The sequence below is a fragment of the Patagioenas fasciata genome, chromosome 11 (genome assembly GCF_037038585.1).
Source record: "Patagioenas fasciata isolate bPatFas1 chromosome 11, bPatFas1.hap1, whole genome shotgun sequence".
In the NCBI taxonomy this organism is placed as follows: Eukaryota; Metazoa; Chordata; class Aves; order Columbiformes; family Columbidae; genus Patagioenas; species Patagioenas fasciata.
In genome coordinates, this window is record NC_092530.1 from 27,022,421 (window position 1) to 27,092,440 (window position 70,020).

At 53.8% G+C, this 70,020-nt stretch overlaps 2 long non-coding RNA genes across 16 annotated transcripts; one reads left to right on the top strand and one right to left on the bottom strand.

The window, feature by feature from the left end:
* Positions 1-2,375: 2,375 nt before the first annotated feature.
* Positions 2,376-29,739, top strand: LOC139828868 (uncharacterized). Of its 13 annotated transcripts, none has more exons than XR_011740935.1 (10): positions 2,376-2,846; positions 5,323-5,480; positions 6,226-6,367; positions 11,549-14,595; positions 15,426-15,615; positions 15,994-16,502; positions 19,065-19,224; positions 21,070-25,350; positions 25,428-25,550; positions 26,155-27,052. It is a non-coding gene; the product is annotated as an uncharacterized lncRNA (long non-coding RNA). The 13 variants fall into 13 exon arrangements; XR_011740936.1 differs by having other exon boundaries at positions 21,070-25,341; XR_011740931.1 differs by having other exon boundaries at positions 21,070-24,981; positions 25,109-25,550.
* Positions 29,740-45,376: 15,637 nt separating this feature from the next.
* On the bottom strand, positions 45,377-52,796 carry LOC139828869 (uncharacterized). Of its 3 annotated transcripts, XR_011740939.1 has the most exons (5): positions 51,573-52,566; positions 49,373-49,764; positions 48,581-48,702; positions 46,890-47,106; positions 45,377-46,034 (listed from the first exon to the last, which is right to left on the bottom strand). It is a non-coding gene; the product is annotated as an uncharacterized lncRNA (long non-coding RNA). The 3 variants fall into 3 exon arrangements; XR_011740938.1 differs by lacking the exons at positions 49,373-49,764; positions 51,573-52,566 and adding an exon at positions 52,590-52,796; XR_011740937.1 differs by having other exon boundaries at positions 49,373-52,560.
* Between the last annotated feature and the right edge of the window lie 17,224 nt (positions 52,797-70,020).

Consider the following 70,020-nt stretch of genomic DNA (forward strand, 5'->3'; position numbering starts at 1 on the left):
CTGGTTATAGGTGGGGAGGGCTCAGTCTCACCTCATTCCTAACTTGTGCTGGTATCGATTGAGTTTTTGATACGTGACAGTCAGATGCAAGTGCTGGAGATCTATTTATCCAGCTATTTATAAAGACATTAGCAAACTTGAAGGAAAAAAAGGAAAGTGAATGTTTCAAGTGGCTGCTGACAAGTTAGAACGGTTTAATAAATCACTTATAATAAACCTCTTTACGTGTGCTGAGAAATGCCACTGACTTCTCTAATAAGCCATCCATGATGGAACAGGCAACGCTTACATTGGGGGGGCTTGTGGATGCGTCCTGACTGTTCCCTGCTGTAAATCCCTCGCCAGGTATGTGTGCATTGGCGAGGGCTCTCCAGGCTGGGTATAAATCCGTGTATAGTTTGTAACTCATGGGAGGGCGCCTTTGCCAGGAGCTGCTGCTCATCCGTTCAGAGCCGAGCGGGAAGGGGCGGCCCATTCCTCATCTCCCACAGCATCCCGGCCAGCAAAGACAAAGCCCTTTTCTAGGCAGCGAGTCAGGCAGCTGTGTATTTTTGCCATTGCTCTAAAAACTACATCTCGTTTGGGATTAGGATTAGCAAAGCCACAGGAGAGGTGAGCAGCCCTGTGCCTGCCATGGCAGAAAGCTCGGGAGAAGAAAACCAGGCCTTGGTGTGCCTCTTATAGCCAGGGAAAAAGGAAAACTTACTTCTTTTCCTTCTTCTGACTTGATTTAGATTTAGAGATCCGCAGACCAGGCTTTGAAAGAGACCTGATGCTGGCTTTGGAAATATCGGGCATTGTTCTGTCTATCCCAGAACATCCATATGAAAAGGTGAGGAAAAACAACCCCGCTGTTCAAATAGAGGCAAGAGCATCTGACCTGGCTTGGAGCGCTGCTTTTGTTGTCGTGCTCCTCAGGCCATGTGGTGCTGCAGGAAGGCTTTGCGAGGAATGGCAATAAATACAATCTGGTTCTAATGGCTGATTCTTCATAAACGCAAACAGAAAAGGGAGGAGAAGGTCAGTGGTCGTTCCTTTTATTTTGATGCAAACTAAGGATTCCAGTGACACAGTACAACAGGATCTGTGAAGATGGGATTTTCTGAGTGAAAAAACAGGCAAAAAAAAAAAAAAAATCCATATTAGAGGTATTTTGGTGTTGGTTTGGTTTTTAATCTCTACCCTCACATATGTGGTGCATGAGAGAACGATCCCTTTCCTCCAAGCGTTGGCTCAGCGCTGCCTGAGCCGCTTTCCTCTGCCAGGTGCAGTTGCTAAAACCCCTTGGCAAGAGCCAGTGGGGCTGCTCTGCTATTTGTTTTTTATACTGTTTCTTTATTAAAAAGCTCCAGATCCAGCAAGGCTTGCTTTGTTCAGAGCTTTCCCGGTGCCTCTGCTCACCCCGCCTGATAAATGGATTGTTTAATGTTTAAATCAGCTGCTCCTGACTTTCCCACTCCCGTGCGTTTCCAAGCGATCCCTCCTGGCTGTGCACCCAGGTTGCTGCACGCCTGCCCACATCCTCCTCCTCCTGCAAACAACCGACAGCTCCAGGGTTTTCAGCCTCTAATCTCCTTGCAGTCAGCCAGGTAACTTGCCACCACATGCTGCTCGCCTGCTGCCAACCTGTGCCTAACGACTCCTGCCATGCAATTAAGCAAACCCAGAGCCGCACGCCTGGGGAGGCAGCTGGAGACGATTTGCCTGCAAGAAGGGAGTTTGCTGGGTAGTGGGAAAACCCCCAAAACTGTCAGTCAAGTTTTCTCCTGCAAGTGCTTCCAAAGTCGCTTCTTGCAGCGTTGCTTATGTCAGCAGACAGCCAGTGCTTTCCAGGATGGCAGCTCGGTCTGCACATCTTCATGTCCAAGACCACCCCTTCTGCTGACTTCTTTTTCTTTTTTTGTGGTATAGGTGAGTCAAAAGCTGCCGTTGCTTTGTGGTTTCTGCAGACATGGATGGGGAAAAGCATGTGTGATTACCTCCCTTTCTCTTTCGGAGGAGGCTGGAGAGAAAGCAGTCAGAAAACAGTGTTGGTGCTTGGCAAGGCGGCTGGAGACCCCATCTGTTGCTTCTTGCGTTGTTAAGCTGCTCTCCGCTCCCCGTGCCAGCCTGGTTTCTGTGAAATGGAACCTCACCGGGTCAGGAGAGCCAAGTGGCTCCTAAATTAGCTAAGACATTAATCAGGTCCCATTTGGATTAGCGCAGGGTGTCCAGGCCCTCACCCTCGTCTCCATAAATTAGGCGGGGTTTGTATCTTCAAGGCTTCTCTGGAATCGTGTCCTGTCTCCCCTCCACCCCCTCCCCAATTGCTGGTGACAAGCACACACAGCTTAATTGGCTGGCATGGGCAAGGGCTGACATTAATTGGCGGCGTTTGGCTCCAGACAACCCCTGCGGAGCCTCCCGGGGATCTTATCAGCCCATCTCGGAGAGCAGCAGCTCCTGGGCTGCCGGGTCCGTGGGGCTGATCCGCTGCTGCAGATTTCTGGTTTGGTTTTTGTGGCCCGTGGGCTGGGGAAGGGCAGCTTTCACACGGCAGCCGGTGATCCCGGCTGTGACTCCACGGGGGAAGGGACCTGCGGGTGTCACCTCCCCGCGCGGGGAGAGGACACGGTGCTCGTGGGACACCGTGGATCCCCCAGGCACACGGTGCTGCTCCTGGCGGGAGGTGGTGGGTGCCCCTGCAGATGGTTGGGGTCCCTTCCCACCTGCCCTGCTCCTGCGGCAGCTGGGGTGACAGAGCTGCACCGCCACCCCGAGGGGACGGTCCCTGTCCCTCCCTCCCCAGCATCTCTCACCGCTCTCGGGGGGGAAGCGAACAAGCTTTGCCTGGGAGCCCTTCCTGGGTGAGTAGCCTCACGTCGGTTTAATCCGTCCTATATGGTGCATGGCTGAGGTTAGAAAGTGAGCTGTAAATGAACATTTTGGGAAGCGTGGATTCGTGTGGCGATGCGTGTGTTTGGGCTCTGACGAGTTTCAGTGGCCAGTTAACTTACTTTAAGGGACAAATTTAGTAGTTCCTTCTGATCGCTTTCACATCCCTCCCTTTACCTGATTAATTCTTAACCCATCTTTATAATGAACTGTGAGAGACAGCAGCTGTCCCTCCTCTCCAAACAATCTTTCCACCATCAGGGAACAGCACTTGTGCTGGGATGAACAGGAAGTTTCTGGTAGCTCTAACTATTAAAAAAATCATGTGATGCTTTATTTTCTTCTTTTTATGACCCGGTTATGACCGCCTGCTTTCGCTGTATTTACTTAATAGGGTCCAAAACAGCCGCGCGTCCCTCCGTGGTGCAATCAGGGATGCTGGATCAGTATCAGTGTCTGCACTTAATGGTGTTTAAAGAGTTTGAGGAGGATTGCGAAGCAAAATGATAACGGGGCGAGCGGCTCGGGACTGCGGGTTAATGTGGATTTGTTGTTGTGCGTGTTTTTGCATTGCTAATTTCCATTGATAGCCTCTGGGAAGTGGTGGGGATTCTCCAATCCAAATGTGCAAAATTCTCCCTTCGATTTTGTTTGGAATTAAACTCGTAATTTATTACAATAATTTTGGGCTGCAAATGGAAAAGTCGGCAGAGAAGGGAAAGAACGTGGTCACCTCAGCCTCTCAGGTTTGAAGTAGGTGGAATTCCACCTGTGCTGCTGCGGGGATGCTGCTCAGACAGGCACCTCCTGCCCTCGGGCGCTCCCCGGCCCCGGCTCTTTCCTTTGTCTGCATCTTTGGCCATTAAGTTCGAGTGAATTGTGGCCGATTTGGAACAAAACCCTCAGCAGCCTAGAGGAGTGGAGGATAATTAGGCTTTTACACCTTTTTATGAAAGGGGCAGTCTGGGTGAGGAGAGGAAGAAAGGAGCTCTTGACTGCTCAGAAAAGCTGTGCCCTGGCTTTGCCCGCCCTGGAGCTGGGAAGGAGGTGGATGTTGGAAACGCCCAGCCAGGAGCGAAGGTTCGCCTCGAGGGTTAACTTCGGTTTTTACTTTCCGCAGTCAAAAGAATGTAAAATGTGCCCTGGCAGTGGAAGTTGCCATGGGATTGCAGCGAATTTTCAGAGGGAATGGCGCATTCCTCCATGCGTTGCAACGATAGCCTCATCTGATGCCACCTCCTTGTTACTTCAGCCATGAAAAGCCACCTCCCCTGCCAGTGCAGGGCACCCCTGAGCCCCCCCTGCTCCCTGCTGAGGCTTGGGGGTCTCTTGCTGCGGCCAACACTTGCACCAAAGATGCTGTGTATACTGTTCAGCAAACCTCAAGAAATACCCTGTCCTGTGAGACTTTCCCCGAGGAGATGGTATCTCAGCATAGCTTCCCCGTCAGGAAGTTTAACAATATTCAGCTTAAGTTTTCTATTATGAACATGATCCCCCTGCTCTTAGCAGCCGGTGCCATAAGCCTCCTCCTCGGCAGTGTTTATGTACTCAGGCTATTTGCAGGATGCTGTCATCCCCCCCTTAGCTGCCGCTTGCTTGAAGTAGGCAGATGCTGCTCTTAAAACATTTCTGCCTGGATTCCTCCAGCCACTAGATCATTAGAGCCTCCCTTAAACTCTTCTGCTGTATCAATATCTTTCCTAGCAATTACACGCTTAAAGAGCAACGCAATATTCCCGTTTTAATAAACCCTCTCCAGCCCAGTGTAAACACACAGCAACATGTATACAGAAAACAACCCCAAAGCCTCACTGGGAAAGCTTTCCACTCCATCCACAATTATCTCTCTTGGGGAGTGAATGAGAAGGAGCACATGCTGGAAGTGACAGGCGCTCGGCGTCTCTCACGGCGCTCTTGGACCGCGTTCAGCCGCTAATGGCAATGACGGTGGAAGGGCGGACGCGTGCGGCAGCGGGACGGGCTCTCCTTGTCTCAGCGCTGGTTTGAAGCTGGGGGTTAGGTGTGAGCAGCCGGTCTGGAGATGCAGTGTGGAATGGGAAATTACTTCTTGCTTTAAAACTCCAACTGCACTGTAGGAGCACCCCCCAAGTAACAAAGTTCTCCCCGCCATCTCCCCGCAGTGCTGGGCCTGTGATTGCGGGTTGATAGTGCACCACTGCTTCCCTGCGCTGTGCTGGGAGGAAACGCTGATGCTGGTCTGGAGAAAGGCAGCGTTATAAACCAGACTCTTGGAGTTCAAGGTGTTTCCTGACGAGGGCTCTTCCTGCTGTGCGCTGTCACCAGCTGTGCGTCACAGGACACTTCTGAAACAAGATGGATGGCTGCCCTCTGGTTTGTGCAGCATCGAAGACAGCCTGTTTTCAGCATTTTAGCAGAAAATATAAGCATCCGTGACACTTGATCCCTTGCCATGGCTCTTTGCAGGTCTGCGAGGGTTGGACCTATTTGCTTGTTGCCAAGACTGGTGCGTGCCAGCGATGTCCTCTGAGCACGGGAAGGAGCCCAACAGCCTGCTGATGAGTCTTGTCCATCTGCAGGGCTTTGGTGCTGGGCTGTGCAGCCTGCCAGCCACCCCCCAGCAGGTACGAATCCCCCCTTACGTGGAAATGGGGCTCAAAAGTGTCACTGTTTGGTGCTGGGTGGGCCAGTAGTGGCCTCAAGACCAAGGAGCAAACGTTCCTTTGGAAGTGACCTCAAGATGGGTTTGTGGTGTCCCCACTGGGTCTGTGCAACGCATCAGGTGGCTGGGTGGCCCCAGTGGGGTGGCTGTCACCCCCACACCCGCTCAGGGATGCTCCATGGGGAGGATGCACCATCCATGGTTGGACTCGAGGATCTTGAGGGTCTCTTCCAACCACAGTGATTCTACGATCCCTCTCAGCAGATGAACACTGTACACTTGCGGGGGCTCCTGTCACCAGGGCTGCCGCTCTGTCACATTTCACCAGCACTAATTTCTTGCTCTAAGGATAGAAAGGACCGGGATGGGGGCGGAAATCCCCCCTGGTGCTTGCAACTCCTGGGGCTCGCTGGTCTGTGCCCTGCTGGAGGGCTGCTCTGCAGCCAGATAACATTGTGTGTTACTGCGGTTTCGGGCTCCTCCAAGCAGAACTTGTTTTGCCATTAAGACCTGAATCTTTGCTGCTAAGGGGAGACTGAGCTCACAGGAATATGACATTTCCAGAGGGTAAGTGGAGCACTGATCCTTCCCTCGCCCGCATCGCCACCAGGTCTGGTCCTGCTCCTGTGGGGGCCCAGCGAGGGCTCTGGGGGTGCTCCCAGCCCTATTCTGGGGGGCAGAGGTGGTGAATTCAATGTTCTTTCCAGGATGGCAATGATGGACTGACAGAGAGCAACATCTCCCGACCCCTGGCGATGCTCTGTGACTTTCCATCAGCCGGGTTTCCATAGCAAGAATGGGAATGCGGGGTCGCCCCTTCCTCCTTTGGCACACACAAACGGTGCTCAGGTGAGTTTTACTACAAAAATCCTTCTTTTTATATGTTATCCCTCCTTAATATAGTTTTTTAACCTATGCCCTAAATTACAACGTGATACAAAAGATAGATACTATCTGTTTCCATTATACTGTTCGTTTTTTTCCTATCAGATATTCGTTATTAAACCACACCGCTTTTGCAATGCGGAGACGTTATTGCAGATGAGTGACCAGGCCTTAGTGTTCCGAAAGCCTGGCTAATTAGAAATGAGCATGGTTCCCAGCAGGAGAACTGAAGGCGCAGGGCAGTTAGAGCAGAGAGCTCAGAGTGTGTGACTTTGTCCAGCTGACATGGGCTGAGCTTTTTCCCTCTTGCGCACCTCTTCCTTTTGGAATAAGCAATATTTCCACTTTCACACACCGGCACCAGGTGGGACGTGGGGAACCAGGCTGCCGAGAGGTAGACGGAGGGTCTGCTCATTTCGGAGTCGAGCTGTTCGCTTGAATGTGTAAGCAAAGTGGCCTTTTGTTTGTTTTAAGATTCAGGCTGATGGAGGGGGAGAAAAAACCAGCCAAACAAAACCAAAAGTAAAATCCAAAATAACCCAAACCAACAACCCACAAACAAACAAGAAAAACCAGAGGGCAAATCTCTCCCTCTGCTTCAACTTGTGCAATTAGGGAGGGTTTTACTCAGAGCCCTGGTAACGCGGGGCCGTGTCTATGGGCTCCAGCAGGTCCCTTCCCAGCTCCCGTGCTTAATTGCACTTCCATTGGCAGCTCCAGCAGCCGCTGCATGTGTTTCAAATGAACTCTCCACTTCAGGCTGGTTTTACTGATCACCTTAGCGTGACTGGCAATTAAAGCCCTTTTCAGCTGAGGGAGAATTATTGCCTGTTTTTTAGCTTGTATCTCCCTCCTTTGCCTTGCTCTGTCTTTTACATTTTCTAATATTCCCTCAGTTCCTTATCTGTTGCAAAAGCTCCGCCGCGGAGCCGTTTGTCTCTTCCCTTGATGAGAACCATGTCCTTTGGGAGACCAGCTGGGTTTTCCCCCGCCGAACAGGACGGTCTTCAGTTGTTGCAGCGGATCTGCCCAGTTTTTAGGTGCTGTGGGGAATAAAGGAGGAGGCAAACAGGAAAAAAAAAGCTTAAGAGAGCAAAGGAGGGTGAACTTAACCCAGTGGTAAATCCATCCCCGAAGCTGCGGTGCGAGCAGGAAATGATCTCCTAACTCCCTGCACCTGCATCCCGGGGAAGAGCATCCAAAAGGGGCCCAAGCCCGGCAGGCTCTGCAGGAACGGCGCTCGCCAGCCCAAGTGCTGGGGTTTTTAAGACTCCTTGGCCAGCTCCAGCCCTCACTCGGCTTCTGGTTCCTGCCTCCTTGTGCCTCTGCCAGATGTGCTCTGCTTCTCCCTTATCCTGCGGTAAATGAATCCCGGTGCTGCTGAAAAGTATCAAGGAGGCAGCCCTGGGAGGTGGGGGCAGCTGAAGGCCAGGATGCTGATGGCCCCTCGCACTCCCTGCACTAAGGCACCGCTGCTTTTAATGCCTGGTGCAAGGCTGGCACTTGGAGGGGTCGATGCTGCTGATGGGCTTTCAGCAACCAAATCTGCTCAGGAACCACCAAACCCGGGCTCTCGCAGCTCTCCAGCCACCCCGTGCCAAAGCTGCTCATCAGGAATAAATGCGTGTGCAGATGAAAAAGGGCTCGTCTGGAGGCTGGGGTGGTTGGGCCCAGCCCTGATGTGGAGGATCCTCCCCGGATTAACCCCACACAGTGACTGGGCGTGAGTGCCTGAGACAGAGGAACATGAACGGGACCGAAACCAGAGCAGCATGGAAAGGTGCTGCCCAGCCAGGAACCCGCCCGGAGGGAGGGAGGGAGGGGGGCAGGGTGGCTGCAGCGTCCGCTCATTAAAGCCGGGCTGAGGCTGACGGCGGTGCCTCCCGAAGCACAGGTCTTGCCAGGTCTGCTGGCTTCTCCCTTCAGGAGTGACACAAATTAAAGCGGCTTTTAAAGATGCAGCATTGAGGGTTATCCCCTGACCTTGGAGGATCTGCTGGGACTTGAAAGGCTGGGACTCTTCAAGGAAAATCACAACAGAAAGAAGGTGATTCCCAGGCTCCCGTTCAGAGACAAATACACTCGTTCTATTCACAGCTCTGCAGGGAAATTCACCTTCCCTTTGCAATACAGGCGGGTTCTGTAGGAAGCGGTGCCTGACCTTCGCTGGGCAGCACACGGTGCTCCCGGCTCATCAGGTACTCGCAGGGTGCAACCTCTTGCAAACAAGCGTCCTTGCTCCCAGCTCATCAGGTACTCGCAGGATGCAACCCCTTGCAAACATGCGTCCTGACCCGCTCAGCACCGTCTGAGGCCGGGTCAGCGTTCCCAAATTCATCGCCTTCCCCACCCAGCAGATGCGGAGGAAGAAAGGGGTCACAGAGCCTCTGGCAGCCCAGACCTAAAGCTCGGAAAAGCCTGAAAGAAATTGCCTGCAGCTGCTGCCGTCGCAGGCTAAAACCCGGCCATGACAGTGTTTTCGGATTCCAGCGGGATGGGAGAGGTGTTTTCTGGAGGCTTCGCTTCCCCCGGCCCCGCGGGGGGTTATAACAAGGAGATTGTGGGATTTAAGTCCGTGATGGTGGGATTAGGCGTTCCTCAGCCCAGACGCTTCCACATTCTTTCCCCCTGATTTGCCACTCGCTGCTCTCATTCCCCCGACCAGAAACCGGCTCGCTCAGCTCCCTCCCAGCTACGGAGCCGGAGGAGTTTCCAGCCCCGCGTCCCTTCCTAGCGTATGTGCCTTGATTTAATGCTTTGATTTGAAAGTTATTTTTTACAATAAGAGAAAGATGGCCCATGCCAAAAAAAGCAGTTTCATGAAATGCTGAACATGACTTGCATTCTGTAATTGCAAACCTGAGAGACTTGGAGTAATTGACATTTTGGATGTATTGCAGAGTATCGTATTTAATCTTGAAAAGCAGGTTCCAGGCAAAGGAGGCAACTGCCAAGCCAAACTCAGACTCCTCACCGGGTTCCTACCATAACTCATTTTCAAATTCATTCAGCTTAGTCCTGAACCTAAATGTTTACGTTTTTGATTTACTAAGATAACATTCCTGGGTCAGTGGAACTGTTTGTCAGGGATGTCTCGAGGAGACAGCAGGAATCAGCGATGTGCCGGGGATGCACGAGGCGTGCTGGGACTTCTAGAGCTTGATGGAGAATGGTGTCCGTCTCCCGCGATATGGGGGTCGGCAGGGAGATCCTGGCGTCCCCCCGTAGGTCCCGACGCCTGTTGGGTGACGCAGGAGCAGGTGTGTGCCCCGTTTTGCAGAGGTGATGCTCGGAGCTGTGCGGGAGTGCCCGCGGTGCTCAAGGCGAGGTCTGCTCCGTGCTGCCAGCGCTGCCACCCAGCCTGTGAAATCACACGGGTGTGGGACCGGACACAAGTTGAATGTCACAGAAGTGTGACTCAGTGCGCGTGTATTTTTGTCGGTGCGTGACTTCAGTGCATGTGTAATTTTATAAACGTGTGGGATGTGACTGATGCTTGGTGAATGCATCTAAAGCAGAGGCGAGCCAAACTTCCAAGCTAACCCATGGGTTCGACTTTTTCTTTGTCTACGAGTGCGGCTACTGTAGGGTATCTGTCCCGCATTATCGTGGTTTACAGCCCGGCTATAAACATTTGCTTCTGTTTGAAATACAACAAATATAAGCGGAAATCTGCTTTCTGCTTTATGTGTCCTGGTAAAAGACAGCAGTTGAGGTTTTCTAAACAGGCCAGCCCTCCTCCTGCAAACCGTGTTTACATTGCTATGCATTTCAGTGGAGTGAATACTCATTTACAATGGTGCAAATGAAAAGAAAGCAGAAAACCCAGGAATGTAAGAGGGAATTATATACCCCTGGCCGTGGAAATGAAGATGCAGCCCTGGGACTGCAGCTCTTAAAAGCATCCGTGGAGCTACGTTTATATGGGGCCAAGTTGTGAATGGGTGACTCGCACTGGATGGGGCCAGAGGTTGAATTGGTCACCTTAAAGGTGACCAGAATGTAATGCTCATAGTGAGGCCAGCAGCATCGTGCCAGGCTTGTTTGTTAAATTTGTTACAGCCACTCCCAGGATTGAGCTGGGATTAGGACGGTGTTGAATTTGACGCTACACACACGTCAGTAATATTGCCCTTTACCTTGGAGGGCTCCCAGCCCCATCGGGGCAGCGGGGTGGGGGAAGGAGTTTGCCTTCTCCTTCTATGGAGTGGGCTTGCCAACCGAGTTTGGGGATGATTTGAGGGTCAAAGCTGGCATCGATTGGGAAGGGGTTATTATTTGCCCAGCTGCACATCTTTATTCATAAACGTGCCCATTGTTCTTCCCATTTTTGCATATTTCATTGTGTGAGAAATGGGGTGGGGAGGGGAAGCAATCGCCACGTCCCTGGGAGCTCGGCTGCTCTTTTATTTGGGCGGCGGGGGCTGCAGCAGGAGCCCGTGGCTGTCGGGATGTTCACATCTGCTCCCGATTTGTGGACAATGCAGCACCATCCACATGCACATGGACGAGCTGGGACAGCTTGACAGCCTGCCCAGGAATTCAGACCCAGCAGTCACTATCCAAAGCGATCGGCGCTGGCTGATCCAACGTTAGGAGCGGGGGAGGGAAATAAAAGGAAAGTTGCCTCTGTTTTGTGCTGAGTGGCATCGGAGCCTCCCCAGCTGGGGAGAGCAGTGCTGGGGACTGGGAGCAGCAGGGGCTGGTGTGCTCTGGAGCGGGGCAGGGTGCTGGGTTCGGATGTTCCCCTGCCCTCTGCTCCTGTCTGGTCTTTGAACCTCGCCACAGCTGCTCCCAGCCCTGCTTGCTGCCTGGGGCCGGTGGGGCAGCGAGGGGCTCTCCTTCCTCGTCCTCCTCCTCGGGTACTTGCTGGGGTCCTGCCATGGGAGGCGACGTGGGCAGGAGCAGCTTCATCCTCTCCAGCTCATTCTGGAAGACAAGATCTGCTCCTGCTCAGCTCTGCTGTGGCACAGAGGTTCTCCACCGGTCCCTGATCGCGATCATCCATCAGAGCAATGCCGTGTGGCACACTCTGTCCGTGCAGCAGGTGATACTCTCTGGTGATGGGTCTGTGACCCCTCAACCCTTCCCTTGGCTTGGCACACCTGATCTGCATCATGCGTTGCTCCCTCCTTCCCCTTACAGATCGTGCTGGCCCCTTGCAAGGGCAGCAGCAGCCTGGAGAAGGGGAACGTCCGGATTGGAGCAGGGCAGGGAACATGATGATGATGATGATGATGTCTCCTCTCCACGAAGATGCTCCAGGGCTGCCCTCCTGCTCCCCGGCATGTGCTGCATCGCTTCACCTCCTTCGGCGCAGCAAACAGGTGTAAGTAGGTCTGAGCCAGCCTGCTGAAAAGCAAGGGACCTAAATTACATTACCTTGCACACCAGCTCGGAATCTGACCTTGGGGATTAATTAGATAAACAACTATCTTGTACAGTACCTTATATAAATGTACAAGCAAGGCACCATTAAGGATTACGCTGTCACTAACCTAAGCCCTTAGTGATTTAATTAGACAATTAGAGGGTGCTTGGGAATGCTCTCGTAGTAACCAGAGATATTAATACCATTTGTATTTATATTTAATGGTGCTGCAGAAGAGATTTTAATTATTCTGAGTCTTACTTGGTTTTAAACTTCCAAAGCGGAAATTATCTTCTGATTTTAGCAGAGTCCCACAGGGTGCTGTCGCAAGCTCTGTGTTGGGCAGGTCCCAGGGCCAAAACCCCTTTCCACTGCAAACCCGCGTGTCTCCTGGGCCGGTGGTTTATTCACCGGGACGGAACGGAGCTGCCGATGCCCTGGGGAACGCAGGAGGAGCAGGAGCTGGCCCTGGGCTCCTGGTGTCCGAGCAGCCGTGAGCAACCCAGCTGTCCCCAGGTAATGACTGCACAGGCAGACAGGTTTGTGCGTGGTGCTGAGGACGGTAAAATCGATGGCAGGTTCAATAACTGCTCGTGGAAGAGCAATGGGCGCATTCCCTGGTCCTTGGCCTGCTGTGACGGAGCAGGGTGTTTACTGGCACGGAAAGGGGGGTGTTCGATAGAGCCTCCCACACGTAAAACAAACCCCGTCCTTGCTCCAGTCCTCTGCAGCACCCAAATCACCGGTGGCTGTGCAGCAGCTTAGGAATATCAAATAAACCCTGGTGAGGAGGGAGAGCCTTCGGCTCACATCAGCTGCAGCCTGATTTAGGACACCCCGGCAGGAGGAGAGTCTGGCTCAGCACAGGGCAGCTCGCAGCCCCTTCTTCATCAATACCAGCTTTCCTAAAGATGCCATTCTTGCAGTCTCCCTGCCAATAATTGTATTTTCACTGTATTACAGCGTCAGTAATACAATTAAGCCTAAATAATATAGATGAAGCGGAGAGTAATTTGATTTGCTAACTAATGTCTGAGGCAAGTAGATTTGTTTTCCTGTTTTCATGAATCTATAGTTGACTAAGCCCACAACCATTCCTCCACTCCCCGTCCTTTGGTGAAACGTGGATACAGAGGAATGATTCATCGTAGGGACGGATCCAGACTTTTGAAGAAGGAGAGGATGTTTGCTTTGGTTTTATGCGTGGAAGGAGTTGGGATCCTCTTGGGAATTCTGCAGGAGGCAGCGAGCGGGATGTCCTCGGATAATCAAAGACAATGAGGAAAAGCGGGGTCAATGATCCGTTCAACGAAAGCATAAGGCAAATGATACGTCGAGCGGTTCCAGAAAGTGGTAATTTGACAACAGTCTGTGCCGTGAAGCCATCTGGGCCGGGGGGATGTGACAGTGCCAGGCTGCGCGATGGTGCCTCTGGGTGGGAGCCGAACCGCTGGAGGCTCCAGGCACGGCTTGTCCTCTGCTCCGCGGACACGCACGCAGCCCGGGCGCCTGAGCTGAATGGGACAGAGGCATTGCTGGCCTCTCCGTGCACGAAAAAAGTCATCTTTGGAGCCTAAAGAGTAGACGTTCGTGTGTGACTTGGTTTTCCGGGAGCTGATTAACTGGATGTGGGCTTGGTGAGCTGCTATGGAGGGATATTGCACATAGTTATTCAAGGTCAGGACTTTGCTATTTTGTGTTGCTCTTTTCCATTTGCACAGGGCAAAAATATGAGAGCAGAGCTCGAAAAACCTGTGTAAATAAGAAAGGGAAAAGAAAACTGCAGGGAACAGCTTCCTCTGTGCTGAGCTGGGCCCTTTTCAGGCAAATCTGCTGTTCGCCCTCACAGGCTCCAAGCTCTGCCCAAGCCCAAGTGTCCCAGCAAGGCAGGAACCGCTCCATGCTCAGGCTGCCCCCGGGGATGGTCCGGTTTCCATGGCATGGGAATTCCTCTATAAAACCACCCTGCAATAGTGGCCGGGCTATGCCAACACGTAGCAGTGCTCCGGAGAGGGCTGCAGGGAAATATTTTGCAAGTCCTTTTTATTCCTGGTTATTAAAAGCTGCTGAGGTTTGGTTTGCAAGAAAAAGCCCCAACAGTATATGGCCTTGGGGTGATGCCCCACGCTCAGAGCCCCGTCTGCTCTGAGCAATGGCTGGTAGCCCATTTATTGGGAAGGACTAATGGTGGGCCAGGCCAGGTGCTCCTGCAGGGATGAGCTTCCAGCAGCAGCGAGCAGGGCAGGGAGGGAGCTGGAGCAGCAAGCAGTGGTTGGGTGATGGCAGGGAAAAGGCCAGGATGGGTTACTTGGAGTAGATGTGCTCTCTGGGCTGACAGAGGAGGAAGGAAACTGGAAAAATAGTCTCTTTAATGTGGGTTTTGGTCCTTGTTGCAAGGCTAGGATTAAGTGTCCTGTTGGAAAAGGTCCATGGGTGCCTGAGCTCTCCTACCGGGGGGCTGCGCTGGAGCCAGCCGTGTGTGGGCAGGGAGGCAGGAGTGGGGACACGTGTTTTCCAGTGTTCCCAGTGCCCCTGGATGGACTGGTGTGCGGGCGGGCTCTTCCACATCCTGCTGCCCCTGAGCAGACCCTGAGCTTTGCGGGTCTCAGCCCCTCTGCTGAGAGAGGGCACGGGCACATTGCAAGGCTCTGGGAGACCGGGCTACATCCACAGCCCCGGGTTACGGACCCCTTTGCTCTGGTGGTGTTGTCCCCGTGCGCAGGTCACCCCACCAGTGAGGAAACCCCAGGCTCTGAACAGGAATGGTGCAAGGACACGTGCGTCCCCAAAGGAGATGGATGCAGCCCCCTTGCTCGAGAGGGTGAGAGCTCAGGTGTTTGGGGATGGGCTGAGCTGGGGAAGGGGCCCCAGAGCCAGAGAAAAGTGTCTAACTCACTTTGTTCCCTGGGGTAGGTGGTGATGTCCAGATGAACATCTGCTTGGGATTCAAAGCGCAGCTGAGGGCTCTTATTCCAGGCTAAGAAATGATGTGTCTTCCCCCTCATCCTATTGTAACTCTGAAATGCCCCATAGCAGCACAGGGAGGGAATGAATTTCAGGCCGAAGGTGGGCGGGGAGGTTTCACAGCAGCACGGTTGTTCTTCTCGGAGGTGGAGAGCTCTTGAGAGGGCCCTGGCCACTGCAGCGACACAGGGTGTCTAACCCTGGGCTTGGATGATGGATGGTGAATGGAATGAGGAGGAAGGAGGTAAGGCTTGATTGGTGAAATGAGTGGCTCATCTACTTGGCAGATGGTGCCAAGGCACAAACCCCTTGGTTTGCACTTGGCATCCATGGCCGATGCTGGGAACCTGAGCTAGTGCTGAGCAAAGCCTCCCGGTGCTGGCGATGGATGCCCAGGGCGCATTAGGGGAGGTGCCGGCTGACAAAGCGCCCATCAGAGCAGACACCGGCTCTGCTGAACAGGCTTCAGCCGTCCTGCATTTGAGGCTGTTACATGGGAGCTTGGAGAATGCGATCTCATTCCAAACACCAACCTCGATGGCTGCACTGGGATTACAGCTCTGCAGCATGGAGGCAGAAACTGGCTGCTTTTATTTGCACATGCACTGATATTAATTCTCTCTCTCTCTCCTCCCTCCAGGTTGGAGCTGCTCTTGTCTTCCCAGCCGTTCTCTTGGTGTTTTGCAGTTGGCCGGTGGTCTGAGGCCCTGGTTGTCCCCAGCTGTCCCCGGCTGCTTCCACCTGCAGAGCTGGGTGCCAGGCGTGGGACATCTCTGAAGCAGTGAAGCCCTGAGGTCCTGCCGCTGGGGATAGTGCACCAACAGCCCTGGGAAACTCACCAGCTAAACATCACCATTGTCCTCCGTTTGTCCCTATGGTAAGCCAACAATGGCCAAGTGGCTGTGCAGTCCCCAGCCCTGGCAGTTGGGGACCTTCCCCGCTCCCAGGCCACGCTCCGCACAAAGGGGCTGGAGGAACCAGCAAGATTTCTCTTCCCCTGATGCATTGTCCTCCAGCCAGGAACAAACCTCTCCCTCCATGGCAGCCTCTGTCCCTTCCATCTTTCTCTTGGCAGCTAAGTTGTTAATAAGCTGCTTTTTGCTATGATTCCATCTAAATTACTACTTTAAAACAACTACAGATGTGCTAAATTGGCTCAGCATAATAGGATGAGATGGAGAATAAAGGTTCCCCCAGTGGGCTGTCGCCAGCACAGGTAATTTATTACCTGGGTGGCTAATTATACACTTCTCAGCTTTCTAGGGTGAAAACATCTTGATATTTCCTAGTTAAGGAGCCCTGACACAAGTGAAATGACCAGACATATGAATAGGAAACACGGTGATTAAGTACCTGAGAGATGAAGAATGCAAAGGAAAAGGCATTCTGCAGCCAGAAAAAATGAACTGTGTGATTTCCCCCAGCACCCTGGGGGAGCGGGGAAGGGCTGGAGCTCTCCCAACTCCGGCCAACTCAGGCACTTTGTGCATGAAAACTGCAGCTAACTGAATTCCAAGCTGGGGGAAAAATACCTTTGGTATAGGAGAGAGAAGAAATTGCTTCATGAGTTCTGCATATGCGCTCCTGAGCTTCGGGGGCTGGGGAAGGAGAAAGCCCCACAGTTCTCCCTTCTTGGAGACGGCTGCACCCCTGTGCCATGGATGGATGATACCCAGGATGAGCAGCTCCCCTGTGCTCACCGTCCCCGTCACGCTCCTGGGTGATGCCCGTCACCGACAGCTCCTCACCACCCAACAAGTGTAGGTAAGCAACATATATCTGTTGCCCTCTCATTCATTATTTGCTTGATAAAATGTAATGTTTGCTCAGTTAATGTGCTCGAGACAAGGTATCTTATAAAAATACACTGTCTGTCGAACGTGGCACAACGGGCCGGTTTTCACAGTGGTTGAAATGGATGGCGTGGGGCAAATCCCACATTGAGGAATGTGCCTCGCTGAACCGTTTGTGCCAACCGCGGCCTCCAGCCACAGCTGACGAGCCAGGCGTTCCCGGGCTGTTTGTGGAGGATTTGCCACAGAATAGCGAAATAAAACCTTGGCGAAGAGTTTCTTTTTGTTCACCCAAGGAAAGCCCCCCGGGGTCAGCGCAGCCCCCAGGCTACAAGTACAGCACGGGGGACCCACGTGCGAACCCCAGCAGATGCTTCGTTAAAGCCTAGCACGGCTCCTGGAGCTCTTCCATCTCTGTGACAGCGGCAGGGACTGGGATGACACCATCTGGGAAGGGTGCCCGGCTCGTCCCTGGCTCTCTGCAAGGATGGAGCAGCAGCAGCAGCTTTCTTTTCCCGTGGGAGCCTGCATTTCCCGTGTTGCAGCAGGGAAGGATGGGCTGGGTGCAGCCTGGCTCTGGCGGTGCCCAGCGGATGGATGCAGCTGGAGCGGTGCCCGAGACGTGGATCATAGAACCGCAGGGTGGTTTGGGTTGGAAGGGACCTTTAAAGGCCAGGGTGAAGAGGAGGTCTCTGGGAGGCAGAGTGTTCCTGACAAAAGGGAGAAAACAAGGTGTCTGCGGTAGGAAAGGGGCCTCATTCTCATGGATGAAAGGGAAGGATTTGCGTGCATGTCTTCAGACTCCACAGCATTTCCCAGCGTGCTGGTTTTATGCTTCTTTATCCTTCGACTTCTTCCTCAATGAGGAATTAATCAGCCTCGTAGTTCCTGCCTGGGAACCTGTAACCATGCAGCAGGGGTGCCCGTCACTCCCCCCGCCGCCCTGTCCCACCCCCTTCCCCACGCTGTGGTCCCAGATATCTGACAAAGCCACTCGAGAACAAAGCTGCCCGGCTAATTCAGGGAATTATCAGGAAGCCTGGAGCAGAGCTGAGATAATGGGCCTTAAATAGCAGCCTGACTGCGCTTCCTCCAGAGGCTTCCACAGCTCCCCGCCACCCTGGGACCAAGGGTGAGAGGACTGGGATGTCCCGATGGAGATGCTGGCATGGGGGGTGAGGGATGCTGGCTCTCTCGCTTTGCATTTGGGAAGCAAAAAAAGGAAAAGCGATGCTTGCTGGGGTGGCTTGGTGGTCTTTGCCGCCACGGTGTCCTTGCTGCAACAGTGGCCTTGCTGCAACATCCTTCTAAGCAGCTTCTGATGGTCGGCAAGCGTCGGGAGGGAAAGGTCAGCTCTGCAGCCCCTCACTGAGCCTCAGGGGCATTTCTGGGGGCTGCTCTGGGGCTCTGCAGCTTCATCCCTCACAGAGCAGAGGCTCCTCCAGCCTCCCCGGGGACCCCTGTGTCCCCAGCCGCAGGTTGGTCCCTGTCCCACTGTGGCACAGACCTGTTGGTGGATCCGTGTCTGCGTGCAGAGCTGAGCACCTCCAGCAGCCTTGAAAACAGCGCTGCTGAAGGCCAGGACCCGGGGAAAGGATCTGCTCCAGGGAGGGAACCACACAGCAGCCTCGTGCCCCAGGCGGCAGGCGGTTCCTGCAGCCGGCAGGCAGCGTGGCAAGGGAAACCTCTCTCCTGCGACGCTCAGATGGTGGGACCAAAAGGACTGGTTTGTCTCATTTCCTCGTGGAGGAAATGTGCTATTCCAAATAGGACTTGTAGCTACTTCAGAAATGAGTCATTACTTTGTATATAAGCTAAACACTGGAGCATAATCATAAATAAATAAAACTGGTTTCGTAAACTGGAAACTGAATGTATCCCTCCCTTGTTTGAAATGCACTGTGATTCATGCTGTTGCTTCCTAGTTTAGGTTTTATTTTTCTAAACCAGGTTTTGAAGCCTTCTAGCGCTCTTTGCGCTGTTTATCCGCGCTGCGGTTTTGATTGGTCCTGTGATATTGCTCGAGGAACATTGTTTGCCCATATGTTTGATATTAATAACAAATTCCAGCCCTCGTGTGCTCTCTCTTGTGCTGTGTCCTCGCGGGGCCGGCGGTGGTGACAGGCGTGAAGGCGCTGGGCTGGAGGCTGCTGAACATCTGCAGGTCACCGGGTCACCTCCAGCTCCACCGAAGGCTGCAAAGCGCTGCCCAGAGCAGGAGCTGGAGCTGAAATCCGGGGGCACGGACCTGTGCTCATGCGTGTCTGACATATCGGGTGCTTCTTGCTCAACATGCTGGTCCCACCTATTTGTTTTCCCCAGCCCCTCACTCCCCTGCAGCACTGGAGTGCTGGAGCAGACAAGCCAAGAGCAGGTTCAGGCCCTTGAGCTCTTAGAATTTATTTATTTTATTTTATTTTATTTTATTTTATTTTATTTTATTTTATTTTATTTTATTTTATTTTATTTTATTTTATTTTATTTTATTTTATTTTATTTTTTAATTTATTTTATTATTAATTTTTTCCACCAGGATGTCTTCCAGCCGGATCAGCTCCCCAGCCTGACTCACGAGGAACGCCGGGACAACCAGTGCCACCATGGGGGATCTGTCATCTGCGGGAGACCATAAGGACCTGCCCAAAGCTTCGGGCATCACCTCTAGGAGCATAAATCCTGTGTACAGAGGACAGGTGAGAAAGCGCCCTGTGCCTCAGGCTCCCCTGCTGTCCTCCTCAGCACTAAAGTGAGCTGGATACCGGATTAGACCAAAAATCACATCCCCATCCTGCCTGATCAGGATGGATTCTGCATTTTGGGGGCTGGGTGGATTTCGCCTTTCAAGCTGGGGCTGGCTGAGCCTTGGAGCTGGTTCACCAACCGCAAAGCCTCGTGTTTAGCACAGAGCCTGCCGTCTGCACAGCTGTCCCCACGCGAGCAGTGACACTGCAGGGTGAGGACGGGGTTCTGCTCCAGAGGAGCCCGGTGGCCCCGGCCGCATCCCTGCTGCATTGTTACCGCCGGAGGAATCGGAATATTTTGGCTCCTAATCCTCCCGCAGCCAGCCCCGGCTCCTGGGTGTCTGGGCCTGGCTGCAGAGCTCCCGGTTAACAGCAGCTCTGGAAGCTCGCTGGGTGAGGAGGTCAGCCCAGGCATCTGGGGTCGCTTCAGGGTGACCCTGCTCTTCATTTAGGCAAGAAAAAAATAAGCCTGCCTCTCTCTTCCCCTGAGGTCTGAGGGGGCTGAGCAGATCTGCAGTGCCTGGTGTGGTTTTGCAGGATGGGATGTCTCGATCTGCTGTGGGATGCGGGGCTGTGGGATGCGGGGCTGTGGGATGCGGGGTTGGGGGCTGCAGGGTTGGGGGCTGCGGGGCTGTGGGATGCAGGGCTGTGGGATGCAGGGCTGTGGGATGCAGGATGCAGGGTTGGGGGCTGTGGGGCTGTGGGATGCGGGGTTGGGGGCTGCAGGGCTGTAGGATGCAACGCTGTGGGATGCGGGATGTGGGGTTGGGGGCTGCAGGGCTGTGGGGCTGCAGGGCTGTGGGGCTGTAGGATGCGGGGCTGTGGGATGCAGGGCTGTGGGATGCAGGGTTAGGGGCTGTGGGATGCGGGGCTGTGGGATGCAGGGTTGGGGACTGTGGGATGCAGGGTTGGGGGCTGTGGGATGCAGGGCTGTGGGATGCAGGGTTGGGGGCTGTGGGATGCAGGGCTGTGGGATGCAGGGTTGGGGGCTGTGGGATGCAGGGCTGTGGGATGCAGGGCTGGGGGATGCAGGGTTGGGGGCTGTGGGATGCAGGGCTGGGGGCTGTGGGATGCAGGGCTGTGGGATGCAGGGCTGGGGGCTGTGGGATGCAGGGCTGTGGGCTGAGCTGTGTGCCCTGGGAAGGGCGAGGCGGATTTTCCGTGGCCCCGGTGCATCCCAGGACATCAGCTGGGGGTGCCTGCTCCACACCGGCAGGGCAGAAATGGCCCAAACATCCCTTCCACGCTGCACATCTACCCTTCCTCTTTATTTTTTCTCAGATGCCTCATTTTCACAGCAGCAAGGGGTAGTTCAGCCCGGGAGGCAGAAGGTACCATAGCGCAGGAGCCCCTTAAATCCATGTATTTGCTCCTACTTGAGCAGTTTCCCATGCCATGCTCTAAACCACAAAGCACCAGGTTAATCTATTCCTTAAAGCTGAGCCTACTGAGACTAGATCCTCCCTATGATTTCCACTGTGTCAAGAAACCTCAGAGACCTTGGTGCATCATGGCCCAAATCTCATTCTTAAGTTAAATAGCTGCAGTTGCCTGTTCTGGCAGAGCTGAGCTGCTAGACCTGCTCCCTGCAAAACCAGGCTGGAGCATGTAAAACAGGAACGTTAACTGTTTTTCCAGCTGTCTGTAGCTCACGAACTGTAAAACACACGCTAACGTTACACCTCCACGCCTTGCCGAGGAGGTGCCAAGTGACACTGGCATCGGTTAATTCTTTCTTTTTTAAAGATTTTTTCTGAAAACTGGAGGGAATCGCTGACAGCGATGATTCTCCTGCAGGGTCCGTGGCTGTTGGCAGGACCAGGCTCCACCGCTGTTCCCCAGGCTGGGTGGCTGTCACTCCGTCCCAAAGGTAGGACAAGGCAAGTGAGACCTTTCCACCTGGGACCATGGAGGTGAAACATCCCCAGACCTTGGACCCAGAGCCTGGGCTCCCACCTCTCAGAGCCTGCTGGCTCCTGAGCAGCACTGCAGGTGATCGAGCACCCCAAAGCAGTTGTCACCAGCCAGGGGTTGAACCCCGCTTTCGGGTGGGAAGGCGCGTGAGCTGCCTGGCCAGGCTGAAATCAATTTGTGTCTTTGAACTTGACTCCTCTCTAAGCCTGTTTTGGCTCTGTTTGTTTGGAATAGACCCGATCCTAAAGGGGAAAAGCAGACAAACCAGACTAAACATCAAATATTAAATAGCAACTGCTAATATGACAGCCCTTAAACACGAGCGCTCTCCTGCCTCGGGAGCAGCTGGAAGCCGGGCTGCACACCCACCTCCGCAGCCCGCGCTGCCCGGATCGGAGTCAGGCTCCACGTGTATATATCAAATTGCTGGAACGGAGAAGAAATTCAGTTTCCTGCTGCCAATCTTTCTGGCATTCCATCTCTCGGCTGCTTTCAGCTGAGGTAGGAGGAGACGATGCGCTTTCCCTTCTGCCCAGTTCGCTGGCTCAGCAGAGACCGGCAGGGAGGCTTCTCCCCCAGCCCGCTGGAAAATTAAAGAAATCTTATTTTGCTTTGGGATGAATCCAAGAGGCTTTGAAGTCCTGGGAGGGATCTGCTGGCCAGGCAAAGGCTTCTCTTCTTCCTTCTCTCTCTCCCAGAATTTCAAAGCCACGGCATTGGGATAAATCCAAGAAGAGGGCTCCTGTGTAAGCAACGGGGAGAGCACGGAGCAACATGGCACAGGCCACTGGTTTGTCCAGCTCCGCTGGGGATCGCAGGGACCAGGGAGGTCGTGGTCACAGAAATACCCCCAAGCAGTGGGAAAGAGAGAACCTCAGCCGCACGTTCCCCTGTTCGCGTGCACGCTTGTGCCATTGCATCTCCGCTGTCCCTTACACTCCTCTATGGGTGAAATTTCAGGAGCATCAGGGCAAACATCAATGCCCAAGGACCCTTCACATGGTAGGGACAGCGAAGGAATGAGGCGCATCACTGAGCAGTGTCCCCGTCACGCTGTCAGCGGGCACTTGCAGCCGTGGCACGGTGTGGCCCCGGGTCCTTCTCCTTATCGACCGCGCTCCTCCTCGTTCCTTGAGCCACTTCGTTATCGCATTTTGAGCATACCTTCCACTTGACTTAACACTAACATATGTACAGTCAACATTGCAGCAATGCCTTACAAATTAGCTAGGGCTGATTGAGAGATTATCCACCGGTCCCGGCCTCCCCTCCGTCCGCAGCTCCCACCTCTCTGGGCTGGAGCGGGGGCTCGTCCCGGGAAGGGAGCTGGGGCCCCCTCCTGGTGTGCCCTCGCTGAGTTTCTGGGAAGCATCCTTTTCTCTTTCCTCTTCTTTTTCCCCCCCTTTCTCCAGGTGAGGACATTTTTGGGTGTTGCGGTGGGGCATGTCCCTGCTCTGCACAGCACCGCATCCCGCCCGTGCTTTATGTGGAACCAGTACCCGGGGCCCCTGCGGAGGGGAGGGGGCTCCCCATGTCCCCATCCCTACAGACGGAGAAGCTCAGCATCACAAATGGTACAAGGAGCCGGCAGCGCTCCAGGGAGAGGGGACCTGTGCTGTGACCAGAGGAGCCGAGATCCCCGCGAGCCCCAGGGACACCCTCGAGCCCCAGGGACACCCCCAAGCCCCCAGGGACACCCTCGAGCCCCAGGGACACCCTCGAGCCCCAGGGACACCCCCAAGCCCCCAGGGACACCCTCGAGCCCCAGGGACACCCCTGAGCACCAGGGACACCCCCAAGCCCCGGCAGATCTCTGCCTGCGCTGGGTATCTGCAGCTTATAAACAACGAGAGGGGAGGGCAGATGGACCGTGTGTTTGTCAAAGTGCTTTCACGAGAAAAACCTGCAGCAATTCAAACACCAGGTTGCTGGTTCTGCTTCCGCCGTCCCAGCGGTGCAGCCCTGGCCAGAGAGGTTTAAAGTCCTCCTGGAGGCATTCCCGTCATCCAACAATTCCCCCAGACACATGTTACTACACATTTCTTTGTTCTGAGCTTTTACATTTCCTGTAGCCCTCTTGAGTTCCCAAGCACCGGCCACTTAGTGCTGGCAGTGCCGGAGCCTTGTTTCTGTGTCACTTAGCGCTGGATGTGCTCTGCGGGCACGTTTCTATGTAAGGGGCTGTGGAAAATGAGGATATGTTTTATAATGTTCCGGTGCAGAGGGGCCCTGCGCTGATCACACAGAGTTATTACGGCTGGAAGGAATCTCTGCCTGCTCACCTGCTCCATTTTATCCCCTGCATCAGGCTGGTAAACCATCCTTGTCAGATGTGTACTTAGCCTTATCCTCGAATATCTCTGGGGAAAGCAATTCAACAATCTCCCTGAGCAGCCTGTTCCACCGTCTGAACTCTGGTTAGAGTTATAAAGGTTTCCCTAATGTTTAACTTTAATTTTCTCTACTGCAACATAACACCATTATGACTAGTCTGAGCTCCTTGATGACTCTTTTTCCCCCTAAGCCCCCATTTAGAAGGGACGGGGAAGTAGTGAGATGGACTGACTCACAGCTCGGCTACAATGCGGTTTCAGCCAATTCCATTTAATACGAGTTAGGGTAGGCAGAGTTTATGGGATCATCCCAGGTTTTAAATGGTCCTAGGCAGTGCTCAAACGTCCTCTTGTGCAATCAGCTGGGTGGTGGAGCTGCCACTTCCCCCCAGCTTGGGGGGGGACGAGGGCTGAAGTGACCCCTGTGCTTGGCTGGTGGGTACATGGAGGGGCACAGGACTCACTGGTGGGGACATGGTCTCAGAGGGGTGTGAGGGTCCTGCCTGGGTGTCCCTGTCACCCTCAAACACCATTTCACAGCACCCCAACCCGTGGGCATCCACCCTTACCTGGTACCCAGGGAGCGATGTGGAGGGGATGTGCAAAGCACAGGCACCTGCACCCTGCCTGGGGACCAGCTCTGGCCCCTTAAAACCTCCTTGTCCCCCCCTCCGCAGGGCTGCAGAGGGCTGGGCAGGCAGGGACAGGCAGGAGCGCAGGCAGCGGGGCTGCGTCTCCCGCGGGAAGGGATCGCATGTGTCGGACGAGCTGCGAGAGCATCTGGGCAATGAGCACCAGCACACAGACCGGAGAGGGGAGACTGGAATGTAGAAAGGAAACGAGTACATGGAAATTCAAAACTCTCCCCAGATGAAAAACAGAGGGGAGAGGGGGGTTTTTTTGGCAAATGAAGTTGTAAAAAAAAAAAAAAAAAGTCGGTGATTTTCTTCCTCGTTTCTAACTTTGCAAATAGCACCAAGCTCCAGTTGCACGACTGCATCCTTCGTCCTCTGCTGAGTGCAGCACGTGTCAGCCTGGAAGGAGCCTCCATCTCCCCATCACCGCCGGCACGATCCGCTCCTTCCCCTGCTCCCTCGGCCCTGGTGGTCCCTGTGTCCCCGTCACTGCTGTCCCCTTGTCTTCCCAACTGCCTTTTATTTCTTCTGCACCCCAGTCTCCTGCTCCCCCACCACTGTGTTAGTAATTCTCATATCCCCAACTTTTGCTTCCAGTTTTGTGGCTCTCTTTCCAGCTCTGTCAGCAGTAGCAGGTGGGTGACTCCCCCTTTCCCAGCCCTGGATGTCACAGCTGCCCCCCAGCTGATGAGCCATGGGGGGGCCCTGTCACAGGCTCACCAGGAGATGGGGAGAGCTTCAAGCCACACAAGATTGAGCTGCAACCCTATCTGTTGGGTCTCCGTGGCTGGTGAACGTGAATCCAAGCGGACAGGTCAGGGTAGCAGGTATCTTATAGAATGGTTTGGGTTGGGAGGGACCTTAAAGATCATCTAGTTCCAACCCCCTGCCCCAGACCTTCCACTAGACCAGGTTTTCCAAAGCCCTGGCCAAGCTGGCCTTGAATATTTCTAGGGATGGAGCATTTACAGCTTCTTTGGGCAGCCTGGCCCAGTGCCTCTGGTGGAGATGCAGAGCAGGAGAACGGTATGGGCAGCATCACCAGGAGGAGTCGGACGGGATCTCCTGCCAGGGCCACGCGTGGGACGTTGGGATGTGCTCCCCGAGCACGAGAGAAACCGGGTCCACTCAGCAAGTCTGGGCTTTGGGGCTTTTCCTCACCCATGAATTGTCTGCAGAGTGTGACTGTAATTAAAGTAATTATTCCTTTTTTTTTTTCTTTTTTTTTTTTGTCTTTTTGAGTGATTGGAGCAAGTAACTTTTATCCATTCAGGGCCCATTTGCAAGCAATTTACCTCAAGAATTTGGCAGTGGAAATTAAGCCGCCTCACTGGGCGAGCAAGTTGCGCCGCGTGTTTCCGTGTCGCCTGTGGATCAACGCGACTTGTTGAGTGAGGTTAGTAGCACATCTATTTGTGCTTATCGGCTTGAAATGTGTTTCCTATGGATATTCTGCAATATTTACTTAAATCTAGCTGTTTCTGCTAAGGCTCCTGGCAGCAAGCACAATTACCCGAATTTTCATGGCTAACACAGACAAAACAGGACACTGGGCAGGGTCTGAACTGATTGTTTGAGGATTCAAGTACACGCAATATTTGTTTTGTGGTATTTATCCAATTCAGTTTACAATGTGGGAATTTTCATGTATTTATTTTTAAAGCATCCTCCCCAGCCCCCCCATCTTGCAAAGCTTGTGGCTCTATCCAGGATTCAAGTTTCCAACTTTTGCTGTTTTGCTTTAGCCATCATTTTTTTTATAAAAGTGTGGTTAGACTGTTTTTACTTTAGAAAGAGAGTTGATTTTCTCCCTGTTCTTTTTTTTTTTGCTGATAAATTGCAAATGGATGAAGGAAATCTGCTCAGACTTTCCCCACAGACATTCTCCTTTGGGCGGGGATTAAACATGGGCAATTTCAGTCTAAAATGCAAATGCTTTGGACATTTATGAGAGTTGGAAAAGAGGGGCCAATTATGAGAGCTGCTCTGTGAGTTTACAGGGGTGCTACTGGCAGCCGGTACTGCCGGGGGCACAGGGGCAGCGTGACGGCCGGGCTGCTGGGAGAGGTGCTGAGCACCGTGTCCTGGGACAGACAGCACCGTGTCCTGGAGATGGAAAGTACTATGTCCTGGAGATGCTGAGCACCATGTCCTGGAGATGGAAAGTACTATGTCCTGGAGATGCTGAGCACCATGTCCTGGAGATGGAAAGCACTATGTCCTGGAGATGCCACTGAGCATCGTGTCCTGGAGATGCTGAGCACCATGTCCTGGAGACAGAAAGTACTATGTCCTGGAGATACCGCTGAGCACCGTGTGCTGGAGATGCTGAGCACCATGTCCCGGAGATGGAAAGTACTATGTCCTGGAGATGCTGAGCATCATGTCCTGGAGATGGAAAGTACTATGTCCTGGAGATGCCACTGAGCATCGTGTCCTGGAGATGTTGAGCACCATGTCCTGGAGATGCCACTGAGCATCGTGTCCTGGAGATGCTGAGCACCATGTCCCGGAGATGGAAAGTACTGTGTCCTGGAGATGCCGCTGAGCACCGTGTCCTGGAGATGCTGAGCACCATGTCCCAGAGATGGAAAGTACTGTGTCCTGGAGATGTTGAGCACTGTGCCCTGGAGATGGGGACCTGGGCACCTGGGAGGACACGGGGTGGCTGGAAGTGCCTTTGGGAGCCCCAGGGTGCTGGTGCTGGGTTTGGGAAGGAGGAGGAGGGGACATGCGGGAAACCCCTGCGGAATCTGACAGCAGATTTGCACTGTGAAAAATTTACATCTCCTGCCGAGAACTCAATTTTCACAGGAGATAATCAAATACGACCCGTGTAACAGGCTGATATTTTTACAGGATGTTTTGCTTTTGTTTTTAATTTTTATTTGCTCCTCTCTCTAGGTTTCCATTTGGCATTTTCAGCAGTTCCTGACGGTTGTATTTTGACAAGGATTCTCAAAACGCTTGTAAACGCTTCCAAGTGAGGGTGAGATGGAAACCACGGCGTCTACCTCCAGTTAGTAACGTGACTTGAGGATGAAGTAGGTCAGGCCGGGGGGGTGGATCCTTTACTGCCATCCTGGGGTTATTGGAGGGAGGGGAAGGGAGGGAGGATGTAGCAGGGCAGGAATGGCGCAGGTATCAACAAGGCACCCGTGGAGAAGCGTGGGAGTGGGGAGGATCAGAGGTAACAACAGCGAAGCTGCGAGGGCAAATCTCTTCCTCCACCCACGGGCTCCCTGAAGCCCTTGCCTGTCAATCAGCCCCTTATTTACATGAATGCTAAATCCGCTTGCAGCTTCTTTAAATAAAACAAGAACACGCACCTTCCTGTAGTGAAACGTATTATAGCAGTTTGTCACAGCATCATCCAGTAGGTATTAATTCCCGAATCATTTTATGACATGTTTTATCATAAGTTATTAAAGAAGGTAGCTGCATTGGGCAATCATTTGATAAACTGAGCCATAATTTAACATGCTCCTCCGTCATATTAGTGAGGAAGAAGATTTATTTTCTCGGTGCAACTTTAATTATGGATAACACAAGTAGGGGACTGAGTCGGCTGAATCCTTCAGGTTAACGATGTCTCCAGCTTGGGGAAAGCGCAGGATCTGCCCGAGCTGTGATTCACCCACGGGTGGCACCGTTTGGCCCAGGTACACAACGTGGCCTCGAGTTTTGGGCCTCAGAAAGGTGGTTTTGCTCTCCTGGGAGATTTGGGGCACTCACACACGGTGCCGGGGGCTGCCCAGCTGCGTCCCCTTGGGCGACTTTCCCAGCTGGGCAAGAGCGTGTCCCTCAACCCATGTTTAGCTGAATAACAAGACACGTGTTTCCCTTGAAATGTGGTCACTTTTTGGCCCATTGGTCTAATCAAAGTGGGGAAATCTGTGCTCTGACAAGGACCGTAGGAGAAGTTTGTTTTCACGCAGGGCTTGCTCGGTGCGTGTTGGTGTTTGCTCCAGACCTGCTTCTTGTGGGCTGGAACCCTTCCCCGAGCCCCGGCTCTGCCCTGCTCTGTTCTGCTCTGCTCTGCTCTGCTCTGCCCTGCTCTGCTCTGCTCTGTTCTGCTCACAGCAGCTGCTTTTAGCACTTCCAGCGCAGCTGTGAATCCTCCAGGATGGCTGGGAACCGGGGGATCCACCGCTGCTCCAGACAGACCTGGGGTGGCTGTTGGAGGACTTGGAAATCATGGGGAAACCACCACCGAAGTGCGAATATCGGCTTCTGCAGCCTGCGCTCCCCTGGGGGAAATGACCTGGGAACGCGGGGTGCAGGAACGAGCAAAAAACCCCAGGAAATGACCCGGGGGCTGCTGAAAGAGCTGAATATCTCCTTCCCTTGGGGGAGTTAATGACCCTCCTGGTGAGTGTCACTGTTAGGCTGGGAACTTGTCAGAAATCCTCACGTTCCCCCGGTTTGCTGCCGTGTTCTTGCTCTTTTTCGTGTATTTATTTTTGGCTCTGGAAATTGTCTTTTAATTTCTGCCCCTTTGTTCTGGTGTCTCTGCTCCAGCCCCGTGCTCGCTCTCCCGCTCCAGGAGTGCACTGGGGGGCTGGGGAGATGGGGAGGGGTCCGTGCCAGTGTTAGGATGGAGAATGTAGAATCCAGCCCCTCAAATTGCCTGAGGAGCCTTCCCTCCTTCATCATCACAAAATGGGGGGAAAAATTAAAATTCCTTATTAAACTCTGCATTACTGAGCAGTTCGGGCTCGGGACTGAAGAAGGGAGGAGATGCTTAAATACATTGGGCTGATGTAATTTCTTTTAGTCAGGAGCAGAAGAAACACAATCCAGTTCTCTTCCCCCCACAGAACAAAGGGGAAAGTCCCCAAGGGGAGATTTAAAAAAGTGGAAAATAAAAAAGGCAAGACAAAAAAAGCCTGAAGTGTCCCCTCTGTTGTGCAGAACAGCTTCTTTCTTCCCCCACTTCCCAGCACCAGTCGAGCTCACAGAGCCATAAAATAAGAGTTTGTGGCGTGTTCAATCGATTACTCCTCCTAATGCACTGTTTTTGGAGACAGGTTATTTATTTCAGATTCTACATGTCTACATGCAAAAAAAAAGTAAAAATTCCCCTTCTTTTTCTTTCTTCCCTTTTTGCTTTATGGACTTTTTTTGCCCCTTTGCCCCCACCCCCCTCCCGCGTGCCCCCAGACACAAGCGTTTCCCAGGGAAAGGTGCGGCCATTCCCACAGTGAAACCCAAGGCAGGTAATGACTTTCTCACCCCATCCATACAGCTCCAGAAAGTGCTGCCTCACCAGCTGCATCCCTTTCTTCTGGAGAGAGCAGGGAGGGGGAGTGCCAGCCCCCTCCAGCCCCTCTGCTCCGAGGCCTCTCCATAAAAAAAAAGGAGAAAGATATAAAGGGAGCAAGTGTTTGCAGAGATAGAGTTTCCACAGGGCTGGGGGGGCTGCTGGGTGTCCAGGTTCCCCAGTTCCTCTGGGCTCTCTGGGGGTCCAAAGGAGGAGCCGGGTTGGGTCCCCACTTCTGTTGGGTCCCCACTTCTGTTGGATCCCCACTTCTGTTGGGTCCCCACTCGAGGGCCAACTGCGTGGGAAGTCCTGGCTGCAAACCCCTGGCGCTGGAGCCAATGTCCCCAGTCACTGAGCTGGGTGCAGCGTCACCCCTGTCCAGCCGCGGTGTCGGGCTCTTGTCCCGGTCCCTGTCTGGGGCACAGCAACATCTCCCAGCCGATGTCTGGAAGGGGAGAGCTGGGGTTATGGCTTGGCAGCTGAAAAGCAGCCAACAGCAGGGTTTGCAGGGGATCTGCCCAAGGTTTGCAGGGGACACTTGTCCTTGTTCCCAGACCTCCACCACCCTCCCGTCCAATGATCCTTGCAGATCACTGGAGGTACGATGGAGATGAGCAGATTCAAAGGGCTGTGGTACGTGATCTACTGGCTCAGACCTGGGCACACGTTACTGCAGAAGGGTTTTCATCCTAACGTGCTCTGGCCTCCAGGAAAAGAGGAGATCACCCGTCACCAACAGTTTTTCAGGTCTCCTGGACTGGAAGCTTCTTTCATTCCCTTGCTTATGCTTCAACTCTCCAAACCAGGGATGGATTTGGGAGCACTGGGGATGCTCTATGGTTCTTCCAGCCCAGCTCCTGCACAGACACTGTGGGGCAGCTGGGAAGGCTCTGGCACCCACCTGAGACCCCTCCACATCCCCAGGGACATGACAACCAGGGAGGAGAAAGTGTCAGCTGGAATGGGAGCTTATCAAAGCCCAGTCCTCGGCTTAGCAAGGCTGTCGGTAGAGGCCGGCAGGCTGGGCAGCTTTTGTTTCCAATTAGGGGCAGCGGGAGGGGTTTTTATCTCATAATGAAAAAGGCACTATGAGGGGAAATAATAAATATCAGGGAACAGGGAAGGAAGAGGGAGGGGGATGTTCTTGAAGAATGTAAACTCTGCCACCCAGCCAGCCCAGCGCTGCTGGGGCTCGCCATCCTGGGCTTCTCTGAGGATCGGCCGTCCGGGTTGGAGGTGAAGCCCATTGGTTTTGGGGTCTATGTGCCCCAAGGAGACTTGGACTGAGAAGTGGGGACAGGCAGGGACCAGCCCCCTCCCCAGCTGCAGGGTTTGCTGTGCTCCCTGTGGCTGGGAGGACAAATCTCGCCCTGAAAATCCCTTTGCATGGCCAGAGTCCTCCCTTCCTCCCTTCCAGCAGCACTGCGCTGCCTCCGAGACCCCTCCTCACCCTTGCAGAGCCCCCATGTACCCCCAACTCATCTCTTATCATGGTGCAGGCTGTTTCAGATCGTTTCTGTCTCCCTGAGGATCCCAGCACCAGTAGGGAAGGCAGCTTTACCATGGTGGGAATGGGCATCAGAGGAACCCTCTGCCCAGGGGAGGCTGGTCTGATGTCTTCTCCTGTCCCCCCAACCAACAAACCCTCCTCTGGAACATCTCCAGGGCTCGGACATCTCTCCTCGCTCTCCGTTCTGCACACAAAGGCTCTGAGATGCCAGCGGGCTGGGTGGTGCACACTTGTCCCCCGGCTCTGCAGGCTCTGTGCCTGGGACTCAGTGTTAAGAGCAGGGACGGCTTCCTCCCCGCAGTTCGAAGGCTGAAAAAGCGGTGAAGACTCTTTCATTAACATAGCAGGCAGCTGTCAGCCCGCAGCTCCCGGCCTGTAAACTCAAGCATTTGCGCATTTGCTAACCAGGGTATTCAAGGGCAGTGGGAATATTTTGATCAGGAAGCCTTAACTACGTTTTCGGAGAGAGGCCGGAGCCCATCCCTGCGCTGGCTGCTCCCAGCGCCCGCCCGTCTCCTCCCAGCGGCTCACCAGGATCAAAGCCTGAACCTTTTCCATATGCCCGGCTTCTCTCCAAAGGGCCTCCCAGCCAGGTGGCTTTTCCAGCCTTCACACGCTATCGCAGACCTCCCACCTCCAAAAGAAATGCAATAAAGCTGGGCCAGAAGGGCAATTAGAAAGCAGCCCACTCGTCACACCTTCTGGTGGGCTGTCCTAGAGGAGAGCGATGAAACCCAGGGTGGCATGGGGCTCAGTGTTTGGGTGACCGTCCCTCCGCCAACGTGCCACACCACGGGTGACAGGCGTGTTTGCACAGCTGGAGCTTTTTTGGCCATGAAAGGATATTTGGCAGAGCTTGGGACACATGCGCTTTCGGACACACGCACCAGAGCCACCCAGCCTCACCCAGCTCCGTCCCATCACCAAGATGTCCCCAGATTGTCCCCTGCCACCAGCATGTGGAGCATTTCATAGAATCACAGAACAGTTTGGGTTGAAGGGACCTTCACAGCTCATCCAGTCCAACCGCTGCCATGAGCAGGGACATCTCCACCAGCTCAGGTTGCTTAACCTCCTCCTCATTAGGAGCTTAATGACTCTTTGGGTTGCAGGAGAGTAAACAACCTGCACTGTTATTTCCGTGTTAAGCTGCTGAAATTTTGGTAAATATACGACCATGCGTCAGACACTTACAAGACAAACCATCTCGTTGGGAATTTGGAAGAGAACAACAAAAATGATTAAGCAGCTGAAGGGACTGACTTATGAAGAGAGATTAAAAGAGCTAAATCTGCCAAGCTGGACTAGCTGACATCCATGGCGACACACGATAACTATCTGCAAGTATATGAAGGGCATAAATAACAGCTCGGGGGATTTGTGGGGGGCAACCCTGGGAGATTAACGGGGAGGAAGAGACATAAGTAGAGAACAGGAAAAAAAACCATCTAGACAAATGTGGTGAGGACGCCTGGGCTGGGAGAGGCAGGAGCACCAGGGGCGGTGGGGACAGGACACTCGGGTCCCCACCATCTGCTGACAAAGGCTGAGCTGGGGATGCGGCAGTGCTGGGGTTCATGCCTGTGATGGGGTGGCTTTGCAAGGCTCGGTGGCAACTTGGTTTTGAAGGGTCTCACGTCTCTGCTGCTCAGGATGGGTTTCCTGACGGACTCTGCAGGACAGCTTGTGTGCTCCTGAAAGAACCGTGTCTTCCCAGCTCTGCCCAAGGGGAATTCCCGCATGGTTAACGGAGGATGCTGAGGAAGGAGCTGGAACCCTCTGATGCAGCCTCTAAGGTAAACGGGAATATTTCTGACAGCTTCTAGGATGCCTGGCTCCCACGCACCACTATTTTTGATTAGCTTTTAGAAATATTTAACCCGCGCAATTTTACAATGGGGATTCAACTTTATTCCTGCAGCGATCTCTTTGCCTGGTGCATGGGTGAGCTGCAGCATCCCCGTCACCGCAGATACCCGTCCCTGTCCTCCCCACGGACGCCCGGCAGGTCCCCGTGTGCTGACCGCGGGAGGAGGGGACGCGGGTCTGGCTGTGCCTGGAGCCAGCTCAGTGTCTGCCATCGGCGAGCCCGGGCGCCGGGCCTGCGGGAGCTGAACCGCGTGGAAACTCCCTCCCAACGGCAGCGAGATCTGGGTCGGTGTCGAGCTCAGAGAATAATTCGCACTGCATAATTCACTCAAGACTTTCCTGCTCCCAGCAGTTCATAATTCCTCGTGCGAAGCAGGGTTTGCATTTACTGAAATAAGGAAAGCGCTGCGGGTTCCTCGCGACGGCATCGCCGGGTGGTTTTGGTTTTCCATTTGGCGACTGGGTGAGTTAATAAAGGCCAGTGTGCACCTCCGAAACCCGGTCCTGCGGGACTGGGGGGACGGACTGCTCTGTGCCTCACCAGTCTATTTTCTCTAATAACTGTATATAACAAAAGCAAGAAAGGAGGCAAAGAAAAGCTGCCCAGCTGTGCTCAGAAAAATGAATCGCTATTCCCCTGATGGAGCACGGAGCTGGTCTTCGGCCCAGGCTGCAGCGTCTCCTCCGCAGTGACCTGTGTGGCGGCTCTGTCTGCTGCTTGTCCCCTCCTGCCACCCTGCGCGGTCCCACGTCCCCAGCTCTCGGCCACCAGCCCGGCTCGGCAGCTGCCAGGACAGCTCAGCTCTTTCAAGGGTAATTTCCCGTGAGGAGCTCCCAGGTCTCTCATTTCTCTTCTCACCAGCCCAGTCTCCGGCTTACACTTGCAAATGACAAATTATGCTTTTGCCTCTAATTCCAGCTTCCCTGGCACCCTCGACTGCAGCAGCCCTCTGCAGAAAGCAGCGGGTTCTCTGCAACCAGCGGGAGGTCGGCTTTTCCTCTTCGCTCTGCTCCCTCCCCCCTGCCTTAATTGCAGCCCAACACGGGCTTCCGAGGTGTATTAAACATACAAATTATTCTGCAAAGCCTCGCAAAGTGCTAGTTACCGAGGCCTCTAATGGGAAATGACAGTGCAACCAGAGAAGCTGTTAACGTCAAAGCATTGTCTGAAATCGCTCTGGCAACGTGATGGTTTTGCTGGTGTGGTGCATGGGGCCAGGAGCCTCTGCAGCCGCGGTGTCACCCCCGCATGGTCCCCGTGTGCCGCTCGGGATGCTCGGGCACCACTGGACCAGGGCATCACGCTGGGAGCTGCCGAGGACGAGAGGCTCTTGGCGAAAAACTCCCCCAGCTGCACCTGCAATATTGCACCGATTCCTGGAACGATGCTGATGGATTGGAGAGAGTTCAGAGGAGAAGCAGGAACATAATCAAGGAGCTGGAGGGCATGATTTATACGGCAAGTTTAAAAGGGCTGCATAATAGCAACAATAATAAGCGCTCGCAGCACATAGTGTTTTTCATCTTTGTGCTCAAACGAAGGTAAAACACATACGACGCCCAAGCGCATTAACGACCAAGCTCCATCTCGCCCGGCCAGCGACAGCCAGAGCAATGTGAGAACCATCTGCGGTCCCCTTAGAGCCAAAATGCCAAGGAGGGGGGAGCTGGTCGGGTGAGCCCGAGGGGCTGTAGTGAGTGATATAAAGGCGTGGAAATGAGAGGAGGACTTGAAGTCTGAAGGCAGAGCTTGGTCATGGCACGAGGCAAGAAGAATCTCTGGGAGTGGATACCGTGTTAAACAATGTGTTGTAATAAGTGTTTTATGCTTTAGAGGAGGAGAGAGAACAGCGAAATCCCCCGTAAGAGCTAATTACTGCAAATTCCTTTTCAATAAAACAAGACACAAAAAGATCCTCTCTTAATGGAAAAACCCATGGCAGGCTGGGATGAGGTAACAGTGGTTTCACGTCGCTGCGGGACCTGAACCGGACTTTCCCCAGCCCAGCCCCCCGTGAGCCGCAGGTGTTGGGGTGCGGGTCTGCATGGGAAGGGGAGCCCTGGGCACCCAAATCCCGGGAAGAAGCCTTGCGGGGAGCCCTTGGGGACACTCAGGGTGAGCGCTCCCTTTTCTGACCGTGGCAGGATGCGGGTGACCTCCACCGCCTCTTGCAGTCCAACCCAATTAAAATAAAACAAAGAAGTGAATGAGGGGTGGGTTTGCCTCTGCCCCAAATACTCTGTATTTCCCTGTGATTTGAAATGGGGTCAGTTTGGTGGATTTCTTGCACTTGGGAGCAATATATTGAATTACATATATGTCCAGTGCTTAGGAGAGATACATTTCTTTTCCACATGTTCATGCAGCTGCGTGACCCCAGGAAACCCAACAGTGGGGTCTGTCTTCGGAGACAAATAGGGATTGTTTTGTGTGTGTGTGTAAACGCTCCCTCCCCCTCCGCCTGTGTGTGTTTGGGGGTGGGAGGAATCTCTCCCCACCAAACGTGTTCATATCCCACCAGAGCCAAACGGCACAGACACAGGATATTTATTCACCGCAAGCCCACATGGAAATGTAGCTTTGGGGGGGCTCGGCAGCGGATGCCTGACCTGGGCTGCCTGGGGACGGGGGGATGCAGGGATGCGGGATGCTCTGGGCACTGGTACCTCGGCCTGGTGCATCCTCGATGCTGCCCGGTGGAAAAGGAAGAAGAAACCCACGTTGTCTAAATCATCTTGGGAGTGACTGTGTCTCAGCTGCTGGCACTCAAAGGGACCTGTCCTTTTCATCCCTCGTGCTGTCACTCAGCATCCCCAGGGCCCTCCAGAAAGGAAGGAGGCTTTGTTGATAAGATCTGGGGCTTGTAAGAAAATAAAAGCAGAGGGTGGAATGGATTTCTTTCTTGTTCCTTCTTTTTGTTTTAAGAAACATGTGGGGTAAAGGAAACTGTTTGTAGGGTAGAAACCTGTTTGATGTGGAGCGTTTCTACCCAAACACATCGCTCCCAAACAGCACACCCGGCTGCTCGCTGAAATCTGCATCCGTGATGGGTCTCGAGCATCTTTGCAAGTGCATTTCCTGAGCACCGACTCGGGTAAACCCTGGGGAAGCCCGAGGCTGCTGCTTGAGCCTCTGGGGAGTCACACACTGTTGAACTCCAGTGTCAGCTCTGGGGTGACGCGAGGTCAAGGATCACATGTGTCCTCGGGTCCTGTTCCCAGCTCCCGCAGGCACCCAGCTTTGCTAAAGCTCCTCAGCCCCATGGTGATCCAACAGCCATCCCGCATCCCCGGCATCGCCTGCCGAGCCCCAGGTGGGGCCGAGGGGCGAGGAGAGGAGGTGACACGGTGGCAGGAGTGAGAGAGCTGGGGCTGCTTCAGCCCCGGGGTGGCCTGAGCCTTATGGGATTGGAGCTGCCGGAGGAGGAGCAGGGCCGACCGCCTTATCACTGGCACAGTGCTTGGAGTGCTTGCCTATAAACAGGAGTTCTAAAGCAAGGCAATTAATCACAGTGCACGCTACTGTCTGGATGGGCCTATGTCGGTTTAACAGCGTGGATGAGAGTCCAACATCCACTGCAAGATTTACAAGTCCAGCTTACACAGACAGACATGGGTTTAAGGCTTGTTTCAAACGTTGCTTTGAGGATGCAGCGTGAGTTTGGGTTATTCTGGTTTAACGAGTTATCCCAATCAGCTGAGCCTCATTAAGTGACTGACTGCACCTGTCAAGCCCCTTGCACCTGGGCAAGTCAACGCACTAATACCAATTAAAGCTGAAGGCATTAATACAGCTACCAGTGTGGTTTACTGGTTAGGTCTGGCCTTTGCAGCAGGCTCAGGGGCTGTGCAGGGGGACTTGTCATGGTCGAGCTGGTGAGCAGTAACGTTCTAGGCAGCGGCAGCCTGCAGAGATCCTCCCTGCCCGCTCGGAACCCGGACACTTGTATGGCAGGACCTGACCCCTCAGATCTCCGTAAGTCTCAACCCTTTTTCCAAGCCCTGTATCCCAACAATATTCACTTTCTTTCTCCCGCCCAAGCAGGGAAAGGGTCAGACCCCGACCCAGCCAAACGGGGGGCAGCGTTTTCCCCTCTGCTCAGCTGTTTTGCTGCTGCCTGCAGGGCCAGTCCTGCAAAATGTGCTTATTGCAACCAAGCAAAATATTTTGCGTGTACTCCAGCCGCGTCTGCATGCTGAGGAAGGTGCCACCATGCTGCACGGGACCCTCCAGCAGGTATTGTCACCCTCTGCGTGTCACCACGCGTGAGCTGGCTGCCGTGAGACGTGTGTATTTTGGGGAGATAAGGGACCCCCTCCCGGTGGGCAGGCGCTTTGGGCCGGTGGTGCAGCGAGGGCCAGATTGGTTCCAGTCTGTTCTGCAAAACACTCACCAGCGTGTGCAATCTGTGAACCCCCTGCTTGACAAGAAATGCTAATTGCGTGAGAAGGACCTGCCAACAGCCCGCAGTACTCGGCGTGAAGAGGGTGTATTAGTATTATTACTATTGTTCTGGCAGCTGCAGAGCAGGCAGCCGCCTTCGCCACGGCCGAGGCCGGTGAGCAGGGCGAGGAGAGCGGGTGTCCCCCCAGCAGCTCCCACGGGATGAGGACGGGGACGATGCTCCCGGTGCCTCCATCCCTTTGCTCCCCCTGGGAGGGCTCCCGCCCGCTCTCCCCTTGGTTGCGGTGTAGGGGAGGGCTGCACATGCCTTTTCTCCTTGGCCTCAAAGTGTCAGTTTTGCTTAAAATATGAAGCAGAAATCCCTCCCCCATCACTTACTGCCTATTCTGCCAGCACCCGCATCCTGCCGGTCCCTGGGGCGCACTGGGCAGGGATGCTCAGGCAGGGACACGGACCCCGCTATCCCCTGGGACCTGTCCTGGAGCATGCGGTGCATATTGGACATGGGGTTCGCATCTCCCCTGCAGCGAGGGGCTGGGTCCTGCCTGCCCAGGCTCCTGGGGGGGAGGCAAACAGCAAAACCGGGCGGAGGATTTATTTGCTGAGCCCTGAAGCGATCACAGCCAGGCCTGAACATCACCGGGAAAAGAGACTCATTCAATTCCCAGTGACCCAACCAAGCTGAAAGAAGCTGTAAAGGGAGAAACGATGGCTCTGGTTTGATCTAAAAGCAGCAGAAGCTCCGTGTGGTGCAGAAGCGTGGTGCCCTTCCTGGCTTTGGAGAAGAAAATTGAGGCTGCATTTTGCACAATCTTCCTGACTTCTCACCCGTGGCCTGGCAAAAAGCAGGGACGCTGATGGATTCAATGTTTTTCTTCCTCTTCTGGCCTTGTCAATTTGCAGAAAAGGAACCAGATAAAGTTTGATAACTTTGAAATAGAAAGAAAGAGAGAGAGATGTCCCGGGCAGTGGCTCCTCATACTCCCCCTCCTGTTCCAGCGAATGAATGAAGTGCTCTTCATTCCCCGCTCGTCTGCCACCCTCCACTGAGTCTGTCATGGACTCATCTGTGTATAAATTAGCTTTTCACAGTAATGCCGTGTAAAATTATTTCTGTCATCCTTTTATCTGACCAGTTTATCTCGTCAGCTTGTGAGTCTTAGTTCTGCACCCTTGCTCCCCGCAGGAGGAGGCACCGGGGGTGGCTCCGTGTCCCCCTGCATCCCGGGCTGGTGAGCGAGCGCCTCCCCGCACAGCGACGCTCAGACCACCGCTGGCCAAACGCTTTACAACGAGCCCGGCTGCTGGCAAGACACAAAGACTGCCATTTGCAGGCCGTTATTTATTGTTCAGGATCAGGCAATGACATTTATCGGGATTGGCACGTGGTAGGTGACCCACCGCGTGCAGTCGGAGCGGGGCTGGTCGCATCAGTTCCGTGGTATTTTCCCCTGACAGTCGTGTTTTCTGCATTCCGGCTTCTGCTGCGAAGGCTGATGGAAAAAGCATTTCGCATCTATTGTCTGGGACTCTTTGTGCTTGCTTGCACGAGCCCTGCTGGAAAGGGAGCCCCAAAGAGATGCAGCTGGAATATATTAATTAGAAATTCCAGATGAATAGTCACCCAAGTCCTTTTACCACCTTGTCTCAGCTCTGCATGTCCCACAACTTTCGGGAAGTCCCATGGGAGGACGGTTCGTGCTCCCTGTGGCCGCTGCAGAGCCCGGGATGCGGCTGTGGATCCCAGTGATGCTCCAGGTACCCCAAGGGATGCACACGCTGCATCTGAGCTGCCTCCCAATCCTCCAATGTTGCACCCTCACCAACGCTTGTGTCCCACCTTCCAATCCTGCCTGCCCATGGCACCCTTTCCCCCATCCTTTCCACTCCCTCTTTCCCACCTTCTCTGGGTTTCTCTGCTATCTGGGGAATAAATCTGCCTTTATTCTGGAAAGAACAGAGGGACAGACCTCTCTCCTCCTTGGAGGTGCCACTCGAGCTCCGCCATCGCACCGCTCACCCAACGTGTCACCCCAATGTGTCACCAGTGGCCGAGGGCCCGTCCCCAGCCTGCTGTCCCTCCTCCTCCATCTCCCTCTCTCCCGACACTCGTGTTTGATGTTGTGACTACTGGTTCCCCACATTGTTATCTGCTCTTCTGCGCTCAAAGAAATATTGTGGGTTGTAATTCTGTCTGCTACATCTTGCGAATATTTCTGGACTCTGAAGTTTCCCGGCTCCAGATGTTCTGGCCAGACCAGAGGAAAAAAAAAAACAACACACCAACAAAAAACCCCAACAAAAAACCCTCAGCGTTAATAAAAACCTTTTGAAACGCAGAAGTGTATTGCGCAGCAGTGACATCACATCCGTGAAATACGAGCTGATGATGTCACAGCTGGGAAATGAAGGCTGATTGTCTCTTTTTGGCGAATGCTGCCTGTTTGGGCCAGACCTGTTAAATAGATGCACATGTACTATAAATCCGTATATTAAACCCAGAAGTCGCGAACGCTGCCTTGTGGTCACCTGGGTCAAGGAACGCGCCCGGGAGAGCTGGCGATGGGGCGGGGGCTGCGGAGCATGGGAGGGGGTTCCTCCCCAAAAATCCCCCCTTTGCCCCCCGGCAAATCTGCCTGCGGGTTCGGTTACCCTGCTCATTACCTTCCCCAGACTGGCTGCAAACATTACTGCCTTGGCTATCTGCTCTGACACTCTATATTTAAGCCATTTGAAGCAACAGTCTATAAAATATCTGCGGCGAATTGCCCGGCTTTCGCAATCTCGACGGGACCTGGCACGGCGGTGATGCGGTGTCTGTTACACGCGCGCTTTCCTCATCCGCACATCCATTTCACATGTGTGTGCAATCCCCTTTATGAAGAAACATGTTGCCATGCCATGGCGAAAGGTCTATTTTTTCCATATGGGCTGTGCTGACAGTGTCAAGCCTTTAGTTTAAGCTCCCAGCATGCTTTTTTAATTTGTCCTTTCCTCTTTCCCTTTTAGTCCTATTGTTCCCAGAGCAGTTTGTGCCATTAGGAATGCGCAGAGCAGGAGGGTGCTGTGTGCCGAGGTGTCCATCGTTGGTACCCTGAGCGACGCTATCTGGGAATTCATTGGTGATTTCTGTTCTCGAGATCCACGCAGGAACGTGTGTTCGCTTGTTTGTGTGTTGATTCATTCCCTGGCATGGGGTGGGTTTGGATGGGACGTTTCAATTCCAGATGTTGCGGGGAATATTTGCCTTTTAATTTGTTTTGATACTCTGAAAATGAAAACTTCCTTGTCTTCCCATTTAACACGGGTTTGTGTTTCTGAAAACAGGCCAAGCATAACAAGAAGTGGCAGGAGGAAAGGCAGGGGCTGCGGCAGAGACGAGCGGTGGGACCAGCCTGTGCCGATGCTGTTCTCCTTCACCCAGGTCAATGAAAACAAGATTTTTACTTTTTAGCCCAATGAAGTTTGTTTTATTTTTAATCTGAATTTTCACCAGGCAGGAAAATCTTTCTTTTTCAGCTTTAATCAGAAATAAAAGACCTGATCCTGCAGGGAGATGGAATATTAACGTCAAAGACACGGCACAAGAGGTGGGCGCAGGTACCAGGAGCCTTGGCAATGGCGAGAGTGATGGGAGGGAATGAAAAGGGAATCTTCAGGCAACGAGGAGGAGTCTCCAACATGCAGGTGTTTAATTCCAGAGCGCACAAAACAAGTAAGAAACCAGCAATGATACCCCAAAAAGGCTCCTCCAGCAGCAAGGCAGGGGCAGCTCCGGCATTTTCTGGAGTGATGTCCTGGGACTTGATTTTCCAGGCTTGACTCATTCATTGGAAGGGAAGCGGGATGTCTGAATCCAGGGGATGTTCTGCAGGTCTCAGAAAGGAAAACAACCCACCTGATCCACCCACCAAGCCATCGGTCACCTCGGTTGCAAGGTGTGCTGGAGCAGAAAGAATGGGACAGGATGAAGCGGAGCACCCGCGGTGCCAGGACAGACGGACACTGCAGCGGGGGCAGGAGATGGGCTCTTACTGCTGGTAATTAGCACCTATTTGTTTATAATTGCACCAGCGAAGCCAGAGCAGGAGTGAGCTCACCACTGACTAATTCTGGACAGAGCAGGAGGATCTGGGGGCACCTGGAGCACAGCTCAGCACCACGGCCCCTTCTCCACCGTGATTAATCCCCAGGAAATGCTCTGTGGTCAGGCCATTACCACTCAAATCTGGGGGCGAAAATGAATCAGAGCAGCGTATGACTGTGGGAAAACTGTCGCCAAACTTGGATGGTTTTGCTTTGTTTCACCGCAAAATCGTTAATGAAGCTCTGAAATGGAGACGGATCTCTGACATTAACCCTGAGAGGACCCACTCTGGCTGCTCGTAGCTCATGGGAGAGCTGTTCCGCACTCCAGCTCTTGGCTCTGTGGAAATTCTTTACATCAGGACAGAGGGACCGAGCCGTGGTTTTGCTGCCGCCGGCTGTGCCACGCGGGTGGCTCCGCTCCACCAGCCCCCTCCGCAGATTCGCCATCCTCCTCCCGCATCCTCCCAGGTCTCTTCTCTGCCCTCCCTGGGCACCGGGTTCTCTCTGCCCAGAGGTTTGAGAGTCTGGCCAAGGCGTGGGAGCATCCTCATGGGTCCTCGAGGTCCCTGCCACCGCCCCCAGAACCGTCCCCTTAGCCCAGCGTGCGCTGGCCGTTTGGCGAGCATCCTCCTCCGGGCTGGACCACATTGTCTAATGAGATTCTTTGCGACGTGTCTTTCTCTTACAAACGCCTTCTGGAGCAGCTTGCCAGACAGCTCCACAAGTGCGGGCTCCCTCCGCCGCTCCACAATGAAAGGCGGCTTTGTGAAGCCACCACAAGCGAAGCTTTCTTGCGGGTGGCTGGGCAGCAGCAGGCAGCCGGCCGGCATGGCCGCTGCCACCAAGCCCCAGCGGGACAGAGGTAGGGGCTGCGGGGACATAGGGAGGAGGAGGATGGAGAGGCGGGAGGAAGGAGAAGCCATGGGTGCGATGACACATGGGGCAGGGACCGATCGCACGGCTCAAGGATGGTGCTGGGGAAAGAGCCGCCGAGCTCCATCCTTCTGGAGCAGCCCACGCAGGGAACTCAGCGCACAGAGGGAATTTAATTCAGTAACTGATTTTTCATGCATATACGCACATTAAAAAAAGTTTGAGGTAGAAAGAGGCAGAAGTGTGTGCGCGTAGCCTCAATTCCGCAATTTCATCTCAATGCAAAACCATACACGTACATATTTTGAAGTGTATTCATTTAAAATAATAAAAAAGGAGCCCTGAAAAAGGAGCAAATTCTTTGGCTAATAGGATCCACAGGGAAACTAACAGGACTTAATAGCTCTGCAGGAAAGTCTGCGCAGCACCTTTGTGCAGAGGAGTGCTGGAGCGGGCTTTGGTGGGGAGGGGAAGGGAAAGGGACAGGAACGGTGTCTCAGTCTTTCAACACCTGAAGAACCACGTCAGGTGTGAGAGGGACAGGGCCGCAGGTCACTGCACGGTGACGTTGTCCTGGGGACAGCAGCGCTCCCCAAACCCCAACAGGTTCTCGCTGCTCCTGCACTCGCAGCAACCGTCGCCATCAATCCCGATTCATTAGGAGGGCAGACGTGTAATTTGCCTATTGTGTCATTAGCGAGCGTGGCTAATCGGCAGCAATACTGCAAACCCGGCCCCGCCAGGCACAGGGGGAGCACGAGAGGAGGAATGAAATAAAGTGGGTTTAATTTTCCAGGGCAGCAGAGCATTGTCGCGGGTGGGAACGGGGCTGGGACGCTTTGGTAAGGCGAGGCGGTGCCGGGCGGTTCTGCGGCGCTGAGCCCGCGCTGCCAGGGAGCACGGCGAAAACCCCGAGGATTTCGGAGCCGAACACACGGCTGCGAAGCTGCGTGGCACACGCGCTTCGAGAAACCAGGCGAGGTTGCCTAAAGCTCCCTTCAAAACAGGCTGTGCTAGCTAACTGCTGTGTTTATAACACCTCCTGTGGCACTTGGTGGTTTAAATCGATTTCAATATACTGGATTGGAGCGGTTATCCCACTGCTGTTTGTACTCCTCCTCACCGAGTCTATTCTATCTGTACAAACGTACGTACACACATTTATACCTATATACCTATGTGACTCCCACAGTCACAGTACCACGCACTCCACTGACTTCAATGTTATTTAAAAGGTGCAGCACAACCCTGGATGTGTGGACAGTCCCCGGGTCCCAGGGTGTGCGCTGGGCTCCCGCTGCACCCACACGCACCGGGGGGCAGAGGATGCTCTGCACCCTCGCGATGCCGCGGGTACCGATATGTGCAGAATACCAGCGTTCCCCTCATCACCTGGCCGCAGGAGAGCAAACCCTGCGCTGCTCATGAGAAATTCCTAGATGCATTGAAGAAAATCATGCGAATATTCAGACAGGCGCTTACTTATCTCAAAGCAGAAGAGCAAAGAGCGTATCTCACATCGAACAGGGTGACCGCTCTGCTCATCAATGGAAAAGCCGCTCTCCGGAAAAGCCAGAGGGGCAGCAGCAGAACCCAAAACGCCGTTTCCATCCCGCCTGCACAGCCACATCAGCGGCTGCCACCTGCCTGAAACCTGCCCCAGCACCAAAATGACATCCAGAGCACTGAGGTGGGCTGTAATCATCCTGCTCTGGGCAAGATAGAGGCCACAAAGCAGATTAGATGAAATGGAGCTCTTTCAGAACAAGCTCAATTTTTGGCGGGTTTGAAGCCAATGTGACGCGCTTACGCTTTCTCGTTATCGCTGGAGCGGCAATTACGGCTTTGCCTGCAAAAGCCTCAGCCCAGCTCCGAACAAGACCCAGTCACCTCCCACACAAATTTAACGTTTCCTTTCTCCATCATTTCCTATCTCAAGAACAAAATTGGCCAGAACTGCAATAAAAGGAGGAAATCCTGAGACCTTCGGCTATGTTTGTACGTGGAAATCGATCTCCTGGGCTGGAGCGGTGATTCATCCACACTACGGAGGAGTAAAACCAGTATTTTGTACCCAATTAAGGCAGGAAAATCCCAGTCAAGATTGGTGGTTTGCATCTTTTTGTCAGCCAGGTCTCTGTAAAACCAGAGGTTTGCCCTGGTTTCTTTGCAAACAAACGCAGGTGGAGCCCGGCACAGCCTGCAGGGCTCATCCCTGGAGGGGCCAGCGTCCATCCTGCCCCAGGACAGCCCTCGGAGCAGGACGTGCCATCCTGGGCCATTCAACCCCTCACTCAGATAAGGTCTCCTGGAAGGACACAGATTTCTCTCGGGAGATGGGACACGCAGACCAGCCCCTGCTTATCCATTCAGAAACCAAACCGAACCCTACCAGAGCGCCACGAGCGTCCCCTCCCGAGCACGGACAGACGTCCCTCAGGACAGCGCAGCCACCCATGGGTGCCGGACCCCCAGCCGAGCCCACCGGCAGAACAGATCTGCTTTCTGGAGTTTATTGTCTCAGCACAACAGGCTAAAAATGGATTCTGCAGACTCAGCAACAAAGCAAGAGCAATTTCTCCCGCTGATTAGTTTAGGTTGTAATTACAGTTATGTTGTTGGTCTAGGATCACTATAAACCAGGCCTCGCCGGGGTACACATGGAGACAGCAGTAATTTGAACAAGCCCAACCCGGCGCAATTCCATTCCCACCTCGGGCTCATCGCAGGCACCGCCGCCATGGAAAGCTCTGCCCCCAGCTCTGCTCCCAGCTCTGCCCCCAGCTCTGCCCCCCAGCTCTGCCCCCCAGCTCTGCCCCCAGCTCTGCCCCCAGCTCTGCCCCCCAGCTCTGCCCCCCAGCTCTGCTCCCAGCTCTGCCCCCCAGCTCTGCCCCCAGCTCTGCCCCCCAGCTCTGCCCCCCAGCTCTGCTCCCAGCTCTGCCCCCAGCTCTGCCCCCCAGCTCTGCCCCCCAGCTCTGCCCCCCAGCTCTGCCCCCAGCTCTGCCCCCCAGCTCTGCTCCCAGCTCTGCCCCCCAGCTCTGCCCCCCAGCTCTGCCCCCCAGCTCTGCTCCCAGCTCTGCCCCCAGCTCTGCTCCCAGCTCTGCCCCCAGCTCTGCCCCCCAGCTCTGCCCCCAGCTCTGCCCCCCAGCTCTGCCCCCCTAGCTCTGCCCCCCTAGCTCTGCCCCCAGCTCTGCCCCCAGCTCTGCTCCCAGCTCTGCTCTCACCTCTCCCGGTTTTCACCTGCACGGTACAGCCCACAATCACCCCCCATCTCCTTCTCTCTTCCTCTCCTCGAGCAAAATCATCCGTGTGACCCAGGCTGCGTGGTGTGGCACCCAGAGCCTGCACCGAGCAGGTACAAACCAGCAATCCCAATTCTGCCTGACCGCTCCTCTGACCACCCGAAAGCCTGACCTCCCCATTCCCTAGCTTAATTGGGCAGAATTGCTTTAATTACTCCTCTGCAATCTACTTAATTAGAAGCACACCCATCACAGGAAGAGCCTGGGAGCCAGGCTGAGCCCCAGCTGTCACTCACAGGTAAGAGAAAACTGTCATCCTTGCCCAATGGATCCAGCGTGGCCGATGGAAACCACACCGCCGACCGGGGAGAAAACCTTCGGGGAAATCCCACGGGATGTGGACAGACCTGCCCGAGCTTGTTCTCCTGCCAAACGAACAGCAGCGCTGGGGCCTCATGCACAGCGGGGATGAACACAGACACGGGCTGGGAGATCTCTGGGAGACGCCGGAGTCCCTGGGCTCCATTTGTGCTGTGTCACTCATCCCGGTGGTGACTTGGGCAGTGACTTCCCAGCTGCGATCTTTGCTGTCAGATCCAACCTGGCCAGCATCTCTGCGAGAACATCACCTGGTGACAGTCACCAGGAGGCCATGAAGGAGCAGGCAAGAGAACACAGAAAACACAGCAGGTCCCAAATAACCCCCCTGGTTCACTTGCTCCCTTGTCCCTGGGAGTTCCCCGAGGAGCTGAGACCTGTCACCTGCAGGTGTGCCACCGCCACCCTGCCACCCCTGCTCCATCACCCGCTGTCCTGTCTGGCACTGTCACAGTCGCTGCTCTGTTTATTTGGTCATTTTTGGGGTGCAGTCGAGGGCATAATTCTCAGCAGTCTATGACAGCATAATTAGGTAAATATAAATGAAAGAAAAACACGCTCTTGAAGTCCAGGGACTTTCACTTATTTTTCTTTTTATTCCATCTCACTTGAAAAATAAAAGCTACTCAGCATGAACATTTATTAGCAATTAGTATCTGGGGCGCCTGGGACCTCCTGGGATGAGGTAATTAAAGCTTCCCACGGCCTCCTCCCTGATTTGGTGTCCCTGTGCCACCCTGCCCGCTGGTGACAGGACACGGGGCGTTTGTGAGCCCGCGACCTGGGGCACCGACCGCGTCCGATGGCTCGGAGCCACGTCCCGGCTGCAGCGCGCCCTGACCTCGAGTCTCAGCAGTACAGTCGTAAAAGTGATCACAAATTCCCATACAAATTCCCATTTCAGAGACTTTGTTTTACATCTGCTACCTACCAGTGGCCAGGAATGGACCTGGCTGCTGCGGGGGATCAGAGGCACTTCCAGGGTTTTACAGAATGTCCTTGGAGGATCGTGGTGAAGGTAAAATTGGGCATTAGGAGAGAAGTACCTACTTTCACAGACAACGGAATGAGAACAGCACAAAATAAAGCTCAGATGAAGGCGTTACCGTGTGTAGTTGCGAGTGACCCTCCCGGCGCGCTCGGGAGCCGATGTCTGCAGGACGCGTTCTCACCGCCGCAGCCTGCGCCACCCTGGAAACGCCAAACACGATGAGCCTGAAGACGCTTCAGTCCGATCTTCTTTTTTTACCACTATTATTGCTGGGAGCCTCCCAGCGTGTCAGCTGCGCAGCCAGCTGGAACCGCGCTGCTCCGAGGAGACTCCTGATGAAGAGAGACAGGAGAGGACCAGAGCCGAGCTGGAGGAGACAGACCAGAACTGCGGGGGGAAGGTTGTGGGGACGGTCAGGCTGGGGACAGACTTTTGAGCAGGGCCAGCTGCAGTGGGACAAGGGCTGATGGTTTAAACTAAAGGAGGGAGATTCAGGCTGGACATGAGGATGGAATTGTCGGCCCTGAGGGTGGTGAGAGCCTGGCCCAGGTACCCAGAGAGGTGGTGGATGAACCATCCCTGGGGACATCCCAGGCCAGGCTGGACAAGGCTCTGAGCAACCTGGCCACATAAATAACTCTACATGTCACATTTATTTACTGCCCCCAATAACTCTTTGCTGGCCCTTCTGGTTTGGACCTAAGCGACTTTTTCAGATATTTTTTCTCACGCTGGTGGCACATAACAAAGTAATAATGTCATTACTGCAGCCATAAATTTGTCACCTTGGTAAGTAATTTTTATGACTTAGAACTAGAAAAGTGTCTCCTTTTCTGCACTGATGTGGTTTGTGGTCACAGGCACCTGAAGGGGTGGGTGGGTCAGTTTGTGTCGTTCTCCTGATTCAGGCTCTCAGAATTCGTTTATATTTGATCAACCTGGCCTCAGCTGTCTGCTCAGTAATATTAAAACATGTTTAGAATTTAACCCCCTTGCAAATAAAAACCAACTTACTGGGGGAGCTGGGCACCAAGGGGGAGTAACAGCATTGTCAGGCTGCAGGAAACTCAGGGTGCACGGATTAGTTTCCACAGCAATACCTCTGATTTACAAAAGCTCTGCAAACAGCTCGCTTTTTAAAAGGCAACTTTTCATAGTGACCTTATTTTATTATGATATTGTGACAAAACACATTTCAAGTGATGGAGTTACAAATAAAAAGAGAATGCTAATATTCGTTTTGACAAATCAGATCGGAAACTTCCAGCTGTGCTGCACCGCTTCATTAGGACTATTTGTGTTTGATCTGTAAATTAAATTTTTCTTCTTGCACAGGTTTTCTTTTGGATAAAATAGTGTTTACCGGGAGGCAAATATTTCATTAGAATTTTCTTAATCACTTGTAGCCCCGCGTCAGCAGGGCTGATTTCAATGCCTGAGCGCCCCACGGCATCGGAGCCGCGGTTCTCAGTTCCCTCCTGCTCTTTTTTCCATCTCAACACAACGATACCCCTGTAATTCAAGCAACTAGGAACTGGATTCAATGCGCTGCCAATCTGCACCCAAACAGCTCGTAACAGCGCGTTTTTCCCATTTGCAAACCCTCCACGTGAAAGTCGCAAAGCATTTGAGACACGCGAGCTGGGAGTCGCGCCCCAGGATGCAGGTCTGGGGAGCAGGTCCGTGACTCACCCCCATTTCATGCTACAAGCCCACGGTAGAGCTAGAAACCCCTGCACTTAAAGCAGAACCTTCCAGATCTTCCCAGTTTTCCACAGCAGAAAGAAGGATTCCGGTGTCACACACCTGAATATGCGTTTGTTGTGCAGCCTTCGAGGTTCTCCAACATCCCGCTCTGGGACCTAACGGCCCTCAGGGGCAAAACGCCTCTTTCCACGGTGGGTTTTGCCACCAGTTCTCAACAATTGCTGCAGAAGATAGAAAATCAGGTAAGAAGAGTCTTTCTTGTCTATCAGGATAAACTCCCTGCCACAGCAGGCGAGGGTAACTGTGATCCCAGCGCTCCCGAAAGTTGCTCAGCGTCCCTGGAACACATTCTGCCCCGTCATAGTCAGGGGCTCCTCCCGACACACCAGTCGCTGCTCTCGAGCAGCATGTTTTATTCATGCCCAAGAGTGTTCTTTTGGCCGCGTCCACATCAAGCAAATGCAGCGCGGAGTGGGCCAGTTGGGTTCATCCCAGGAAACCATTTGTCTCCCTTAGGGAAGCACTGTGCAATGCCCTTAAGCCCTGACTCATATTTAATGGTGCGAGCCCACCGCTTAAGCACCGAAGTTGTCTCGCTCCTGCGCTGCTTTCAGGCAACAATCGCTGGCGTTTGCAAAGGCTGAGGGGAAGGATTTGCTTAATGCAGCCCCAAGCCCCTGCCCTAATGGGCTGTTAATCCATTCCCAGTGCATCAAATTTGCCAGCTGAGTCCCCTGGGTCCCCAACGCGCGCCCCACCCCCCAGCCCTGTGCTGGCAGCCGGCGCTTTCCTGGGATCCCCAAGGAACACGGAACGGGGACTGTAATAATAACCCCCCGCAGCCCCCTCCCCCCCGACCCGACAGCCGTTGGCAGCCAAAGCGATACGCACATTACTGGATTTATATGAAGTGCTGCTGAGCAAGAAAGATTTGAGGGGGTTTAACAGCTAGATGGGACCGTGAGATGATCTCAGTGCATCGGCTTGTGCTGCAAGAAGGGCAAGAGCTTTAAAGCGACAGGAGAGGGGAAGCCTGCAGAGTGGAGATGTCCCTTCTTGTCCCCACGGGACAGCCAGCACACCCGGCACCAGCAGGAGCCGCGGCAGGACCCTGACCGGGTGACGCAGTTGAGAATGCGCTGCCCAGAGGTGGCCTTTGGTGACAAGGCTGCTGCCAGACGAGGCAATCTCAAATGCAGAAAACGTACCCCAGGTCTGCCTGGACGGGGCAGAGCGAGAAACTCCGTTGTGTGTTCTCATGTAGACTCCATCAAGCCACAGTCCTGGAAAAGGCAAGAGCCTCCTGAGCATGGAAAAGGGATTTATCAGGCCATCAAGCTTGTGATGTCTTATTGCTGGAGTTTACTAACTCCTCAGTGGTGTTTGGAGTGGACACCACGTGCTAATTTGCCCGGTAACGGCAAGGTGAATTTTGGTGCATCTGCAGGCTCTGATAACGCCGTCCAGAGACAGACGTCACCCAGGGGGACAACGTGCTTTGTCCTTACACAGACCACCGAGATGCTCACGCTCAGCTCAGCCAGTAGCCAAAACCTCACCGCAATGGCCTGACGCTCCCCCCGTGCAGCCGATGATGCTGCAGCGCCCTCCCTGCTGCCCCAGCTCGGGGGTTGCTTCCCAGGCCTCTGTTTCTGTCCAGATCTGCAATACCCTTTGCACCACCTGAGAGTCCCTCCTGCAAAGTCAGACTCGTGGAACTGGAGCTCAACTCAGGGCATCTCAAAGCAAACCAGTATTAGAAATGAAATTAAAAGCACCCACTAAACCCCAACCAAGTGATCAAGTCTCAACAGGAGACTCAAATCACATTCATCAGGGGTGAGGAGCTGTAGGATTAACCCCTTTGGTTGCTCCTCACCCCCTTCAGACAGAAAACCTTTTAATAGGTCAGCAGATAAAAAAAGCAGCAGCGAAAACATTCCTTATCTCCCCTGCCATGCCTGGGCACTGTAATACAACTGATTCCTGCGATGTGCAGACCTCCTCAAACAAGTTTATCTTCATTCGAGGAATAGTCATACAGTGAGATTGCAATGTAATTACCTTCTCACAAACCCTAACTGGAAATCTTCACATCCAGTCATTAGCTTTAAGACAGGCAGACAGGCAATTATATCTGAATAAATGACTGAGAAATGAATCCAGGAGACTCTCAGCCCCGATTCAACCTCCGGTTCACAACCTCAGGCGCAGCAGCAAGCTGCCCATCGGGCCTACTGTACCTACTGGTCCTTTGCTTGCCCCACACCAGTTGTCCTGACTACCCCAGGACACCCAGAGGGGACCCAAGACCCCCACCCTGTGACCCTGGTGTGGTTGAGGCACCCAGCTGCCTCCCCCGTGCTCTGCGATGGGCCTGGGCAACCTTGGCGAGCCCTGGCCCGAGGCTCCAACACCTCCCGAGTATCTGACTCTTGGCTGAACTCCTCCTTCACCTTTTCCCTTCCTCTCTTTCCTCAGTAGGTTTATAAGCCTCGATGCTGAATGTGTGAAATCTCCCAAACAGGTGAGCAATAAAAAGTAAGAGAGCTCGTTGCAGGGGAGGCAGCTCTGGAGCGCGGTGGTTGGAGCGGGCAGGCAGTGAGCCAGGACACTGGGGATCGGTCCCCGGCTCCAGCAGTAACCCGCCCAGTGGCCCTGGGAACACAGGGACTGGGGTTCCCACAGGAGCCAGGCTCCCCACCACAGCCTTTCCGTAGGGCCCAGCACCCCCCAGTCCCTGCCCTGGCACAGAAAGCCCCCCAAGGACCAACTGCCCTTCCCCGGGGCTTGCTAGCCCTCCTCTTCCTCACTCCCCGGTGTGGCGGGAACACCCCGGCTGGCTGGGCTCCAAGCCTTTCCCAATGAGGGCAGGTGAGTTGCACAGAATATACTTCCCAGCCATGCTCTTTCTGAGACCTCTTTTAAAAAGGCAAATGTAACGCTCTTCCCCCAAGACCCCTCTGAAGGCTTGGCTGTTCCCCTGTGGGTGCCAGCATTGCCACCCACCCCCAGCAGAAAGGACACCAGAACCAGCGGCCACCTCACGGTACCCAGGGTATGGATCCAGGGGCTGCTGTCTGTTGCTCACCAGCTCAGCATTCTTCTCCTCCTCCCTCCATTTCACCATCAAGACGGATATTTTATCTCGTGTGATTATTTACTTAACGAAACGCAGGTATTTGCAGCCCAGAGAGTTATTCCCCACCGGGAGGCTGAAATAACAGTTCTGCACAGCACAGCACACGGGGCTTTGGGAGCACTGACAGCATCCTTACAGGGGGAGATGGCGGCGTCGGGGAGGAGGAGGAGCCGAAGCTGCTGAAGAGGTTGTTTGATTGTTTCCTGGTTGTGAAAAAAGTCAGCTGGTTATGAAGGGAGAGAAGAGAAGGAGGGAGAAGGCAGGGAAGGTGTGGGGGAGGGTGGCCTGCTGACGATGGGAACGACACTTCTGGCACCGGCTCCATACATATGGAAGCCTGGATTCCTGGCGAGCCAGGGCTGTGGGTGGCCAGGTCTCCCTGCGCTCCCAGGGGAAGGTGCTTCCTGGATGCTGAGCCTCCTCCCACCCCCAAACAAAACAGCTACAACCTTCTCTTTGTCTTCTGCAAAAACCTCGAATCAACATCTTGTTATGATGCACAAGGGAAGCGGCTTTGCCGCACGCTCTCTTTCCCGTGATCGCGCAATGCCGACGAGGCAAAGTCATTTGGCTGCAGAAGTCCCTTGCAGTGGGGGCTGGAGCTCTGAGCGCTGCTGGGGACAGGCAGACAGGTCCTTTCCTTCTGTCCCTTATCGCCCCTTCCCAGCCCTGGCAGCAACCGAGCCAGAGCCACGGGCCCTCCCGAACTGCAGGGAGAGCAACACCAGCTGATGGAGGCCGCTGTCCCGGTGCCAGGCCTAAGGAACCGCCGTGACCCTGCTCCCTCCACGCAGGGAACCGCACCCTGAGCTCCCAGCTGAGGAACCTTTGTGACCCTGCTCCCTCCACGCAGGGAACTGCACCCTGAGCTCCCAGCTCACCCCACAGAAACACAAAGCCTCAAACAGCCCGAGTTCGGTGTCGTGGGGCAGAGGGGTGGCCAAGGGGTGGCCTTAGGACACTGACCTGACCTGGCCTGGCCTCGGGCAGCGGGTTGGGTGCCAGCAGGCCGGTGATCCCTGGGTTGGGGAGTGCGGCGGGGGGGCGGCTGCCGCCCCTCGGCGACACGACACGACACGACACGACACGACACGACACGACACGACACGACACGACACGACACGACACGACACGACACGACACGACACGACACGACGTGACAGACGCCGGCCCGGCTCCACGCCGCCTGACCCTGACACCACCCACTCCCCTGTCACATGACTCGCATCCCGCCCTCTGATTGGCTGCGTGTTCTATATAAGCCCCTCCCGCGGAAGGTGCTGGAACGCCACGTGACCGGGGACTGCGGAAGTGCCGAAGGTCAGCAGAATTGGGGAATTTTAAGCGTGGCTTCGCTTTGCTTTTTGCTTTCCTGGACCACACAGGCCTTCCCCGAGGTATCATTCCCAGCAAAATTAGAGCAGTGCGAGATTTACTGGCCGGGGCGGGAGCCGGAGCTCAGCGCTGTGTCCCCGCAGAGCCGCCCTGCTATGCCGTGTGTGCCGGGGCCGCAGCCGGGCGGTGCGCACCCCCACAAGCAGATTTGGGGGCTGTTTGTCCCCACCCTGGGAGGGGGTGCTGGGCTGTGGGGGGGGGTGGCAGAGCAGGGCGGGGGTGTTCCCAAGGAGGGGTGGCCCTGTGGGTTTGGCAGGGAAGGACTCGACCCTTGGGGAGGTGCCGTGCCGTCCTGCCTCTGAAAGGGACATTAAAAACCCCTTGGGGACCAAAAAATCTTGTGCCTGGTGTTCTGAATGTGGGCAGCGCTGTGGCAGCAGGACCCAGAGAGGCCTCCCTGCTCGGCATGGCAGGAGCGGTGGAAAACACGGGATGGTCACGGTATTTTCCGTTATGAAGGAAAACCTCAGTGTATGACCAGAGACAGGCCTGAAAGAGGAAAGCTGACCTTCCCAGGCTGTGTCAGGCTCTGGGAAGGGCTGTGGGCCCTGTGGTACAGTCCAACTGCCTACAGGGAGGAGGAGACTGAGGGGTGACCTTATTAATGTTTATAAATATATAAAGGGTGAGTGCCATGAGGATGGAGCCAGGCTCTTCTCAGTGGCAAACAATGATAGGACTAAGGGGCAATGGGATCAAGCTGGAACACAAGAGGTTCCACTTAAATTTGAGAAAAAACTTCTTCTCAGTGAGGGTGGCAGAGCCTGGCCCAGTCTGCCCAGGGGGGTTGTGGGGTCTCCTTCCCTGCAGACATTCAAACCCGCCTGGACCCCTTCCTGTGCGACCTCACCTGGGCGTTCCTGCTCCAGCAGGGGGATTGGACTGGATGAGCTTTCCAGGTCCCTTCCATTCCCAAACATACTGTGATACTGTGAGGGTGAGGATTTTGGACTCAGTCTGTTTTTCCCCAGCCCAAAAGTGGTTGTTGTTGTGTCAGGGTGATGAGAGAGCGTGGCATCACCCCACAGCACAGCCGTCCATGGTGCCCTGCCACCCTGAGCTGCTCCCCATCCCCGCTGCATCCAAACACCAAAAATACCAGTAATCCCATGGGGGCTTTGACTGTCCCGCATCCATTAACACAGTGCTTACTCCCTTTTTTTTCATGCACCGCCTGCACTGCTGCCTTCCCAGTGCAGGCACCTGAAACGTGTCTGTCGTACCCTTGGGCAACTGAGAAATATGGAAATGTCAGTCTTATTTGCAGTGCAATAATGTTTCGAGACATTGAGGTCATTATGTATTAACCTGGCAATGACACTGTTTAATCTTCCCAAGAGGCTGGAATCAAAGAGAAAACATATCGAGCCCATTCCCAGGAGTGTGTCCTGCAGTTGTGGTTTTGTAATCAGAAGAATGTAGCCTGTGTTTGTACTTTGCTGGGTTGGGAAAAGGCTTTTCTTAGGCGTTTGTTTATTCAGAGGTTAATGCATTAGCTGCAAGGAACCTGCCGGCCAGGGCACGGAACAGGAGCTCTGGCTGCCCGCGATGTCTAACCTGTCAAAACAGCACTGGGTCGGGTGAGCACCCACAAGTGCCACTTGGTGCTTTTCTTTGGTTACTTGAACATCTTGCACTAAATAAACAGGTTGGGAGAGCCCGGTGTGCGGTTCTATATGGCTTTGTTCAAAGCTGTGACTGTCCCATTGCGGAGCCCCAGAGTTTTCTAGAATGCTTCAAGTGCACCACTTGATGTCTTCAAGGAATGCGACTGCTCTACTCGAGCAATTTTTAGGATTTCTTGCTCATTGTGTCTTAGCATGACAATTCTGTAGTGGTGCTGTGGGCACAGGGGGGACAGGACTCAGCCTGGTCACAAAGCCACTATGGAAACAACCGTCATGTATTTAGGTGTTTGCATCCACCACTGGGTTTATAGCTTGTGAATGCTCTTCATCAGCTCCAGTGCAAAGTTTGCAAGGTCCATTTATGGGTTAAAACCAAGCAATTACTGGGCCCTGAATGAGCACAGTGGGCTTTAAACAGGGTGGTGCTGGGGGTACCCCATGGTACCCGCTGCGAAGGTGGGAAATGGCTTAAGCACAGCTCTGTGCCTGCAAATTCCGGCTGAACTGGCTGTCTCCTGAAGGAGACTGTGCTGATGTTGAACGGGGGTAGGACACGATCTTTGTCAGCTCTTCTGATGCCCTTTTTGGTCGTTTTCTGTAATCTGCCTGTTTTCTAAGGCACGAATGGAAATGATTCAGATCCCATCCTGCGCATAAATACCAGGAGGATTCCTCTGGCTAATGTGATTACAGAGGAGACCAAACACGGCGATGGACTCTGAGAGACAAAGCTCTTGGTTAAACAACATAGATGTCTCAAATATTTGCCAACACTTGCGAACACAAATATTTACGCCAGCAGCAAGAGCCAAGGCGTATTTTTACTTCAAGATGTATTAAATGTTTCCTTGAGTGTGCAGAATTCGGAAAGAGCTCTTACATCACTCACCGGCTCATTTTCCAGGCCACTGAATGCACTCACTTATTTGGTAAATCTTGCCGTTAACAGTTTTTTCTCATCTGATTTTACCAACTTTCCTGCTTTCCCTGAGAATCTTGTGCAGGGAGGGAGAACGAATGCATTTCTTTTCCCCTCCAGCAAGCCAACCGGTGTATTGGATTGCAAAACCTCGCTGCCAAAGTCGATTATTCGTGGTCCTCGGTGTTCCTTGTGACCTACTCGCTCTTGTTGAGGAGGGGAAGGTGAGGAGTCGGAGACAGCGCAGGGGCCCTGCTGGAGCTCCAGCCCCTCGGTGTGTCCCAGGGCTGAGGGACACACCTGAGCTTGGGACCTGGCGGCTGCAAACCGAACTGCCCCATTTCCAGAGGGCTGCCCAGCCTGTAGTCATGGCCCCATGATAAATGGCACTGGTTTTTGGAGGTGTGCCTTCGCAGGTGGAAAACCACCAGCAGGGCTGGTGCTGCTGGTATCACTGCTCCGAGGCTTCCTCGCCGGCCAAGAAATGCCTCTGATGCTGGGACGCAGCAGGAGAGAGCTCTGATCTTCCTCAGACAGCTGCGTTCCCCTTATAAAACAGTATATTGTGCTCACAATAAATGTGAAGCTTATTTACAGGCTCGAATGCTGGCAGACTAAAAAGGGGAAGCGGGAGGCAGTTCCCTCATGGAGAATCGTGGGGGATTAATCAGTAGCAATAAAACTTCACTCAGTCTGTTCCCCCCAGATCAAAGGGGATTAAGCCAGGCTCTGGTCAGTCAGACTTCGGGAGCATGGACCTTCAGTTTGGGTGCATGTTGCAGGTCCACCAGAACAGAAACCAAGAGGCAAATGAAGTCATGGTATGGTGCAATGCTATGGATAATTAGGAAGGGGGAATATTGTGAATGAATAAAAGTCATAATCCTTTTCCAAACTATTTGGCTTGTATAAACTTAATAAAAGCTGCACAGATGTTTTTGTGTGTGGGTAATAGAGGGCAGATGAGGTTGGCCTTCCTCCGCAAAGGAAAGCTGAGCCAGAACGGTGCCTCAGAAGGCCGGAGGTGAAGCAGTTCATCCCGCTGCCTGGGGAGCAGGAGTAGATGTCCCGAGTCTGGAACCAACAGGCCCAGAAGTTCTCTGCAAAGGAGGACTTTCAGCACACAGGGAGCGGGAAAAACCCTGTGCAAAACCATTCTAATGGAAGCCCAGTGGCAAAGCTCTGCTGGGCAGACTGGGCAGGGGACGCGGGATGGCAGGAGGTACAGAAGGGCATTCTTCAGGGACACGGCAAAGCTGGTTGTGTGTGCAGGGGCTGTCGTGGCCCAGGGAAAGGTGAACAGGACGTTGAGGATGCTGAGGATGAGGTGTGGAAAGGCTGCAGTGAGGCCAGGGACCGAAAAGCGTTAATGGGCACAGATGGAAGCAGCTTCCCTATCGTCTTCCCACTCTCGGGCTGTCTCCGTCTGGCACTCTCAGCCCTTCACTTAACAACATAATCCGTATTGGCACTCAGATTCACAGCCGGCTCTGCCGGGGAAAGCACAGCCCTGACCTGCGCTCCAGCGCCTCGTCCTGGGGGCTGTCGCTGCACCTCGGAGACTGACTGGAACAAGGTGCTCCCTCGGTGTCACGCGTTGCCACACTACACATTTAACTCAATTAACCCTTGTTTTGCATGACTGAGAACTGAGAGATAAATCAAGCGGTGAACAGCAGATAGCAGGGTGAGTTAGTGGAACGCCGGTATGGTCCGTTGCCTGGGAAAGGCGAGGGAGGAGCGAACACACGGCGCTGGATTTGGAGCTATGAAGCTCTCAGGGACTTCACACCCCATGTGCCACCCACGACTGAGTCAGGGTTATCACAGCCCATAGCTCTTCTCATACACTCGAGTATTTCAGAACCGGCTTCCCTTGGTCCCAGGCGTGTTTGAGTGCATTCTTATGGTGTTTATTGTCTTCATAGTGCTTTGTGGTTAAAACCAAGCTGAGTGGCCCTTCTACAACCTTGGGGATGGAAATGTGGGTCTCTGTACTGCGTTCCTTCCTGCATTTGGCAACAAAAAATGGAGATGTTTGGAGGAAACAATACAGAGAAACTTTTTGCATCAGTGAGACACGCGGAAAGTATTTTTGGCAGCGTGGTGTGGGAATTTGGCACAGGCTGTTGCTCATAAGCTCTGGACTCCCTGTCTACAGCAACAAGTGGCACCTACATCTATTATATCTGGAGCATTTGTGGGTCTTAAAAAGGAGGATCTCATAGAGGCCGATAATGGTGCTCCAAGATATTTTCCTTAAGGAAGGGTCCTTCCGCGGACCTCAAAATGGTTAACTCCAGGAGACGTGGATGTTTGCCATGGTTTTGTTGGCATAGCACAAGTTTCTTGAGCTTTCTGGAAAGACGTGGCTATTTCACACCCAGAAGGGACTGCAGCAGCCCTTGCGCTGTCCCGTTTGTTGAAGTGTCGGAGGAGAGAGCCCCTGCTCTGGCTGTTGCTGCCTTTGGAGGTTCCTTCGCATCAACGTGGAGCAGCTTCTTGCCACGTTCTCCAGGGACCGGGCTTTCAAGTGGAAACAGCAGCTGAGAGCAGCCAGAGCTCAGGCCCTGCACCAGGACTGCAAGGTCCGTAAATTAACATCTCTATTGTTTTCTCCTTCATTTTGGAACTGGAACTGAAGCGTATGGACCCTGCTCCTTCCCTCGCCCAGAGGAGTGATAAAGAAAGGACTATTCCCGCCAAAAACATCAGTCCTTGATGGTTCTTATTTAATGGAGGAAAAGGGAATAACCCAAATATCCAGTTCCCTGTCTCTAGTTCAAGATACACCTTCAAATCTGAAAACTTGGGAATCTCTGGCAGGGTTTCTTTTTTAGCTAGAAAAGCAAACAAAAATTGTTGCCTTCTGGCCAAAACGCCCAAGCTGTTCATTTCTCCCTCCTCTCTGTTTATCCCTTTTTTCTTCTTCCCCTGGTGCTCTGGGGCTGTTTCTGAGCCGCTCGGCGAGGAGGACGCGCTGTGTAAACACGGTACCAGCGGGGCGTTTGGAATGCGGGCGGAGGGGGCGGCTGGCGGGTGGGAGCTGGGTCACGGAGCAGGGGGCAGCGAGGAGACGGCTCCTCGCCCCTGCTGGCGTGTCCAAACCTTCCCAGCCCAGCCGAGGAACTGGTGCGCGCTGGGTCCTTTTATTTCGCATTCTCTTCTCTGCTTCCCCTTTCATCCCCATGTGTCAAACAGCTTGTAGGCTTTATTTCAGGGGGCCGAGGAATTTGAACTACAAGCCCAAATACCTCAAACATCTTTTGATAGACAAAGTCTTGAAGCGAAGTCCGGTGGTGGGGAGCACTCTGGCAGCTGGTGGCTCAGGAGAGCCTGGGCTGTGAGATGGTCCTCCATGAATGAGTTAAAAAGAGCGGGGAGTCTTAATTGGGGGATGCAGGTGCCTTTGCAGTCTGAACTTTCTTGGTCTTGCTTGGCCAGTTGGGGAGGAGCTTTTTAGGGAGGTCTGAGGGCCCAAGAGGGTGCAGAAACCAGAGTCCTCCCTCCCAGCCGTTCCAGCCATTGCTTTCAGTGTCATTATGGTTTCAGCACAACAAGTTGGCCATTCCTGTGAAAACCTGGCCAAGCAATGAAGCAAAGCAAAGCATGACTGTGCTGCTGTGTGTTTCAGACATGTTTTACATCTGGTTAGATGAAGGAGCAGCACCAGCCCTCTGTGGATGAACTTTGGCACGTCAATGAATTCCTGTTGATGGCTAAACCGGAGCGTAGCACGCTGGGAAATGCAGTCTCCATGGGCCATGCCTCGGGACCAAGGCTACTTCGTGTTTGTTCCGCACAAATTTAGATCCTCCCTTGGTTTCCCAGTAAGTGGCTTCTCAGAGGGAATAATGGTCCCAGTGAAAGCCCATTGAAGTCAATGGGAGTCTTTCTGTTGACGTCAATAAGTTTGGAGCCGGTCCCATGCATACGGCCCTCCTGCTGAAGAGAAATGAGCAGCAAATCTTCTGTGTCTGCATGAGGTATTCTGTTGCATCATTCATTGTCTATAACCACAATTCAGCTGGTCTTATATTGCTAAACTGACAACTGGAAGCATTTAGAAGGGAGGGAGGAGGAAGGGTTGACCGTGCCCTCGCTGCCCGGGGCTGTTACCCCGTCACAACCCCATCGCTGGGATGTCTCCTGGTCGATGCCTTCAGCAGAACCGAGCTCCGCTGTTCCACAAGACCTTCCCATTTCCCTGGGCTCCTGTGGTGGTGCAGTGGGGGCGGGTGGGTTGAAGTCCCCAGTGCCGTCACCCGCGGGTGGAAAGCGTTGTCAACACCCAGAGAGGACTAAGGGATGCAGCTCAGTGTTCCCTCCCAGCATGAAACTCATGGTTCTGCAGAGTCACTACAAAAACCATGCTTGTTATTATGCAGATTTTCTGTACCTTCCAAGAGCTCGGGGACTGCCAGCCGTTGGGGTGTGACATACGGGGAGGTGCCAGTCTCCCCCATATTTACAAGCTTTTGAGAACAGAGGATGTGATGCGTTTGTGGGGAGCTGAGGGGCGGGTTGAGTGGGTGACGGTCTCTCCGAACCATCGGCAGCGGCCAGGAAAAGGCAGAGGCCAGCCGGGCTGGTCCTGGCGTGCCAAGTGTTATCCAATAATCCATTCCTGCGCTCCTGCTTCCCTCCACTCTCAACGCTCGCTTTTCTTCCTTGAGCCAAGTGCTACCTTGTGGCCATCGGTGGATTCTAAGTTAACCCTGCCGTCACCTGAACGGCAAACCCCACTGTGGAATAAATACGAGTTCTGCTGGCATGTGAGGCAAATACAGGAGCTCTTGCAAGAATCAAGAACAATATGTTTTAAATACATATGCATATGCTATATATACGTGTCTATACGTATGTGTCTGCAGACAGAGATCCAGGGAGTGTGCACGTATGCATGTGTGTGTGTAGCCGAAGGGAGGGGGTACTTTGTACAAAAGGCAAAGGTGTAGAATTTGAGGGTTGCCATGGATACAGGTCAGATGCCTTTGTTCTCACATCGTGGTGCAGCTTAGGGAGATGAGAGATGCGCCAGCTTCTCAGAAGGATGGGGAAAGAATGTTTTTTAATTTATTTTTGAGACGTGAGGAAAAATATCCCTACCTTTTTGTATCAAAGTTTGAAATAAAAGGCAGTAAGTGAAGGCAATCTACAGATGCATGTGTGATTGAACTAAATAAAGAGTGTCTGGAAAATGACTCTGTTGAGTGGCATCAAGGGAAATAATCATCGTGGTATCGTCATGGTCACAGGCAGCCCCGCTGTGGAGCCACAGAGCCGCTTGTCTGCGGTGCCTCGCACCGACACGGAGCCGATGGCTTCGTGCACTGCCCGGGTGTGCGAGTGCACGCGCGTGTGAGCCTGTGTCTGTACTGCCGCCTTTGTTCTGCCCTTCCAGGGTCTCCTCACCCGCTTTCTATAGTCCCAGGCTGTTTGATTCGGCGCTGAGAAGGAGGTTTGAAACCAGGATCCATATGGGGCCCGTCAGTTGCGACTGGATTCATTTTAAAGTCCTTGTTAAGTCCAACAAAAAGCCAAAGATTAGAGCTGATATGTTGGCTTTTATCCAAATACTGATCCTTGAAAGGCTGCCTTGAGACCGCCAGGCGACTCTCTCATTCCCCTTTTCTACTTGCTCTTCTTCTTCCTTTCTAATTGCTTCCCAAATTTGGGTTTATTACCATGATTTTGAAGCCAGGTAATCAGAACCATGTATGTTTTTCTCTCCCCCATCTCTTTCTGGTACCGATCAGAGTGTGGTTCAGAAAGTCCATTTTAGCATCTTGACCACCAACGTCAAAGCCTTGGCAAGGCTGCAGCCCTTGGGGTTCACGCTTTAAAACCAGCCCTTAGCCTGCAGATACGTTCCTGGCAGCCAAACCACCATGTCTAAAAGAAAAGCAACACGGTTCTTGTCCGCTGGGAATGTTCTTTCCTGTTCTCCAAATGCGGGGCTACGATTTCCCCTTCCTTTGTCCCTGAGGCTCATTGTTGGGGCTGGTTGTCGTCGTGGCCAAGGTGAGGGACACCTTTGGCACCGAGCGCTGGGCTCCACCTGGAAAACGGGTGTCCCTGTCCCAGGCCTCGCTGCCTGTCTGCACAGATGGGATGCCAAGGTCACATCCAGGTGATCGGCACAAGGACAACAGGAGCTTTTGTGCTCGGTTCCTGTTGTCTCCCATGGCCCGGCTGCGTTCCACCGCTGCAGCTCTTTCTCCCAACCTGAGCTCCTCCCTGCTTCCCACATCATGGCACAGAGCTCGTGTCCTTGAGACCAGGGTTGCGAGTGAAGCAATAAGAGTGCCAGAAGAGGAGACCAGAGCTCTGTTCAGAACTGCAATGAGAGACGGAATGGATGTGACGGATATTGGTGACACTTTGTGCCAAAGCCAGAGGACCAAGCAGAAGGGGAGGTGAGAGGGAGCTGCGGCCGTGTCAGTCCGCCAGCCCAAACCTGAGCTCTCTTACATGTAGATGAGGTTCTTAGGGACATGGTTTAGTGACAGTGGGAGGTTAATGGTTGGGCTCAATGATCTTGATGATCTCTTCCAACCAGTGTGATTCTATTCCATGATTCTATGGTGAGGACCCCCAAGCAGATACTCCTGCTTCATTCCCAAGTTGTGCCTCATTTGGAAGCCCCTCTGTAGAGCCTGTATTGTCCTCGGTGATCAATGATGGACAGACAAACCTGGAGCTCTGCAGGAGGGTCCTCAGCCAATGCAAACATGAGGAGGGCATGGTGGGGAGGAGAACCTGCGGGGCTTTGGAGCTGCTGGAGCCATCTCAAAACTGGAGGCAGAGGAGGGACTCGGGCTGCATTGGGGACACACCACTAGAGAGTGAGCGTTGCACATCGTCCTGCTCCGGAAGGTGTAAAAATACATGTCTCAAGGGCCTGATCCTGTCCTGCAAGACGGGGCCCAGCCAGGCTGGCCCAACCAGCTGCTCCTCACTTCGGCCTGGGAAGGACCGACCACGTCGCAGCTGGAGCCCGCGGGACCTGTTACAGGGTTTTGAACAACGTCCGCCACAGGGGCTCTGTGCAACGCGGGGCATTAAAAAGCCATCATACATTGGATTGTCCATGCATTAATTTAAAATATATGCAGCCACGTATAAAATATTACCTAGCACGTCATATTTGTGCAGTTTGAATCAGACAGTAGGCCGATATATTTTCAATATGCACCGTGCAATGTAATGCACGCTGTGAACAGGGATAAATGGGAAATGTGTGTGTGAGATGCATCTGGACCAGGAACAGCTTGCAAAGCCATTCAGGAGAATATTGAGAGGGATGAGGGGCGGGAATGGGCTTGTTCTGTCTTTGTTTTGGGGGCTGCTGTAACTCCAGGCTTCTGTCCCCAGAGTCCCCGGGACAGCCTGGGCAGGGGACACGCACAGATCCGCTGGCAGACATGGCAGTGGCCTTCGTCCTCCCCTCCTCTTCTCCCTCCCCTGCCATACACGTCCTCATCCAGCCCGCAGCCCCTTTGTCTCGCTCCCTGGTAAAATCCTCCCTTTTCCAGCTGTCCCTCCCCGCAGTTCCAGCCCGGGACTGCGGCCACCGGGTCACCTCTCCTCCCACTCTCGTCCTCCTCGTCCCGCTCCGACCTGCCTGAAGATTGCCAGACCCGCATCCAAACCCCAGCTGGAAGCGCCGTCCCAAGGAGATTTCGTCAGTATCCATTGCATTTTCTCACTGGGTTTATCATTTCTAGGCACTGGCTCTCAGTGCCTGGGATCTGAAATACACACTGTGGCTTCGTTTCCTTCCAGGAGGAAAGACCTCCTGCAACCCATGGGCACTAGATGGGAGGTCACCGCTCCCCTACCCCCACTTCTGCCATAAAGCACTGATGTAGGAGCCAGGGACACAAAGCTGGTGGCAGAGGTGGCGCGGCCTGGGGCCATGGGCTGGAAGGCAGTTGGCTGGGATGCACCTCACACCGTGTTCCTGTCTCTGTCCTTTTGCCTCCCTCACGCACCAGACCCCAAGAACAAAACCCATTTAGTTTCCCGCTCCAGATGGTCCATAAGGGTTTATGCTGGAAGGTGTTTCTTATTTCTGGAAACACCGTCTGGGGGGTTTTTCTTTAAAAGTTTTAGTTTATCAACATGAAAAATGCTGTTGAAAGTGGACATTATCCACAGCACTTCCCACGTCAACAAAAAGCCAAAGTTCATTTTTTGGGAGAGCAGGGGAAAAAGAACCTTTCAGTGTTCGGTATGGAGGCTGCGGAGCTCGGCTCGGGCTGCCCCAAGCAAACCCCTTTCCTGCTCTGCTATAATGGGAGCTCAGAGGCCAGCGCGGAGATGCAGAATCAGCACGCTGGGAAATCAGCGGGATGTGTGCGAACCGGCTTGGATAAAATCCACCCTAAGCACAGCCCGTACCAGAATACGACCAAGAACAGAGCAAAGCTCTGAAGTCTGAGAGAGAACATTTAACTTCTCCCCATCCCCCTGTTTCTTTTTCCACTTCTGCTGCTGCCGGCACACACCTGGGCTCCAGTTGCCGCATCCAAGGACCACAGAAAGCCCTGGTCTCGCAGCACCGCTAAACCCAGGGCTCCAGCTTCGCTGGGACTGGGTTATTTTAAGCTCAAGCTTTTATTTCTGGTTGAGGGACTGTGAGTTGACCAGGCTGGATCTCCAGAACCGGCTGAACTTGGCCCAGCGCGGGGAAACACCCATGAGCATGGACTAAGCATCTCTCATTCCAAACTCCCCCAGTTCTGAGATTAGGCAGAAATTCAAACAAATGAAGGCGGTTGCTGGAGAGGACAGGAAGCAATTACAGACCACCCTGTCGGGCAGGACAGCTTGTGTGGCTGCTGCTGCTGTTCAAACAACAACAACCCCCAGGCCGGGAAGGGCAGGAACATCTTTGAAGAACAATGCTGGAGCGAGGTGCGCTAAAGAAGTCAAGAAAGGAGGATTCATGCGAAAATGCTCCAGCACAAGGGCCCTGGGCTCGTGCTGTGTGGGTCAGGAGGGTCCTGCTGGCAGGAGGACAAACAGGATGGGTTGGTGGCTCCAAGGGGAGTGGGGACCTGGGACCTCCTGGTCCCCGGCCAGCGGGACCCACGCGGGTCAGGAGGATGGTGACCCCCAGGACGCCTTTTCCATCTGCGGGGCCACTTTGCGGCGGGGGTTGTTTCGTTCCTTGCCACGGAGGGGGAAGCGAGGGGGAGGCATTTTGGAGCTGTTCTCTCCAGGACAGCCCAGCTCCTCCTGACAGCTGGTTCCCATTGGGCTCCTGACCAAAGGCAGTCTCCAGCAAGGGTGGGAGTGGGCGGGGGGGGGAAGGGAACCTCATAACCATGAGGACCAAGAAGAGGAAGGATGAAAGGCACTTAAATGTGGAGGGTGGAACTGAACCAGGAGGACACTCAGTGGGAGGGGCTGGCGAGGCTTTGAAGCTCCTCGCTATGGGGAGCCTCCTTTAAACCCTACACCATATTGGTACAAGGTGGGGGAGGAGGGTCTGTCTCTCTTTTTCCCTCTGAAATATTGCGAGGGGTTGAGACCCCCCGCTCAGGTTGTCCTGTTTCTGTCCATTAAGCATTTTAAATGCTTGTCCATCTCCCGGGGCCTGCTGTCCTTCTGTTCCTTGTGGGGATGGGAGGTTCCCAAAGGCTCCGTCCGTGAAGACAAAAGGATGTGGGGTGCGAAGCGGTGCTGTCACTCAGCCTCGTGCCAGTGGACGCTCAAGGGGAGGATGTGTGAAAAAGAACTGTTTGTGCCCCAAGACCCAGCATCAGATGGTGGGTTTTGCTCTTCCCCATCAGAAATCCAAGGTCTCCGGAGCACCTGAGCAATCTGGGAATAGATGGAAGAGCGGGTTTGTTGTGGCCTCACGTCCCTGTGCTGCCCCTTGGGAACAGGGTGGGGGTTTGCTGGGCCAAGCCGCGCTAGACCCAGCCTGGGGACGTGGCTGGGAGATTATTCCTCTTGGAGCTGAATTGCCTTGCCCTCGTCTAATAATGAATAAGCTTTCAAAGCAATGGAAGAAAAACTAACAAGCCTCATTCTCCCCCCTGAAATGAGGAGGTTTGTCCAGGCTGGTTGGACCGTTCAGTGCTGGGAAGGGTTCAGAGCTGGAACGGGGCACCTCGCTCCTCGGCCCTTCTCTGTGCATGGGCTGTAAACCTCTAGAGGAAAAAATACTCTGTCGGTGCATTGTTCCTCCCAGGGCCGCCAGGAAATCGGTGGAGGGGAGGCATGGGGTGACACAGAAACACAATGGAGGGAGAAAGTTAACAATAACACTCTTTTTGTTTTGATGTATGGCAAACTATTTGTGCCAGAGAACTGGTTGAAGGTTCAGTGTGGTCGTTTGTGTGATTAATCCATATGGGCTTTGCTATGAGTTCGTGTGCTGGATGTCCCCAAGCACATGGAGGGGTAGCCCCAGGGTCTCGGGTGACACAGACGTCCCCGAGTTGCTCCGGTACGTGTGTGCAGCTCCGGAGCCCGGGGCTGTCCAGGGGGCAGCACCTCCTGCACCTCCCTCGTTTAGGGCCTGTAATTACATGCCCATTAACTGTACTGAAAGCAGCGAGAGCAATGAGAAGTGCAATATTCCATCCTTTCTTTTCTCTTTGCCTCCCCTTTGCCTGTATTGTGTGGGTGCTGGGCTCACCCCTCTTTCCTCCCTGCTGAGCAGCATCCCTGGGATGCTCCGGTACAGCCAGACATGGGGCAGCGATGCTCTCGATCGCTGCCTTCCCTCCTCCATCCCTGAGCAGAGCATGAGGCGGATGGACAGCCTGTGTTCCCTGCACCCAGCCCAGGACCCTTCTCCCCATCCCCCAGCCTTTCCAACAGCCTCCTGATGGCCTGGACCACGGGGCCAAGAGGAGAGCTTAAAATAAATACATTACAATCAAACAAATACATACATTCTGGAAAGCGAACAGGCGCAGTGGCTCTGACCATCTGCAATCACTTCCCAGCCGCCGGGTGAGCAGAGGCGGAAAGTTTGAGAGCAGTTCTGCTACGGCCCAGGAATCTCCATCATCCCCATCGCTCTCGCCCCTTCCCGTGCTCCCCTTTCTTGTTTGGTTTTCTGTTAAGATCTGCAGGTGTCTGGTACACTGCGACGAATCGGAAAATTGAATGCGATATTAAGTTAATTAAAACTGCCCTCTGTGTGTTAATCTTCTTGTCAAGTTTTAATTAAGTGCTGATAAAGGCTCAGCATGGGAGGGTGGGGGGCGTTCCTGCATCCCCCTCCCGCCATCCGGGCACAAAGGGGCTTGTTGGGATGGTGTTGGGGCTCCGGTGGGTCTGCGATGCCTGCCCTGACACCCACCCGGAGATATTGATCCATTGATCAGATCCCTCTCAGCTTCTCTTCTCCAGCTGAACAGCCCAGCTCTCTCAGTCTCTCCTTGTCACAAAGATGCTCCGGACCCCTCAGCATCTTTGTGTCCCTCTGCTGGACTCCCTCCAGTACTTCCTTGTCCTTCCTAAAGTGGGGAGCCCAGAACTGGACCCCGTTCTGCAGATGGGGCCTCCCCAGGGCAGAGCGGAGGGGGAGGATTCACCTCGACCTGCCGGTCACACTCCTCCTCGCACCCCCAGGTGCCACGGGGCACACCGCTGGTTCGTGTCACCCTCCTGACTCCAGGACATATTCGCTCTGTTAGAAACACCGTTTGCCTGGGTGATGTCTCCCTGCAGTGCACAGGCTGATCCCCCATTAGGATCTCACTCTCTTTACTCTCCTTGTTGTTTAACGAGGGCAGGTTGGAAATCAGTGTTTCTAGTGGCGCAGATGTCTCTTATGTCTCTTTTTTCAATGCCAGACAATATAATTTTGCAGCAATTATCTCAATCATTGACCATAGATTGAGCTGGAATACATTTTGCCAAATAGTTCCTTGCTATAAATTTCTGTAGATGTTTCCATTGTGGAGCTGACATTTCCCTCTGAATTGACAATTAAACCATCTTTGCTCGGTTATAGCCATTATATTTAACCTCTGTTGATTCCATTTTTGACTTTTTTATAGGCAGCATGTTTCCCACTCTGCCTATGAGTCTCACCTAAGCTTTTCATTGTATTTTTAAGGTCCCTAGCCACAATTAAGACATTTCCCATTTTAACTTACAGCGCCTTGTAATGCCTTTAAACCATTGCAGATATTCTTTGAAATATCTCAGGGCCAGATCCAGTGCACAAGCGGAATCAAAAGTCTCCAGTTTAGAGCCCGAGCCATTAACTTGAGCGGCCAAAGCGTTTCTCCTGCCTCAGGTTTCGCAGCTCAGTGCAGGTACAGCACCTGCATTTATGATTAGGAAGTTATTAAGTGATACAGCTTTTAAAACGCATTGTGACTGTTCCCGATGTGGGGCAGCCCCACTGCGGATTCCCGCGCCCGGCCCCAGGATTAGGCTGTTTCTGGAAGGGTCTTTTCGTTGTGCTTCGGTCTGCAGCTTAAAGGGGACGACTTTACCAGTTACAAGCAGTAACCTGTCGATCGCTGGTGGTTTGTTTTGGAGCTGATGAACTTAGGAAGGTTCCCATGTATCCCTGCCCCTGTCCATCCCGCCTGGGACCCCGTTGGCTCGGGCTGCGCGCCGTGGTTCTGAGCTGGTTCCTTCGCCCCAGTCACCAAGATTCATGCTGGGAAAATTAAAAAGAGCAGAAGCACCTGGAGTCAATTGTGAGACAATGGAAGTTGGCATCGCTAGCGCTGCAGAGAAAGGGTGGACAATAGTTTATTTACCAGAAATGCTGCTTTGGGGACAATCAAAACTCTTGGTGAATTAATGCCAAATTGGATGAATAGAGTAGACTGGAAAAAAAATTAAGGGGAAAAAAAAAAAAAGTCAGAAACTTTAGTCATAGTGTTTGCTGAAATGAATTTGGGTTTGTTTTGAGTGGGCGCTGAGCAATCTGCCTGCATTTGGGCCGGGGTTTAAAGAGACGGCAAAGCCGGCGCTCGCCTTCGGGCTGGCCCAGCTCCCTCCCTGCGCGGGGACAGCCCCGGGTCCCTGGGGGGGACGCCAGCCCCTGGTCTCACACCCTGCGCCCCCCGCTCCCTGCCTGCCGTGTTTATTCACATTATAAACTCCTCTGTGCCGGGGTCTGTCTCTCCTTGCGTTTGTTTTGAAGCCCTGTCCCCACTCATGGCTTATCTCTGGGCAGAGCGATAACAACAACCAACAACCCTCTTTGCTTATATCAACCGTCCCTTTTAAATGTTCTCGTAATCTAAACCAGCGCTCCCATCTCCTCTTCCTTCCTGCGGGCAGAGCCCCGGTCCACGCCACGCTCACGGCCCCGGCGCACACGGGAAAGTCCTCGCTGCGCTTTCCACTGGTTTTCTGCAGCCCCTGTGGAAACAAAGGAAATGTCAGGCCGATGCCACGTTTCTGTGAGATTCCCGTACAAATGCAGTGGCTACGGAGGGAAGAATTTGCTCCATCTTTGGTTCAATATCGCTTTTGACATCCGAAGTGCGCAGGAGTGCAGGCTGCCCGGGATGGGGCACCGCGCTGTCCCCAGCATCGCCCCGGTCCTGGCGCGGGGGCTGTTGTGTTGCCATCTCAGCAGTTCCTGAGGCTCCAGCCTGGGAGACCAGGGACAATTTGGGAGCAGCTCTGGGTCCCACCCATCGGGGACATGCAGAGGCTGGTGCCTCTGCGGGGACAGCGCATCCCTGCGCTCCATCTCCTTCTCCTGCATCCCTTTCCAGCATCCGCACCACGGGGCTCTTTGTGCTGCTCCCTGCTTGTGGGTGGGAAGACATCCCTGCAGCTATACATTAACATACCTATGGCTACACGTCTACCCAGCATGGCACGCGTTGCCCAGTGGGTGCTGCCCTGCTGGGTGCTCGTCCCATCACGGGTGCCTGGTCCGGAATTACCTGCACACTGGGGACCGCTGCGTGCCTGGGGTGTATTTCCTCCAAATTTGGATTTTTACCCCCGGAAGGGAGTTTCCCCCATTGCCCGTGGGGCTGCGTGGGGCTGGGCGGCAGTGGGTCCCTGTGCCACGCGGCACCAGCGGGGAGCGAGCGCCGGCAGGGACTGAAGGTCAGCAGAAGGACATCTCAATTATTCTGTGTCACCCGCGAGGAGCTCGCTCTCGTCAGAGTCCCAGCGGAGAGCGATGAAACGGGAACTCGGCTGGGGGAAAAAGAAAGGGGGGGAAAAAAAGGAAAAGAAAAGGGAAAAAAACCCAGCAAGGCCCATGCAGTTTGCACAGAAGCTGAGGTCACTGGGATTGACAGCTGCTGGGAGATAGCTCTGTTTTGTGTGCCGAAAATAACACCTCTCTGGGCTACAGATCTGCGTTTTCAATTAAATATTGGGCAGAGAGGCGGGGGGGTGGAAGTCTCGGCGATTATTTCAGAGGAGGGGAAGGAAATGGAAAACAGGCTTGTGAAGGAAACCCATCTCGCTGCTTCCAGTAACCTTATTTCCT